Source organism: Phyllobates terribilis, unplaced genomic scaffold (genome assembly GCF_046119375.1).
Source record: "Phyllobates terribilis strain yellow unplaced genomic scaffold, ASM4611937v1 Scaffold_12__6_contigs__length_324123572, whole genome shotgun sequence".
Lineage (NCBI taxonomy): Eukaryota > Metazoa > Chordata > Amphibia > Anura > Dendrobatidae > Phyllobates > Phyllobates terribilis.
The window spans coordinates 233,631,645-233,703,733 of record NW_027362772.1 but is presented as its reverse complement, the minus strand read 5'-3'; positions in this window follow the sequence as shown (position 1 = coordinate 233,703,733).

Genomic DNA, 72,089 nt, shown 5'->3' with positions numbered 1-72,089 from the left:
TAAGCAGCCTACATTTTCTGCCAAAATGGGAAAGAAAAAGGATGTGTCGGCTGCTGAGAAGCAACAAATTGTGGAGTGTTTAGGTCAAGGCATGACTACAATCAACATTGTGCGATGATCAGGATGAAGTGTCTTGGCAATCAAGAAGTATGTAGCTGATTCACAGTACACACGTGTGCGTGCTGATAAGGGCAAATTGAGGACTCTTTCCTACAGGCAATTACGTCAGGTTGAAAGAGCAGCGGCAAAAAAGCCTTGTCATAGCAGCAGACAAGTTTTTGAAGCTGCTTGTGCCTCCAACGTCCCCCGAACAACAAGATGCAGGGTCCTTCAGAGGTTTGCAGCTGTGCATACGCCATCCTGTCGACCTCCTCTATCCACTTCACACAAGCAGAAACGGCTCCAGTGGGCCAAACATTACATGAAGACTGATTTCAAAACTGTTTTGTTCACGGATGAGTGCCGTGCAGCGCTCGATGGTCCAGATGAATGGAGTGGAGGATGGCTGGTTGATGGACACCCCACGCAAACACGGCTACAGCGCCAACAAGGAGGAGGTGGAGTAATGTTTTGGGCTGGAATCATGGGGAGAGAGATTGTCGGCCCCTTTAGGATCCCTGAAGGCGCTAAAGATGAACTCCATAATGTATGTGGATTTTCTCAAACAGCACTTCCTGCCATGGTTCAAGAAGAAGAACCGTGTATTTCACAGCAAGATCATTTTTCTGCATGATAATGCACCATCTCATGCTGCACATAAAACATCTGCATCTCTGGCTGATATGGGCATAAAAGGGGACAAACTTATGGTGTGACCCCCATGCTCCCCTGACCTCTACCCCATTCAGAACCTTTGGAGCATCATTAAAAGGAGTGTCTATGATGGCGGGAGGCAGTTCACATCTAAGCAACAGCTCTGGGAGGGTATTCTGTCCTCATGCAAAACAATTGAAGCAGAAACCATCCAAAACCTGACAAATTCAATGGACGAGAGAGTTCAGAAGCTCCTTTCGAACAAGGGGTCCTATGTGAAAATGTAACATCACCTAGAATAAAGTTTTGAGTTGAAAACTGTTTGATTTCAGTTTCTAACAACCTGCTAATGCTTATAATTTCAAAAATGACCATTTTTTTGGTCTTTATTAAAATGAAAAGGTTGATCGAAAAGTTTGGGGGATCTAAGAGTGTGGCAACCCAGTAGTCATGATTACTTCGAATTCTGACAATATGAGGGTCATGCTGCAGGTAGTGCAGCAAGAAGGCACTTATGTGTCTTGCGCATCTCGGAGCCCCAAAATTATTTTCTGGGCTAGATGCAGCTAAAAATTATTTTTAATTTTAAATCTGGTGAAGCTTATTATAGATGGCCTAATAGGATCAGTGCTGCACACTGCTACAAAGCCCAAATTATTTTCCAGTCAAGATACAGATAAACATGATTAGTAATTTGAAAGCTTAAAACGGTTGGTAGGGTGATTTTAACCAATCATCAAGCTTTTACTCTCCCCAGGATGACACAGGGGTAGAAAAGTCGTTTCGGATCCATGATTTGTTCATCTTTATGAACGTGAGTCTGTCTACATTATCAGTGGAGAGCCGCGTGCGCTTATCTGTCAGCACACCACCAGCAGCGCTGAACACACGTTCAGACAGAACGCTGGCTGCGGGGCATGACAAGATCTCCAAGGCGTAAGTGGCTAGCTCCGGCCATTTATCCAGATTGGAAGCCCAAAAAGAGCAAGGGTCCAGTGACACAGTCGTGGCTTCAATGTTTACTTGGAGATACTCCTGTACCATCGTCTCTAGGCGTTGACTATGTGTCAGACTTCTTGTCTCCTGTGGCCTTGCAAAGGATGGGCTAAAAAAGTGGTGAAATGATTCCGCAAAATTGATGTTACCAGCAGATACTGTGGTTCTGTTACGGTTTGAGTGCTGAACACTTGACGGTCCCACGGTTGGCAAGTTGGAACTGTGAGATTCACTACGTGCACCACTGGTATTTTGTGGAAAAGCACATGTAAGATTCTGCAACAGTCTCTGCTGATACTCCTGCATGCGTGCATCCCTTTCTATGGCAGGAATAATTTCTGCAAATTTACTTTTGTACCGGGGATCTAACAGTGTGGCAACCCAGTAGTCAGGATTATTTCTAATTCTCACAATTCGAGGGTCATGTTGCAGGTAGTGCAGCAAGAAGGCACTCATGTGTGTTGCGCATCCAGGAGCACCAAGTCCCTGTTGTGTTGGTGGCGAGGTAACAATCATGCTTCCTTCCTCTGTCCTCTCCCCCCAACCTCGCACAACAGAAATGTGATCAAGGTCTCCCTCATCTGATGAGTCTTCCATCAGTTCATCCTCCACTTCTTCCTGGGCTCCTGCACCTTCCTCACTAGTTTGGCTGCTACCATGCGCCCTGGTAAAATCATCTCCCCCACCCTCACATGCCTGCCGCCTTGGTGCTGCCGACCGTCTGGACCTTGCAGATGTTAGCCCTTCCGCATACAACTCCTCCTCCTCTACTTCCTCCACCTCCTCTTGTGCCACCACCTGACTCCGAATTCTGTTTAACATGTGCTCCAGCATGTAAATCACCGGAATAGTCATGCTGATAATGGCATCGTCAGCACTAAACATCTTCGTCGCCATTTCAAAACTGTGCAGAAGGGTGCATAGGTCCCTGATCTGAGACCACTCCTCCAGCGTGATTTGCCCCACCTCTGAATCTCGTTGGCCCAGGCTACACGTCAGAACGTATTGCACCAGGGCTTGTCGGTGCTGCCACAGTCGCTGCAACATGTGCAGAGTTGAATTCCACCGGGTAGGCACATCGCATTTTAGCCGGTGAAGTGGCAGGCCCAACGACTTCTGTAGAGATGTAAGTCGCTGAGCTGCGGGATGCGAACGGCGGAAGTGAGCACACAGCGACCGTGCCCTCTGCAGAAGGCCATCTAGTCTGGGATAGTGGGCTAAAAATTGCTGGACAACCAGGTTCAACACGTGAGCCATACAAGGCACGTGTGTGACATTGCCCCGGCGAAGGGCCGCACCCAGGTTTGCAGCATTGTCGCACACGGCCTTCCCTGGATTCAGGTCCAGTGGAGACAACCATTCATGAAACTGGTTCTCCAGAGCTGACCACAACTCCTCAGCTGTGTGACTCACATTTCCCAGACATTTCAATGTAAAAACCGCCTGATGACGTTGAGCCCTACTGCCAGCATAGTAAGGAGGTGTGCAGGATCCCTTCTGCGCAGTTAGAAAGCTTGTGGCATGACCAGACAGGCTTTGGGTGCAGGTGGAAGACCGAGAGGAGGTTGAGGAGGCAGAAGCAGTGGAGGAAAAATGACATAAAGAGGATTGACGCACAACTCGTGGGGACGGCAAGACTTGGACAGCAGCCCCTTGTCCTGCTGTCACCATAGTTACCCAGTGCCCAGTCAGCGACATGTAACGCCCCTGTCCATGCCTACTCGTCCAAGTGTCTGTGGTGAAATGCACCCTGTCACACACAGAGTTTCTCAAAGAAGCGGTGATGTTGTGTGCGACATGCTGGTGGAGCGCAGGCACACCTTTCTTTGAGAAGTAGTGCCGACTGGGCATCTGGTACTGGGGCACTGCGACGGACATAAGGTCTCGAAAATCCTCTGTGTCCACCAGGCGGAAAGGCAGCATTTCTGTAGCCAAGAGCTTGCAGATGGTGAAATTCAACCTCTTAGCTTTCTCATGGCTAGGAGGAAATGGTCTTTTACTTGTCCACATCTGAGGGACCGAGGGCTGGCTATTGTGCTTAGACGGGGTTGATAAGGGTGTCCCCGGCAAACTGCCGGTCTGTGAGGAAGATGCAGGCGGACATGTTAGGTTGCCTTGATCCAAAGGTGGTGCTATCGATGTCGGACAGCGCTCAAGACCAGCTGGTGTTACCACCTCCAAAGAAAATGATGACCTGCCAATCACGCTGGCTGTTGCGGGTAAAGAGGTGGCAGGTCTGCGCCCCAAAACAGGTGTGACTGCTGTCCCCCCAGTCACAGAGGATGAAGAGGCCGCGGATGCACAAGATATGGCAGACGGTGGTTGGCCCGGCCGGCTAGACCGCATTGTAGCACACTGAGCTTCCCACTGCAACTTATGCTTCATGTCCATGTGCCGGTTCATGCATGAAGTACTCAAACTATGTATTTTTTGGCCTCTACTTAGCTTTTGCTGACAAATGTTACAGATAACACGAGTTGGGTCATCTTTATCGATCTGAAAAAATGCCCAGGCTATGCAAGGCTTAGCACCCATGCGACCTGAAGAGCCACCACGACTTGTGGTGAGAGGCAGAGTTGTGTTTGAGGATGCAGTTGTTGACGTGCTTCCAGTACTACGTCTCTGTCCAGGAAGGCGCAACCTGACCTCGTCGTCACTAGCATCTTCCTCCACCTCCTCTGCTGACCTCATCTCTTGGCTGACTGTGGGTTGACAGTAAGTGGGATCTCCGACCTCATCATCATCACCCTGTGCGTTATCACACCCGTCGTCCTCAGAGCCAACCTGTTCCTGCCCTGACAAAAAACTAAAGTTGTCGCTCCAATCAGGTATTTGAGTCTTATCATCGTCTTCCTCATTGTCTCCACCAACAGGAGTTACAGTTTGGGAATGAGGGTCTACATTATGGTCAGAACCTTCTGCGTCTGGTCCTGGATCCGACTCATAAAGATTCTGGGCATCAGTGCAGATCATTTCCTCGTCTGGATTCACAGAAGCGCTGGAGTCGACCTCTGATTCCCAGGCTATAGTATGAGTAAACAGCTCTGCAGACTCAACCATCTGTTCTACCTCATACTCAGACGGGCAGCTGGAGATTTGGGAGCTGTGAGGAAGCAAGTGCGATTTGGGTGACACCTTTGAGGACTGGAGTATTTGTGATGTTGAAGTTGATGTGGAGGAGAGCCCACTTAAAGGAGCACTTGATATCCGTTGAAGCACCTGCTGTTTTTGTGCCTCATCTGGAATTTGTAGCGATTGGCGTGGCCGTAAGAAAGGGATCTTATCACATTGTCCGCTAAAAGAAGTAGACATTTTAGTTTGGCTGGAAGATGGTCTTTCTTCTGCACCTACCCCACGGACACAACCTTTTTTCCCCTTCCCAACACGCCTATTCCCCTTTCCACCAGCAGCAGGCCTTTTTCCACTCATTTTGGTGGTTAACTAATTCACAACTCTGGAGTTGTTTGCACAAAAAAACAATGGATGGTAACCGAGCAGAGCTGAGTGGCCAAACTGTGGTATTAGGCCAAAACTATTGGCTGGGTTAGATGCAGAAAAAAATTATTTTTAATTTGCAACCTGATGGAGGTCAGTATAGATGGACTAATAGACCAAGTCCCACACACCGCTAGAAGCCCAAATATTTTTTCAGAGCTAGATGCAGAAAATTTTTTTATTCAATTTGCAACCTGATGGAGGTCAGTATAGATGGACTAATAGACCAAGTCCCACACACTGCTAGAAGCCCAAATATTTTTTCAGAGCTAGATGCAGAAAAAAATTATTTTTAATTTGCAACCTGATGGAGGTCAGTATAGATGGACTAATAGACCAAGTCCCACACACCGCTAGAAGCCCAAATATTTTTTCAGAGCTAGATGCAGAAAAAAATTATATTCAATTTGCAACCTGCTGGAGGTCAGTATAGAAGGACTAATAGAACAAGTCCCACACACTGCTAGAAGCCCAAATATTTTTTCAGAGCTAAATGAAGAAAAAAATTATTTTTAATTTGCAACCTGATGGAGGTCAGTATAGATGGACTAATAGACCAAGTCCCACACACTGCTAGAAGCCCAAATATTTTTTCAGAGCTAGATGCAGAAAAAAATTATTTTTAATTTGCAACCTGATGGAGGTCAGTATAGATGGACTAATAGACCAAGTCCCACACACTGCTAGAAGCCCAAATATTTTTTCAGAGCTAGATGCAGAAAAAAATTATTTTTAATTTGCAACCTGATGGAGGTCAGTATAGATGGACTAATAGACCAAGTCCCACACACCGCTAGAAGCCCAAATATTTTTTCAGAGCTAGATGCAGAAAAAAATTATATTCAATTTGCAACCTGCTGGACGTCAGTATAGAAGGACTAATAGAACAAGTCCCACACACTGCTAGAAGCCCAAATATTTTTTCAGAGCTAAATGAAGAAAAAAATTATTTTTAATTTGCAACCTGATGGAGGTCAGTATAGATGGACTAATAGACCAAGTCCCACACACTGCTAGAAGCCCAAATATTTTTTCAGAGCTAGATGCAGAAAAAAATTATTTTTAATTTGCAACCTGATGGAGGTCAGTATAGATGGACTAATAGACCAAGTCCCACACACCGCTAGAAGCCCAAATATTTTTTCAGAGCTAGATGCAGAAAATTTTTTTATTCAATTTGCAACCTGATGGAGGTCAGTATAGATGGACTAATAGACCAAGTCCCACACACTGCTAGAAGCCCAAATATTTTTTCAGAGCTAGATGCAGAAAAAAAATATTTTTAATTTGCAACCTGATGGAGGTCAGTATAGATGGACTAATAGACCAAGTCCCACACACTGCTAGAAGCCCAAATATTTTTTCAGAGCTAGATGCAGAAAAAAATTATTTTTAATTTGCAACCTGATGGAGGTCAGTATAGATGGACTAATAGAACAAGTCCCACACGCTGCTAGAAGCCCAAATATTTTTTCAGAGATAAATGAAGAAAAAAATTATTTTTAATTTGCAACCTGATGGAGGTCAGTATAGATGGACTAATAGACCAAGTCCCACACACTGCTAGAAGCCCAAATATTTTTTCAGAGCTAGATGCAGAAAAAAATTATATTCAATTTGCAACCTGCTGGAGGTCAGTATAGAAGGACTAATAGAACAAGTCCCACACACTGCTAGAAGCCCAAATATTTTTTCAGAGCTAAATGAAGAAAAAAATTATTTTTAATTTGCAACCTGATGGAGGTCAGTATAGAAGGACTAATAGAACAAGTCCCACACACTGCTAGAAGCCCAAATATTTTTTCAGAGCTAAATGAAGAAAAAAATTATTTTTAATTTGCAACCTGATGGAGGTCAGTATAGATGGACTAATAGAACAAGTCCCACACGCTGCTAGAAGCCCAAATATTTTTTCAGAGATAAATGCAGAAAAAAATTATTTTTAATTTGCAACCTGATGGAGGTCAGTATAGATGGACTAATAGACCAAGTCCCACACACCGCTAGAAGCCCAAATATTTTTTCAGAGCTAGATGCAGAAAAAAATTATATTCAATTTGCAACCTGCTGGAGGTCAGTATAGAAGGACTAATAGAACAAGTCCCACACACTGCTAGAAGCCCAAATATTTTTTCAGAGCTAAATGAAGAAAAAAATTATTTTTAATTTGCAACCTGATGGAGGTCAGTATAGATGGACTAATAGACCAAGTCCCACACACTGCTAGAAGCCCAAATATTTTTTCAGAGCTAGATGCAGAAAAAAATTATATTCAGTTTGCAACCTGATGGAGGTCAGTATAGATGGACTAATAGAATGATGCTATGCCCAAAAGATTTTACTTCACTAGGTGCAGTAAAAAAATTGGTATTCTATACACAGGTGGTATATCTTGCAACACAGATAGGCTACTCCACTGACTAACACACTCTGCAATAGGCCAAAAAGGATTAGCTTTGCTAGATTCAGCCAAATGCTGTGAAAAAAACTTGCACAGCACTGGCACAGACCTGCCTGGCAAAAACTGATAGGAACTGATGTAACCTAGTCCTGAAAAGGACTCAAATTACAATTAGTCTTTACTCCCACAATCTATCTATTTAAGAGCACAGACCTGCCTGATAAAAGTCGTAGGAAATGCTGTAACCTAGTCCTTAAAAGGACTGCAATCACAACTATTCCCTACTCCCAAGCTATCTGTATATTTGTGCGAAAATTGGCTTGAAATTAACAAGGTATAGCGCACACAGCAACAGCGGTGCCGTCTAACACGCAGCTGCAGCAGTGAGAAAATGGTGGCGACGGGGAAAATGGCTTGGTCTTATAGGGCAAGGACATGTGACATACACTGCCAATCACACATGCCCTTGCTTGTGTGAAAAAAAGCACTTCGCTCCGTGTGTGCGCTGCTGATAGGCTGACAGATTGCACCTTCCCACTGCAAATGCGGGAAAGAGAAAAAAAAATGGAGATCTTCATTGTTCCTGCAGAGATCCATCCCCTGCCCCTCCCCCCGCCCCGCTGTACACTCAAACTGCGTATTAACATTAATTTTCATCATTACTGAGAAAAAATCCAGTTATGATTTTGGTGCACGAACAGTTATCGAACATAACCTCGAACAGCCGAATTTTTCTCAAATTGTTCGTGTTCGCCGACCGGCTCGAACACCGCCCAAAACAGCTCGAATTTGAGATTGGCGAACAGTTCGAGTAGAACAACGCTCATCTCTATTAAAGATCCTTTATGCAAAGAAGTCATAGATCAGCACAATCCAAAAATACTGCAGTCTTCTCTGGACCTACGCTCATTTATAGTGGACTGAGACTAAACAGGAAACTGTTGTGTGGTCAGATGAATTAATATTCGTAATTGTGTCCAGTGGATTCAAGAGGAGAGGGACCATCCAGCTTGTTATCAGCACACAGTTCCTGCATCTCTGATGGTATAGGGCTGCATTGGTGCCTATGGCATGGGTGGTTTACACATCTTGAAAGGCACCATCAATGCTGAGCATTATATTGAAGTTTTGGAACAACATATTCCCCATCCATACAAAGTCTATTTAAGGGAAGACCTCGCACACTTCAGTAAGACAATGTTAAACTATATACTGCATCCACAACAACAGCATGCCTTCGCAGAAGAAGAGGTCAGGTAATAAACCGGCTGCCTGCAGTCCAGATCTTTCACCATTAAAAAACATTTTGCATATTATGAAATGAAAAATCTGCCAAGGAAGACCCGAGCTGTTCTGCAACTAGATTTCTACAATAGATATGGATGGGGCAACATTCCTGTCCCAAAACTCCAGCGATTTTCTCCTGACTTCCCAGACATTCAGACTGTTGTAAAAAGAAGACTAGACGTTACACTCTACTGCCATCAAATTGTAAAAGAGAGACATTCTTCCATTTCAACTAAAAAAAATAAAACACCCACCTTCTGATTTGTGTTCTCCTGTATGTTCTGCTGTAAACAAAATATACTATAATAGATTTCCAAGTCATTGTATTATTGTTTTCTTTACATTTTAGACAGCGTCCCAACTTTTTTGAACTTGGGGATGTTTTTCACATTACCATATTTTGTAATGTAAATGCAATCTATAACATTCCAAACCGTCTGTGTGCCCATTTGCAAAGTTACTGGTAAAATGTCAGCATTTGAACATTTGTTGACAGCACTGTGCATCCGTTGTGAAATGTGACAGTAAGAGATGCTTAAAATGTGGAAAAAGCTGAACCAAGAATCATTTAATTGCCGTTAAAATAAGCAGGAGAAGGGAGCGTTACACAGAAAATAGAATGTAATGCAGACGTTATAATTAAACAGTAAAGGCACCCTCTGTGAGCAGTCACAGGTCACACACTGTAAGCCACATCTAGAAATATGGGGAATTATCAAATTATAAACTTCAGTCTTCGCTTTTATGATTGCACACTAGTTTACATGTAGTAAAGTGGATATAGTTTGTGTTTCTTCTTACTCAAGGCTAAATACTATATATTACCCAAATACACTATTAAATACATACTACAACAAATACCCTATATGCAACAATGACTGTAATGGTAAAAATGAGCTCCAGGAACCTAGATGGATAGTATCCACCTCTCTCCTCCCTACCCCTCTGCTTCTCCCTTCTGCAAATTCCTTCATTGTTTCCCAATTCCGCAACGTATTCATTTCAAGATATTAACACTGACCTACCAAGCCTTTCATAATCTGTCTCCCTCATATATCTCTGAACTTTTCTCCCCATATCTCCCACACGTCATCTCCGGTCCTCGCAAGACCTTCTTTTCCCCTCTACAATCGTACGTTCCTCATCCAATCGCCTAAAAGACTTCTAACGAGTATCTCCCATCCTCGTGAATTCTGTGCCTCAACACTTCCGATTATCTCCTACATTCGGAACTTTCAAGCAAAACTTGAAAACCCATCTCTTCAGAATAGCTTGCAGCCTGCACTAACCCCGCTGCCACCTCACCGCAACCGAAGCTGCTGAAACCCCCGACCTACTGTCTCCTTCCCCATTATACTGTAAAATGTAATGCCATAAGGGCAGGGACCTCTCCCCTCTGTACCTGTCTGTCACTATTAGTTTATTCATTGTAATTTCTATTTGTGTTTTTTTTATGTAAACCCTTCTCATGTACATCACCATTGAATCAATGGTGCTCTAAAAATAAATGATAATAATGATAATAATAATAATATATAATTTTTTTAACAGGATTAGAAAAACATGGCTGCTATGTTAGTGACAAAAATCACACCAATCCGCCCATGTGACACTGTTTTTGGAAAAATATAGCCTTGGACAATCCCTTTGAAGATTGGTACATATAATGATAGTCTAAAATGAAACAAAGGTTTACTCACCAATCATTGGCTGCTCCTTTGCAGCGCTGCACTGGCTCGTCCTATGACATACTGCTGTGAAGAGTCATCCTTCAAAAGTAATAAAAGTGCCTATATCTCCTCATTATCTAACCAAAAGGGGCTCCATAAGATATTATCATAAAGACTCCATTCATTAGGTGCCATTGAGACTGCAAAGTTTGCAAAATTGGCTAGATAAAATTAATATTGCACAAGAGGACCTACAGATATTTGCAGGTACTAAACAATATACATCTTTATGCCCAAAAAATGTTTTCTTCCTCTTTCACTCCATACTACATTTTTTCATTTATTTGATCATTTGTGTGTGGTCAACACTGTTGCTTTGTAGCACTGGGGTCCTGGGTTCAAATCTCACCAAAGAAAACAAGGAGTTTGTATGTTCTCTCCATGTTTGTGTTTGTTTCCTCTGGATTCTCCAATTTCCTTTCCCACTGCAAAGACATACTGATAGGGAAATTAGTGTGTGAGCCCCACTAGGGAGAGTAATAGCAATATCTGTAAAGTGCTATGAAATACAGTACAGACCAAAAGTTTGGACACACCTTCTCATTTAAAGATTTTTCTGTATTTTCATGACTATGAAAATTGTACATTCACACTGAAGGCATCAAAACTATGAATTAACACATGTGGAATTATATACTTAACAAAAAAGTGTTTAATAACTGAAAATATGTCTTATATTCTAGGTTCTTCAAAGTAGCCACCTTTTGCTTTGATGACTGATTTGCACACTCTTGGCATTCTCTTGTTGAGCTTCAAGAGGTAGTAACCGGAAATGGTTTTCACTTCACAGGTGTGCCCTGTCAGGTTTAATAAGTGGGATTTCTTGCCTTAAAAATGGGGTTGGGACCATCAGTTGTGTTGTGCAGAAGTCTGGTGGATACACAGCTGATAGTCCTACTGAATAGACTGTTAGAATTTGTATTATGGCAAGAAAAAAGCAGCTAAGTAAAGAAAAACGAGTGGCCATCATTACTTTAACCCTCCGTCACATACAATAGGCCTGACAGGCACATCTTTTACTTTCATTTCTCCTTCCTCACCAGATTGTGAGGAAATCCCCTCCCTCCAGGTAGTCTCCTGTCTCTAGCAGCTCTGTGAAACCTCATACCACAGAGGTTTGCAGAGCAGAGCTTCAGGAGGACAGATATAACTGCGCTAATCTCTCAGGCTCATTATATGTGAACACGTCACACTCAATAAGGTTGGTATTTTACGTTTTTATTCATCACAATTGTTTATTTAGCTTGTTTTATGAATGTATAGCACAAAGTGTGAGGATATTTCATAGAAATAAGGCAGATTAAAAAAGAAAGTGTGCTGCTCAGGCATATACAGTAGTTCCCTAACACATATTCCTTCTCTTGCTTCAGATTATCTGCTGAAATGGAGAGGAAAATGTACAATTTATCAAAAAACCTTGATGTTGAGGAAGTAACAAACATTCGGTTAGATGATGCAGAACCCACACTGAATGAGGATTTAGGAGAGGAAAGTGAGATTGATTCTCATGATGAGGTGGAAGTATGTGAAGTGGATTCTGAAACAGAGCAAGATGGTGACAGTGATGAGGATGAAGATGTAGAATCTTATTATATGGGAAAAGAAAAAAAAAAAACAATGGAACAAGAAGCCACTCCAGAAAAAACGTAGGGAACCTCAAAACATTATTACTCACCTTCCTGCAGTTATAGGAACTGCAAGTAATGCAAAAACTGCAGTTGAATGCTGGAATAGTTTATTCACAGATGACATTCTGGACTCTATTGTCACATATACCAACCAATGTATAGACATTATAAAGGACAAGTTCATCTGCAACAGAACCTTCAAGGCCACAGATGAAATAGGACTGCGTGCTTTTTTTGGATTATTATACCTTGCAGGAGCTTATAGGGCAAATAGACAAAGTTTGGAGGAACTTTGGAGTAAAGATGGGGATGGAGTTGAAAAATTTGGCCTTGTTATGTCCATAAACAGATTCAAGCTTCTAATTCGTTGCCTTCGGTTTGACGACAGAACTACCCGAAACGAACGTAAAACACATGACCGACTTGCTCCAATTCGTGATATATTCCAAAAATTTGTTGAAAACTGTAAAAAAAGCTATTGCCCTGGGGAGAATCTCACTATTGACAAAATGCTCCCTGGTTTTCGTGGTAAATGTGCCTTTCGTCAATATATTCCATCAATGCCTAACAAATATGGAATAAAAATGTATGCCCTTGTTGATGCCAGTAAGACCTACACTTACAACCTGGAAGTTTATGCAGGAAAACAACCAGAAGGTCCTTACTGTGTCAGCAACATACCCAGTGATGTTGTAAAAAGACTGGCTGAGCCCTTACTTGGATCGGGTCGCAATATAACAGCTGACAATTGGTTTTCAAATTGTGATCTGATTGATTATCTGAAAATGCAGAAGCTTTCAGATGTCGGAACTGTAAGAAAAAATAAAAAAGAATTGCCTACACAGTTTGTAAGTGTGAAAGGGAGACAACAGTACAGCAGTATGTTTGCATTCCATAATGGAAAGGTTTTGGTTTCCTATGTACCACAAGCAAAAAAAATTGTACTTCTTCTATCAACACTTCATGATGATGATGCCATCGATCCTGGGACTGAGGCACAAAAAAAAAAACGGAGATAATTACATTTTATAATGCAACCAAAGGGGGTGTTGATACAGCTGATCAGATGTGCTCAACTTTCAACGTCAGCAGAAACACCAAACGCTGGCCAATGGTCATATTTTTTGCTATGTTGAATTTGGGTGGTATAAATTCATAAGTCATTTACCTTGAAAACAAGCTTGAACCACTCCGTAGACGATTCTATCTGAAAAAATTGGCCCATGAACTAGTGCTTGGAGAGCTACCCAGGAGAAGTATGAAAACAATCGGTATCCCCTCTCGCCTTCAATTTCAGCTCAAAAGATTCCGCCCAGAAGATGATAGTGAAAATTCACCACCTGCACCACCTCCCTAAAGAAGGAGATGCACCACCTGCACCACGGAAAGCGGAATCAAAAGGCTTTCTAATTATGAATGACACAAATGTCATAATGCATTCTGCCTGACTCATGCAAAAATGATGTGTAATTCTTGCTCTTTGCTCTGTAAGTGTAATTTTTCTGGGGAAACTTCAGGATCTAATTCTGATTGAATATGTGTTTAATAGTACTTAAGGTACCTTAAAATTAAGTTTGTTTCCATAAATTTTCTTTGTAGAGTTTTTTGACAGAGTCGAACTGGGGACTATTTGGCGGGAGTTTTGAAATGTTTGTATTTCAGAGTTATTAGTTTTATGTTAACTAAATGTTTTTTTTTTGCACCTGATTATGTGTAGTCTCTTTCATTACATCCCTATGAAGGTCACTGATCACTTTTAGAGCACTGAAATTGCAAACATTAGATATTATAGGTATTTTTCTAGCCTGCGCCTGACAGTCACATTCATAGAATCATAGAATCATAGAATGGTAGAGTTGGAAGGGACCTCCTGGGTCATCTGGTCCAACTCCCTGCTCAAAGCAGGATTCACTAGATCATCTCAGACAGATGTCTGTCCAGTCTCTGTTTGAAGACGTCCATTGAAGGGGAACTCACCACCTCTCGTGGCAGCCTGTTCCACTCATTAATCACCCTAACTGTCAAAAAGTTTTTTCTAATATCTAATCTGTGTCTCCTCCCATTTAGTTTCATCCCATTGCTTCTAGTCTTTCCTTGTGCAAATGAGAATAAAGATGATCCTTCTACAATGTGACAGCCCTTGACATATTTGTAGACAGCTATTAAGTCTCCTCTCAGTCTTCTTTTTTGCAAGCTAAACATTCCTAAATCCTGCAAACGTTCCTCATAGGACATGGTTTGCAGACCAGTCACCATTCTGGTCGCTCTTCTCTGAACTTGCTCCAGTTTGTCTATGTCTTTTTTAAAATGTGGTGCCCAAAACTGTACACAGTATTCCAGATGAGGTCTGACCAAAGAGGAGTAAAGACCGATAATGACTTCATGTGATCTAGACTGTATGCTTCTGTTAATACATCCCAGAATTGTATTTGCCTTTTTTGCTGCTGCATCACACTGTTGACTCATGTTTAGTCTATGATCTATTAGTATACCTAAGTCTTTTTCACATGTACTGTTGCTTAGCTCTATTCCTCCCATTCTGTATATGCTTTTTTCATTTTTATTGCCCAGATGTAGTACTTTGCATTTTTCCCTGTTAAAAACCATTCTGTTGGTTGCTGCCCACTGCTCCAGTTTATTTAGGTCTTTTTGAATCCTCTCTCTCTCTTCTCTAGTATTAGCTATCCCTCCTAGCTTTGTGTCATCAGCAAATTTAATCAGTTTACCCTCAATTCCTTCATCTAAATCATTGATAAAGATGTTGAACAATACAGGTCCCAGGACGGAGCCCTGTGGTACCCCACTTGAGACATTCATCCAGCTGGATGTGAAGCCATTTACAACCACCCTTTGAGTCCGATCACTAAGCCAGTTATGAATCCACCTAACAGTTGCCTGGTCCATTGCATACTTGGTCATTTTTTCAATAAGGATGGTGTGAGATACTTTGTCAAATGCTTTGCTGAAGTCAAGATATACTATATCTACAGCATTTCCCTGATCCACCCAGTCAGTGATTCTGTCATAGAAGGAAATTAAGTTAGTCTGACATGACTTGTTAGTTACAAACCCATGCTGACTCTGATTAATCACTTCATTCTTATTCATGTACTTACATACATGTTGTTTAATAATTTGTTCAAAGATCTTTCCTGGTATAGAAGTCAGACTCACCGGCCTATAGTTCCCTGGGTCCACCTTCTTCCCCTTTTTGAAGATAGGAACAACATTTGCTCTTCTCCAGTCTTCTGGGACTTCTCCTGTTCTCCAAGAATTTTCAAAGATTATGGAGAGTGGTTCTAAAATTTCTTCTACGATCTCCTTCAGTACTCTGGGGTGTAATTCATCTGGACCTGGAGACTTGAACTCATTTATGTTAGCTAAATATTCCCTCACAATCTTTCTGTTTACAGATAACTTGGATTCCTCTATTCCTTTAAAAGGACAGTGAAGATCAGTTGATGTTACATTTTCTTTCTGAGAGAAAACAGATGCAAAATAGGAATTAAAAAGTTCGGCCTTCTCAACATCCTCTCTTACCATTTCTCCATTTTCATCCTGTAAAAATCCTATAGCATCTTTGACTTTTCTTTTACTTTTGACATACCCCCAAAATCCTTTTTTATTGCTTTTGACATCTCTTGCAAGCCTTAATTCATTGTCAGCTTTAGCTAACCTGATACATGCCCTACAGGATCTGCAGACTGCATTATAATCTTCTTTAGATATGCCTCCCTCTTTCCATTTAATAAACATTTCTTTCTTTCTTTTTAGCATGTGTTTAAGTTCTGTGTTCATCCATCCTGGTTTCCTTAAATGCTTCCCATTCTTCCTACTTTTGTAGGTTCACATTGTATGTGAACTCGTTAGAACCGATATTGTATGTGACGGATGGTTAAGAAATGAAGGTCAGTCAGTCCGAAAAATTGGGAAAACTTTGAAAGTGTCCCCAAGTGCAGTTGCAAAAACCATCAAGCGCTACAAAGAAACTGGCTCACATGAGGACCGCCCCAGGAAAGGAAGACCAAGAGTCACCTCTGTTTCTGAGGATAAGTTTATCCGAGTCACCAGCCTCAGAAATCACAGATTAACAGCAGCTCAGATTAGAGACCAGGTCAATGCCGCACAGAGTTCTAGCAGCAGACACATCCCTTCAACAACTGTTAAGAGGAGACTTTGTGCAGCAGGCCTTCATGGTAAAATAGCTGCTAGGAAACCACTGCTAAGGACAGGCAACAAGCAGAAGAGACTTGTTTGGGCTAAAGAACACAAGGAATGGACATTAGACCAGTGGAAATCTGTGCTTTGGTCTGATGAGTTCAAATTTGAGATCTTTGGTTCCAACCACCGTGTCTTTGTGCGACGCAGAAAAGGTGAACGGATTGACTCTACATGCCTGGTTCCCACCATGAAGCATGGAGGAGGAGGTGTGATGGTGTGGGGGTTCTTGGCTGGTGACACTTTTGGGGATTTATTCAAAATTGAAGGCATACTGAACCAGCATGGCTACCACAGCATCTTGCAGCGGCATGCTATTCCATCCGGTTTACGTTTAGCTGGATCATCATTTATTTTTCAACAGGACAATGACCCCAAACACACCTCCAGGCTGTGTTAGGGCTATTTGACCAAGAAGGAGAGTGATGGGGTGCTACGCTAGATGACCTGGCCTCCACAGTCACCAGACCTGAACCCAATCGAGATGGTTTGGGGTTAGCTGGACCGCAGAGTGAAGGCAAAAGGGCCAACAAAAATGCTAAGCATCTCTGGGAACTCCTTCAAGATTGTTGGAAGACCATTTCCGGTGACGACCTCTTGAAGCTCATCAAGAGAATGCCAAGAGTGTGCAAAGCAGTCATCAAAGCAAAAGGTGGCTGCTTTGAAGAACCTAGAATATAAGACGTATTTTCAGTTGTTTCACACTTTTTTGTTAAGTATATAATTCCACATGTGTTAATTCATAGTTTTGATGCCTTCAATATGAATGTACAATTTTCATAGTCATGAAAATACAGAAAAATCTTTAAATGAGAAGGTGTGTCCAAACTTTTGGTCTGTATTGTATGTTGGTGAAACATTAGCAAGCATAATAAGAAATTTAATAAGAACTGATCATATTTTTTTTCTATTAGCTTCTGTTCTCTTCCTTCTCTCCTTTTAGGTGGACCCAAGAAGTTTCTTAATTACAGTAGCCATCAGCATCTATGGAGATAGAATTTAATTATATTGTCACCTAAGAGTCAAAGAAATGCAGAGCCCTTACTTTCTCCCCTGCTTTTAGTAGGTCTTTCTTTTAGCTTTTACATAGAATGCACAGCTCATAAGACACAAGATAACAGCTCTTGGATGAGAATAGAAACAGAGCAGAGTATGGAAAAAAATATTATTTTGTGCAATCATTTTTTTTTAGCAATAGGTGGGAGTCTCCAAACCCCCAAGGATCTGCTTAAAATTAAAAGGGCATTCAGATATTGAAAAGAAAAATTAGAAAGGCTAAGTTACTCTTTAATGTAAATAATATCCTTGGTAGTCTGGGGAATAAAGCTTGAAAAATCAGGTGGAAACTTTGTTTCAGCAAGTATTTTTCTTGAGTAACCCCAAGTGTCTTTGTTTTTAGCTTGAATACTAATGTCTTCGTTAATGAAACTTGCTAAATTTCTGTCTTTAAGTCACATTCAGATAAATCAAAAGCACTAAATGCAAGTTATGGAACCATTCTCTCTATTCCATGTTCCATTTTGAATGTGTTTGGAACTGTAAAACTTCATGCAGTTTCCATAAATGGTCCCAAGAAGTTTCAATAATAAATAATTTCCGACATGTTTGTGGCTTAGACAACATGAAAATTTTGCAAATTACCTAATTATTTACAGTGAAGGGAATATGCAAGGTGCCTGTTTTTCTGCTCTGTTAGAATGACGTCCTCCCAACAAACAGATGGCAGACAGACAGGTGAACATGCTGAGCTTTAATGTCTATTTGATTACAAAATGAGTACTGAGAAAATTTACAAGTCTAAAATTAAATCAGCTGACAGTTGAAAAGCCAAAGCCTGGTACAGCTGTCTGGTTTAGGCTTAGCCATCTGTAAAGTATGTGCTGCCATCTTTCATGAGTCATTGAAGCAACTCAATTGAACACAACGGTGGAAAATTTTAAGACTCAACATTCCTCAAGTTGTTTCTCAAACAACAATGGCCAACTATGATTCACCTATAAGATGTTGGTGTCCTTGGTGTATCAGGTTTGACAGACAGTCATTCTGGATCCGGCTATAGAAGGTTGCTGTGCTTGGCCTTGCAGACATTTTCTTGATCCTTTCATCATCCCTTCCTCTCTAGGACCCAATGGTGATCTCCACCTTCTGCTGCTAATTTACACACCCTTGCTGGATCTTTAAATACCGTTAGTTTCTCCAGAGAATCGCTATTGGTAGAGTAAATTCCTCTGTTCAGGTCTGGAGTTTTAGCAGTCGACTAGATTTTTCTTGGAGTTCCTTTGTGGATTGTAGTCGTGATCTCTCTGGTGTCTTCTCAAAGGTAAGTGTATCCCCTTGTCTGTTTCCCTTGTTTGTCTTTAGTTGAAGTTGGGCTGACTAGTGCTCACCCCTCCCCGTCCCTTCCTAGGGCCTAGCTCTAGGGACAGCCAGGGCTAAGGTATCCTGATCGGTGATAAGTGCGAAACCTATTTAGGGACAATAGGGGAGTCAAGGTGTTGTTAGATCTGCATAGGGGTCTCCACTTTCCCTTTCCCTAGTTGCTGGGCTTCCCCCCTTTTCCCGTCATCATATGCTGGGTCCTTCCCATACCTAGCATGACAGTTGCCCATCAAACTGCCATAAGGGACTTCTTGGCCAATGACCATATTAAAATTATTGCCTACATTATGATATTTATATCCATAATGAAGATGGGAAACAGACATTTTGTAAACTGAACCAATATAATTGGGGCAGAGGTCCTTTTAAATTGGTTGGAAGCATAAAAATGTACATAAACATGTCAAGACCTGCAATGGGAGATACTCTTTTCTTTGTGGGCAATTGGTGGGATACCTAGTAAGTTGTTAGTTGGGTCCTCTAAATGTGACAACCCTTTTAAGCCCTATGAATGTCTGCCTCAATAATATTACTGTATACTTAAAGAAGAATAAGTGCCATTTTCTATAAATATTGCTTTTTCAGCTAAATATATACCTCTACTCTACATATGTGTATATTTCTCCCAAGCATCATTTGCTTCTAAACACCATGTTGTCACTTTTTCCTGTATTTTGTAAAATTTTTTGCATTATTTCATTTGATTTAATTTTTTCTAAGTTCGATTTTTTGTCGTTTTTGTTACTTCTACAGTGTATGTTTGAAAAAAGTAGATGTAAGACCGAAACGTCAGATATTGTATAAACAGTTTGGACCACATAATAAATATCTAGTCTGATTTCACCACAATTCCTATTCAATTGCCGGATGCTTTCTAATTTATGCATATCGGTTGGGATCCTATCCGAGCACCAACTTTATCCAGGAGTGCCGTATTCCTACTGAATCATTGATGTGCCATATATTCCATAATGCTCGCCACTTCCTCCCCAATAAGACAACTTGCCGTTGGTAAAAGAGGTCAATTGCAGCTTGCCTTTGATAGTACTACTGCTCATTCAGCTGGTGCTAGTGGTTGTGGTGTTTTTTTACTACCCCATCCATTACCATTGGGACTTTTTCTTTACCATACATTTTGTACAACAATATAATTTTTGACAATCTTTTCAACCGCAACTATTCAACCCTTGCAAAAAAGAACTAAACAAGAAATGCTCGGTAGGCAAGTACTTGTTCACAACATAAAATGTGTGCAGCAGGCCAGAGTATAAATGTGGCATGAATGGCTTTCAAACTGGACTAGTAAAACAGTTGTTCAAAACTGACTTGCACAGTTAAATGTCTACATTTTTAAAACATTTTTTTTAACAAAATTTAACCCCCTTCCCAAAAATAACATGATAAATAATGCTAGGCAGTTGTACGATAAAAAAGCCAGAACCTGCAACTGTACTGTTATTGGGTCTGCAAATGTAAAACTTGACTAGTGAAACAGATGTGCAAAAAATGTTCTTGTGACACACACACTGAATGAAATAGTGACAGTTTAACCCCTTAATAACATCTGACGTACTAATACGCGTCTGTGCCCTGGGACTTAAGAGCCAGACCCGTATTAGTACGTCATCGCGATCGCGCCCGCACACAGGCTGTGCGGGCGCGATCGCCGCCGGGTGTCAGCTGATTGTCACAGCTGACACCCGGTACTATGTGCAGGGAGCGGTCACGCACCGCTCCCAGCACATTAACCCCCGCGATGCTGCGATCGAAGTCGATCGAAGTCGATCGCGGCATTGCGGGGGCAAGGGGAGGTGATCGGCGATACTCACCTCCTCTTCCGGCTTCCAGCGCAGTCTGCAAAGGCTTCCCGGGTGTTGCCATGACGACCCGATGTCGTCATGACAACATCCGGGTCACCAGAGAGCAGGAAGATTGCTTGGACATGCGCAGTGCATCTCCAAGCAATCTTCACACTGTGCATTTCTGACAGCTTGCATGGCATAGGGATGGTGCTCCATTCCTGTGCCATGCAGGCGATCAGAAAAAAAAAGTGAAAGTCCCAGAGTGGGACAAAGTAATAAAGTGTATAAACTGTGTGAAAGTGGAAAAAAAAAAAAAAAAAAAATGTGCAAAAATATTATAAAAAAATAAAAAAAATAATACACCAAAAATAAAAATATAATGTACCCATCAATAAATATTATTATAAAAAAAATTTAAAAAAAACAATAAAAGTACACATATTTGGTATCGCCGCGTCCGGAACAACCTGACCTATAAAACTGTCCCACTAGTTAACCCCTTCAGTGAACACGGTAAAAAAAAAAAAAAAAAAAACAAGCAAAAAACAATGCTTTATCACCATACCGCCAAACAAAAAGTGGAATAACACGCGATCAAAAAGACACATATAAATAAAAATGATACCGCTGAAAACGTCATCTCGTCCCGCAAAAAACAAGCCGCCATATAGCTCCATCAGCTGAAAAATAAAAAAGTTATAGCTCTCAGAATAAAGCGATACTAAAAAATATTTTTTTCTATAAAATAGCTTTTATTGTGTATAAGCGCCAAAACATAGAAAAATGATACAAATGTGGTACCGCTGTAAACGTACTGACCCGAAGAGTAAAGCTGCCTCATCAATTTTACCACACGCGGAACAGAATAAAAAAAAAAAAAAAAAAAACAATTCCTGAATTGTTGGTTTTTGTTTATTCTGCCTCCCAAAAATCGGAATAGAAAGCGATCAAAAAATGTCACGTGCCTGAAAATGGCACCAATAACAACGTCAAGTCATCCCGCAAAAAACGAGCCGTCACATGACTGTCTGCCAAAATCTGGAAAAATTATAGCTCTCAAAATATGGCGATGCAAAAACTAGATTTTACAAAAAATGCGTCTTTTAGTGTGTGACAGCTGTCAGTCATAAAAACCCCATATGATTCTGGCATTGCTGTAATCACACCGACCCGAAGAATAAAGTCGTCTAATCACTTATACCGCACAAGGAACGGCGTCAAAAATAAACTCTTGAGTTAGGATTGGGCTAGGGTTAGGGCTGGGTTTGGGGCTAGGGCTGTGCTGGGGCTAGGGTTGTGCTGGGGCTAGGGTTGTGCTGGGGCTAGGGTTGTGCTAGGGTTAGGGCTGGGGTTGGGATTTTTTTCAAAAGTAAGAAAAAAAGATGACGATATGGCGACTAGTGTTGAGAGCAAGTGCTCGCTACTTGAGTTTGCATCGGGTGCTCTGGTATGCATTTAGTATCGTGGGTATTTGAGTGACATGCTCGAGTCTCTGCCCCATATGCTTCGCGGCCAAAAAACTTTATAGGGATTGCCTGCCATGCACGAGCGATCCCCGCATGTTTTTTTTTGGGTGTCTAATAACCGTGAAACATGCGGAGCAGGGACTCGAGCATGTCACTCGAGCACACGCTGTACATGGTGCATACCTGAGTACCCGATGCAAACTCAAGTAGCGAGCACTTGCGCTCAAGAATAATGAAAACTTATTCAATATGATGACCTAATGTAAACAAATAATGTGCCGTACCTCTGGGTTCAAAATGTTCACTATACACCTTAATAAAATCTTTGAGGGGTATAGTTTCCAAAATGGGGACACTTGTGGGGGAGCTCCACTGTTTAGGCACATCACGGGCTCTCCAAACGCGACATGGTGTCCGCTAACAAATTGAATGGAAAATCGGCTCAAATTGTTAGCGGACGCCATGTTGCGTTTGGAGAGCCCCTGTGTGTCCAAACATTGGAGCTCCCCCACAAGTGACCCCATTTTGGAAACTAGACCCCCCAAGGCACCTATCTAGATGCATAGTGAGCACTTAGAACCCCCAGGTGCTTCACAAATTGATTCGTAAAAATGAAAAAGTGAAAATAAAGCACTTTTTCATTTTTATGAATCAATTTGTGAAGCACCTGGGGTTCCAAGTGCTCACTATGAATCTAGATAGGTGCCTTGGGGGGTCTAGTTTCCAAAATGGGGTCACTTGTGGGGGAGCTCCAATGTTTGGGCACACAGGGACTCTCTAAATGCAACATGGTATCCGCTAACAAATTGAATGGAAAATCGGCTCAAATTGTTAGCGGACACCACATTGCGTTTGGAGAGCCCCTCTGTGCCCAAACTTTGGAGCTCCCCCACAAGTGACCCCATTTTGGAAACTAGACCCCCAAGGCACCTTTCTAGATGCATAGTGAGCACTTGGAACCCCCAGGTGCTTCACAAATTGATTCGTAAAAATGAAAAAGTGAAAAAAAAAACACTTTTTCATTTTTATGAATCAATTTGTGAAGAACCTGGGGTTCCAAGTGCTCACTATGAATCTAGATAGGTGCCTTGGGGGGTCTAGTTTCCAAAATGGGGTCACTTGTGGGGGAGCTCCAATGTTTGGGCACACAGGGACTCTCCAAATGCAACATGATATCCGCTAACAAATTGTCGGCTCAAATTGTTAGCGGATATCATGTTGCATTTGGAGAGTCCCTGTGTGCCCAAACATTGGAGCTCCTCCACAAGTGACCCCATTTTGGAAACTAGACCCCCCAAGGCACCTATCTAGATGCATAGTGAGCACTTGGAACCCCTAGGTGCTTCACAAATTAATTCGTAAAAATGAAAAAGTGAAAAAAAAAACACTTTTTCATTTGTATGAATCAATTTGTGAAGCACCTGAGGGTTCCAAGTGCTCACCATGCATCTAGAAAGGTGCCTTGGGGGGTCTAGTTTCCAAAATGGGGTCACTTGTGGGGGAGCTCCAAAGTTTGGGCACAGAGAAGCTCTCCAAACGCAATGTGGTGTCCGCTAACAATTTGAGCCGATTTTCCATTCAATTTGTTAGCGGATACCATGTTGCATTTAGAGAGTCCCTGTGTGCCCAAACATTGGAGCTCTCCCACAAGTGACCCCATTTTGGAAACTAGACCCCCCAAGGCACCTATCTAGATGCATAGTGAGCACTTGGAACCCCTAGGTGCTTCACAAATTAATTCGTAAAAATGAAAAAGTGTTTTTTTTTTTCACTTTTTCATTATTACGAATCAATTTGTGAAGCACCTGGGGGTTCCAAGTGCTCACTATGCATCTAGAAAGGTGCCTTGGGGGGTCTAGTTTCCAAAATGGGGTCACTTGTGGGGGAGCTCCAAAGTTTGGGCACAGAGAAGCTCTCCAAACGCAATGTGGTGTCCGCTAACAATTTGAGCCGATTTTCCATTCAATTTGTTAGCGGATACCATGTTGCATTTAGAGAGTCCCTGTGTGCCCAAACATTGGAGCTCTCCCACAAGTGACCCCATTTTGGAAACTAGACCCCCCAAGGCACCTATCTAGATGCATAGTGAGCAGTTGGAACCCCCAGGTGCTTCACAAATTGATTCATAAAAATGAAAAAGTGTTTTTTTTTTCACTTTTTCATTGTTACGAATCAATTTGTGAAGCACCTGGGGGTTCCAAGTGCTCACTATGCATCTAGATAGGTGCCTTGGGGGGTCTAGTTTCCAAAATGGGGTCACTTGTGGGGGAGCTCCAATGTTTGGGCACACAGCAGCTCTCCAAACGCAACATGGTGTCGCTAACAATTTGAGCCAATTTTGCGTTAAATTTGTTAGCGGACACCATGTTGCATTTAGAGAGCCGCTGTGTGCCCAAATATTGGAGCTCCCCCACAAGTGACCTCATTTTGGAAACTAGACCCCCCAAGGCACCTATCTAGATGCATAGTGAGCACTTGGAACCCTCAGGTGCTTCACAAATTGATTCATACAAATGAAAAAGTGTTTTTTTTTTCACTTTTTCATTGTTACGAATCAATTTGTGAAGCACCTGGGGGTTCCAAGTGCTCACTATGCATCTAGATAGGTGCCTTGGGGGGTCTAGTTTCCAAAATGGGGTCACTTGTGGGGGAGCTCCAATGTTTGGGCACACAGGGACTCTCTAAATGCAACATGGTGTCCTCTAACAAATTTAACGGAAAATCGGCTCAAATTGTTAGCGACACCATGTTGCGTTTGGAGAGCCGCTGTGTGCCCAAACATTGGAGCTCCCCCACAAGTGACCCCATTTTGGAAACTAGACCCCCCAAGGCACCTATCTAGATGCATTGTGAGCACTTGGAACACTCAGGTGCTTCACAAATTGATTCATAAAAATGAAAAAGTGTTTTTTTTTCACTTTTTCATTGTTACGAATCAATTTGTGAAGCACCTGGGGGTTCCAAGTGCTCACTATGCATCTAGAAAGGTGCCTTGGGGGGTCTAGTTTCCAAAATGGGGTCACTTGTGGGGGAGCTCCAAAGTTTGGGCACACATGGGCTCTCCAAACACAACATGGCGTCCGCTAATTATTCAAGCAAATTTTACAATCAAAAAGTCAAATAGCGCTCCTTCCCTTCCGAGCCCTGCCGTGCGCCCAAACAGTATTTTTTCCCCAAATATTGGGTATCTGCGTGCCCAGGGGAAATTGCACAACAAATTTTGGGGTCCATTTTTTCTTGTTACCCCTGTGAAAATAAAAAAAATTGGGTCTAAATTAACATTTTTGTGAAAAAAGTTAAATGTTCATTTTTTTCTTCCACATTCAAAAAATTCCTGTGAAGCACCTGAAGGGTTAATAAAGTTCTTGAATGTCGTTTTGAGCACCTTGAGGGGTGCAGTTTTTAGAATGGTGTCACTTTTGGGTATTTTCTGTCATAAAGACCTCTCAAAGTGACTTCAAATGTGATGTGGTCCCTAAAAAAATGGTTTTGTAAATTTTGTTGGAAAAATGAGAAATCGCTGGTCAACTTTTAACCCTTATAGCTCCCTAACAAAAAAAAATTTTGGTTCCAAAATTGTGCTGATGTAAAGTAGACATGTGGGAAATGTTATTTATTAACTCTTTTGTGTGACATATCGCTCTGATTTCAGGGCTTAAAAATTCAAATTTTGAAAATTGCAAAATTTTCAAAATTTTCGCCAAATTTCCGTTTTTTTCACAAATAAACGCAAGTGATATCGAAGAAATTTTTCCACAATCATGAAGTACAATATGTCACGAAAAAACAATCTCAGAATCAGGGGGATCCGTTGAAGCGTTCGAGAGTAATTACCTCATAAAGTGACAGTGGTCAGAATTGTAAAAATTGGCCCGGTCATTAACGTGCAAACCACCCGCGGGGCTTAAGGGGTTAATATCTGGATTTTGGGGAAATTTCTTTTGTATTTTCAAAAGAAAATTAAAGGATTGCAGGAAAAATGCAAAAGCTCCATCCCTGATCTGTCTGGTGTGTTCTCCTTGGTTTTCATGATGCTGTTTAATCCCCACTGTTCTCAAACAAACCTCTGAGGCCTTCACAGAACCGCTGTAGTTATACCAAGAATAAATTACACACAGGTGTAGTCAATGTACTAATTCTGTAACTTCTGGAGGCAATTGGTAACTCATGATTTTATTTAGGGGTATCAGACAACAGGGGGCTGAATACAAAGACACATCACAATTTTCAGATTTGCATTTTTAAAATAATTAGAAAATTATGTATTATTTGCTTTACACTTCACAAATACTTGTTACCTTGTGTTGGTATAGCACATAAAATCCCAATAAAATACATTTAAATTTGTGGGTGTAATGTAAAAAAATGTAGAAAAGTTCACGGGGTATAAATATTTTTTTAAGGCACTGTTTGTCTCTGTGAGAATAAACTACTATTTAGCCATTTCTCAGAAAATACTTTAATTCATATTAAGTGACAGCTTTGCTTTATCTTATAATTCGTTCTGCCTCTTTTTATCATCTTTTTCAGTTGAAGCTTTTGGGTCAATGACCATAAGTGATTGAATACACAATGGAGGAACAGAGCAATTTGTCAAAAACAAGCTTAGAATAAAGGTCCACCAGGAATTTTGGCAACTGTGAAAGAAAAATAAGCTTGTGGTTGGCTCAGATTTAAAATAAGGTTGCCAAAGTCTCAATAACATTACAGGACAGGTTGCTACGTTGGGCAAGTGTGACAAATTGCTCAGGTTTGGGATTCCTGACATAAACCATCTCTCCATCTGGCCATAAAAAAGCCAAATATATTTGTAAAAAAGAATTGAATAAATGTTTGCAATATGTCAGTATCCAGAATATACAAGATTATCAATGTTCTTTAAAATCTGAATAACCTTTAAAAATATTTTGCATTAATCAATTGGTAATTCACAGCATGCATTACAAGCTTTTTCCTGATATCTCTAAACCAACTTTCCAACAGTTTGATCTTGAGTTAAACACATATTCATTTTGACACCAGTAGGGGGAGCTCACAAAACCTTTCACCATTTTTTTCATTTTGGACACACGATGTAATAGTGTCTGCAAATCGGAACAAAACTTTTTTTTTAAACTCCGCCTCTCTGTCACGGAAATATTAGCAAACAAATATTTGTCACCCAGAGAGTTAACTTTAATTAAGTCCAAGTCAGTGTTATTAGATTTTTTTTAATTTGGGGGAGAGTACTTCTACGTGATGTATGACCCTGAACAATCATAAGCAAGCAGCAACATAGAAGTGCAGAAGGAACTGGGATGATGCCATCAGGATTAGTGTTGAGCCACCCCCGTAGTGTTCGGGTTCGGTTCGGTTCGTCGAACACCGGGATGTTCGAGGAACTGTTCGTCGAACTGTTCGTCGAACACCTTAGAACACCGTCGAACACCGTTAAAACCAATGGCAGGCAAACAAAAACACATAGAAACACATAGAAAACACCTGCAAAGGTGTCCAAAAGCTGACAAACTGCTCAGAAGACACTCTGTTTAAAAAAGCCGGCCGGCAAATTCAGCAGCGGCATACACCGGTACCCGACAATTTAGACAAGAAGGAATAGAGCATCACACATAGATTAGATAGATAGAAACATGTCAGTCACACATATAAGAAGCACAATGACAGTGTTGGTTACTGCACTTGTCATTTAGTGTAAAGGATTTATTAAAAAAAATATTAGTGTTTTCATGCACCGTCTCTTTAAAAAAGCCGGCCGGCAATTCAGCATCTGTACCCGACAATTTAGAACAGAAAGAATAGAGCTTCACACATAGATTAGATAGATAGAAACATGTCAGTCACATATATAATAAGTACAGTGATAGTGTTGCTTACTGTACTTGTCATTTAGTGTAAAGGATTTATTTAAAAAAATAATAGTGTTTTCATGCACCGTCTCTTTAAAAAAGCCGGCCGGCAATTCAGCATCTGTACCCGACAATTTATAACAGAAAGAATAGAGCATCACACATAGATTAGATAGAAACATGCCAGTCGCATATATATGAAGTACAGTGATAGTGTTGGTTACTGTACTTGTCATTTAGTATTAAAATAAAGGATTTATTATTATAAAAATTGGCGTGGGGTTCCCCTTAATTTTAGGCTCTAGCGGAGGTTAAGCAGACGGCTGGGGCAGATGTTTGAAGCCTGGGAAGGGGGTAATACCCACGGAGCTTCCCAGGCTACTAATATCAGCCCCCAGCTGAATACATAGCCTTTACTAGCTATTAAAATGGGGGACCCCCCCAAAAAAATGACGTGGGGTCCCCCCTAATTTAATAGCTAGCAAAGGCTAGGCAGACAGCTGGGGGCTGATATTAATAGCCCAGGAAGGGAGCCATGAATATTGGCCCCCTCCCAGGCTAGAAACACCAGCCGTCAGCCGCCCCAGAAATGGCGCATTCATAGGATGCGCCAATTCTGGCACTTAGCCTCGCTCTTCCACGCTGCCCTGGTGCGGTGGCAGGGGGTAATAGGGTTGGGGTTGATGTCAGCTTATAATGCCAGCTGACATCAAGCCCAGGTTAGTAATGGAGAGGCGTCTATAAGACACCCCCATTACTAACCCCATAGTCAAAGTTAAAAAAAACACAAACACCCAGAATAAAGTCCTTTAATTGAAATAAAGACACAATCCTTTATTGTTCTAAATTAAACCATACTTACCATCACGCCCATTCCAGCTGAAGCCAACGATCTCCTGCAATAAAAGAAAAATAATAAAGCAACCTCATCCTTACCTTTCCATGGTTCCCACGACAGCTTCAGCTCTGCTACATCGAGATGACAGGCTGGACCGCAGCAGAACGCCGCCATCCAGCCTGTCATCCCGCAGACACTGAGAAGCGCAGGCTTGCTTGCGCTGCTCAGCGTCTCTCTGTGACGACATCCAGATGAGCCGAGTTCATGTCCAATGAACTCGGCTCACCTCATGCACGTCACTGACAGCGTGGGAAAATTCTCACGCTGAAGCGCTGATTGCAGGAGAATTTTCCCACGCTGTCAGTGACGTGCAGGAGGTGAGCTGAGTTCATTGGACATGAGCTCACCTCATGCACATCACTGACAGCGTGGGAGAATTCTCCTGCACTCAGCACATCAGCGTGAGAATTTTCCCACGCTGTCAGTGACGTGCATGAGGTGAGCCGAGTTCATTGGACATGACCTCGGCTCATCTGGATGCCGTCACAGCGAGACAGTGAGGAGCGCAAGCATGCCTGCGCTTCTCAGTGTCTGCGGGATGACAGACTGGATGGCAGCGTTCTGCTGCGGTCCAGCCTGTCATCTCGATGTAGCAGAGCTGAAGCTGTCGTGGGAACCATGGAAAGGTAAGGATGAGGTTGGTTTATTATTTTTCCTTTATTGCAGGAGATCGTTGGCTTCAGCTGGAATGGGTGTGATGGTAAGTATGGTTTAATTTAGAACAATAAAGAATTGTGTCTTTATTTCAATTAAAGGACTTTATTCTGGGTGTTGTGTTTTTTTTAAATACTTTACTAGAAATTCATGGCGGTCATGTCTAATACTGGCGTGACCCCATGAATTTTGGGCTTGGGGCCAGCTGATAATACCAAGCTGGCCCTAACCCCTTTATTACCCAGTGAGCCACCGCACCAGGGCCCTGGATGAGTTGGGTACAGCGCCAGAAGATGGCGCTTCTATGAACGCGCCATTTTCCGGGGTGGCTGCGGACTGCAATTTGTAGCGGGGGGGGGCCCAGAAAGCTTGGGCCTCCCTGCGCTGCAGATCCCAGCCCCCAGCTGCCTAGTTGTACCTGGCTGGACACAAAAATAGGGCGAAGCCCCACGTACTTTTTTTTTAATTATTTCATGAAATTCATGAAATAATTAAGAAAAAAAGGCCTTCCCTATATTGTTGTGTCCGGCCAGGTACAAATAGGCAGCTGGTGGTTGGGGGCAGCCCGTTCCTGCCTGCTGTACCTGGCTGGACACAAATATAGTGCGAAGCCCCACTTCAATTTTTTTAAATTATTTCAGGAAATTCATGAAATAATTTAAAAAAAATTGACGTGGGGCTTCGCACTATATTTGTGTCCAGCCAGGTACAGCAGGCAGGAACGGGCTGCCCCCAACCACCAGCTGCCTATTTGTACCTGGCCGGACACAACAATATTGGGAAGCCCTTTTTTTCTTAATTATTTCATGAAATAATTTAAAGAAAATTGACGTGGGGCTTCGCCCTGTTTTTGTGTCCAGCCAGGTACAACTAGGCAGCTGGGGGCTGGAATCCGCAGCGCAGGGAGGCCCAAGCTTTCTGGGCCACCCCCGCTGCAAATTGCAGTCCGCAGCCACCCCGGAAAATGGCGCGTTCATAGAAGCGCCATCTTCTGGCGCTGTACCCAACTCATCCAGGGCCCTGATGCGGTGGCTCACTGGGTAATAAAGGGGTTAGGGCCAGCTTGGCATTATCAGCTGGCCCTAAGCCCGAAATTCATGGGGTCACGCCAATATTAGACATGACCATCATGAATTTCTAGTAAAGTATTTAAAAAAAACACAACACCCAGAAAAAAGTCCTTTAATTGAAATAAACACACAATTCTTTATTGTTCTAAATTAAACCATACTTACCATCACGCCCATTCCAGCTGAAGCCAACGATCTCCTGAAATAAAAGAAAAATAATAAAGCAACATCATCCTTACCTTTCCATGGTTCCCATGACAGCTTCAGCTCTGCTACATCGAGATGACAGGCTGGACCGCAGCAGAACGCTGCCATCCAGCCTGTCATCCCGCAGACACTGAGAAGCGCAGGCTTGCTTGCGCTCCACAGTGTCTCTCTGTGAGGGCATCCAGATGAGCCGAGTTAATGTCCAATGAACTCGGCTCACCTCATGCACGTCACTGACAGCGTGGGAAAATTCTCCTGCACTCAGCGCTTCAGCGTGGGAGAATTCTCACACTGAAGCGCTGAGTGCAGGAGAATTCTCCCACGCTGTCAGTGACGTGCAGGAGGTGAGCTGAGTTCATTGGACATGAGCTCACCTTATGCACGTCACTGACAGCGTGGGAGAATTCTCCTGCACTCACCGCTTCAGCGTGAGAATTTTCCCACGCTGTCAGTGACGTGCATGAGGTGAGCCGAGTTCATTGGACATGAACTCGGCTCATCTGGATGTCGTCACAGAGAGACGCTGAGCAGCGCAAGCAAGCCTGCGCTTCTCAGTGTCTGCGGGATGAGAGGCTGGATGGCAGCGTTCTGCTGCGGTCCAGCCTGTCATCTCGATGTAGCAGAGCTGAAGCTGTCGTGGGAACCATGGAAAGGTAAGGATGAGGTTGCTTTATTATTTTTCTTTTATTGCAGGAGATCGTTGGCTTCAGCTGGAATGGGCGTGACGGTAAGTATGGTTTAATTTAGAACAATAAAGGATTGTGTCTTTATTTCAATTAAAGGACTTTATTCTGGGTGTTTGTGTTTTTTTTAACTTTGACTATGGGGTTAGTAATGGGGGTGTCTTATAGACGCCTCTCCATTACTAACCTGGTCTTGATGTCAGCTGGCATTATAAGCTGACATCAACCCCAACCCTATTACCCCCTGCCACCGCACCAGGGCAGCGTGGAAGAGCGAGGCTAAGTGCCAGAATTGGCGCATCCTATGAATGCGCCATTTCTGGGGCGGCTGACGGCTGGTGTTTCTAGCCTGGGAGGGGGCCAATATTCATGGCTCCCTTCCTGGGCTATTAATATCAGCCCCCAGCTGTCTGCCTAGCCTTTGCTAGCTATTAAATTAGGGGGGACCCCACGTCATTTTTTTGGGGGGGTCCCCCATTTTAATAGCTAGTAAAGGCTATGTATTCAGCTGGGGGCTGATATTAGTAGCCTGGGAAGCTCCGTGGGTATTACCCCCTTCCCAGGCTTCAAACATCTGCCCCAGCCGTCTGCTTAACCTCCGCTAGAGCCTAAAATTAAGGGGAACCCCACGCCAATTTTTTTAATAATAAATCCTTTATTTTAATACTAAATGACAAGTACAGTAACCAACACTATCACTGTACTTCATATATATGTGACTGACATGTTTCTATCTATCTAATCTATGTGTGAAGCTCTATTCTGTCTGTTATAAATTGTCGGGTACCGCTGCTGAATTGCCGGCCGGCTTTTTTAAAGAGACGGTGCATGAAAACACTATTATTTTTTTTGATAAATCCTTTACGCTAAATGACAAGTACAGTAAGCAGCACTGTCACTGTACTTCATATATATGTGACTGACATGTTTCTATCTATCTAATCTATGTGTGATTCTCTATTCTTTCTATTCTAAATTGTCGGGTACCGCTGCTGAATTGCCGGCCGCTTTTTTAAAGAGACAGTGCATGAAAACACTATTATTTTTTTTGATAAATCCTTTACGCTAAATGACAAGTACAGTAAGCAGCACTTTCACTGTACTTCGTATATATGTGGCTGACATGTTTATATCTATCTAATCTATGTGTGAAGCTCTATTCTTTCGGTTCTAAATTGTCGGGTACAGGTGTATGCCGCTGCTGAATTGCCGGCTTTTCATGTTTCACTGTTGGCACTGTTCCCATCGATTTGGGCAATCACTGTAATGCCACAACCACCATGGCTGTGGCATTACAGTGAGTGGCAGACAATCCCTGTATGATTGGTGCTCTAAATAGCGCCAGACATGCAGGACACGCTTTTGGTGCACGAACAGTTATCGAACATAACCTCGAACAGCCGAATTTTTTGCAAATCGTTCGGGTTCGTCGAACAACTCGAACACTGCCCAAAACAGCTCGAATTTGAGATTGGCGAACAGTTCTAGTCAAACACCGCTCATCTCTAATCAGGATCACATGAACTGAGTCCACAGGTCCTGTCAGCCAGTGTGTGCAGCCTAAATAAGCACTGAAGATATATTACTCAGCACAGCAGTGTGGAAATATTAACTGGAGGACCTGTGGACTCAAATCATGTGACCCTGATGCCATCAGCAAAATTCTTCTGCACTTCTATGTTGCTGCTTTCCTATGGTTGGTCAGCATAATACAGGAGGCAGAAGTACACACCTCCAGTGAAAACTATCTTATAACACCCACTTGGAAATAACTAACATTAACTCATTAGTAGTGATGAGCGAATATTTTCTAAATCCGATCTCCAAACTTAAATTCGGATTCTTGAATGGAAAGGCATGCATTTTTACTTAAAATCGCCGAAAATCTGCACCGTTCGGCAAATAAGTGCGGGAACGTGATTGCGGGGCAACTACAGCATTTTTTAACAGTTTTGCTAGCATAGTGATTGTGTATGATGAGCGGGGGGATGTGGTCAGATCCGCGGTACGCTTTTTTTTTTCTCTGTAACTTTAAGTGAGGAAAGCGCTGCTAGCCAATCACAGCGCAGGAAGCATTCACATTGTCCAAACACAAGGGCTTCAGCCATTGTCTGCTGAAATGACCTGTCCTCTCTATATAAAAAGCGGCCATTTTCCCTCAGCGCCATTTTATCCATGTCACTGCTGGAGACAGACGCTGCTCAGTGTGCTCCTGTGTAATGAGAAATATTAGCTAGATAGATGGGCGCTTGTTTGGAAGTCAGATAGTGTGGATAAGTCCTCTGCTGTGTATCTTTTCAATTGATCTTGCAGCACATTACTGACATTCAGACAGAAAGAGCAGAGCCAATGCCATAGAACATTGTTGTGCACGGTTGTATGGTGCTGCATGCACGAGTATTCCTTCAATCTATTTTTGCACTTGCTAATGTAATAAAGCAAGCAAGCCCTTGTAGGCCACTTTTTGATTTTGTGGGGTTGAAATTCAGCTGTCTGCAGACTCTGCAGAGCTTCTCAATGCAGAGCACATAAACCTTTTTTTTTCATTTGATAATGTGCAAGGTGTGCTAGCCCAGTTTGTCATTTTTTTGGTGGGTGAAATTCATCTGTATGCATAGTAAAACAAATACATTTTTCTGTTGGCAGGCAGAGTCCACAAAAGATTTTTTTGTGTCGCAAACGTGATACACTCTGCTAAAAGCCACCTACTACATTAATGGCATTGAAGTTAAGCTGTTTTCAGAATAAAAAAATAGATTTTTTGTCTTGCTAGGCAGAGTCCACAAAAGATTTTTTTTGTGTCGCAAATGTGATACACTCTGCTAAAAGCCACCTACTATTTTAGTGGTGGTGAACTTCAGCTGTTTTCAGAGTAAAAAAATAGATTTTTTGTCTTGCTAGGCAGAGTCCACAAAAGATTTTTTTGTGTCGCAAACGTTATACAGTTTGCTAAAAGCCACCTATTACATTAGTGGCGTTGAAGTTCAACTGTTTTCAGAGTAAAAAAATCCATTTTTTTTGTTGCTAGCCAGAGTCCAAAAAAAGTATATTTTTGTTTTGCTAATAGCGTTCTCCTACCACAGTATCTGAGCAACATGAGTGGGGAAAAAGAGAGGTCATGGTGGAAGGGGGAATAAGCTTGGTGTTCAAGGTATACGTGGGGTAGGTGGTAATGTTAGTGAAAGCACTAGTGAACCAACACCGTCATGACTCATGTCCTATCCGAAGACAACTGACAACTTCTGCTACTGGATGGGCTACTCCACTCCCTTTCTTTGGTTGGCGCGCAGCGATACGCCTAGTTGATAAGGGTCAGAAAGAGCAGATGCTCCAGTGGATGGAAAACGCTGCTTCAAGTGGCCTCTCCGCTTCTTCTTCCACCTCAACATCACACTTAGTACAGTTCACAGAGGTGGCACCCCAATTACCCTTGCTTCCCCCAGCATCACAACTGTTCAAGTGCCCAACTTACTGTAGCGAACCACAGATGGGCGAGTCTGTAGAACCGTTCAGCCATTCAATACTATGGGCATCAGAAGTGTACTCCAAACATTCAGAGAGTCAAGAAGAGGAGGAAAGCATATGCACCGATGCCCAAAATTTTTTTAGGTTGGATTCGGGGCAGGATGGAGTAGGGTCCGAGCAGGTTCCTGGCCCTCGTTACCAGACATTAACCACCGGGGAGGGAGGTGATCCATTCCTGATGAGACTCAGATGCCTGAGACTCATGTGGATTGTATTGTGCTTTCAGGGCAACGAAGGGTAAGCACGAAACGCGCGTCGGGGCATCCCTGGTCCACTGGTGCCACCCCCTTACGGACTTTTGGTTCCTTCATTGCCACTTTACTGTTCTCAATCGGAGTTCTCTCCCTTTGGTATGTATGTAGTGGTGACCTGGCCAGCCACCCACAGCCATATAGGCGGTGTATGATGATGGGGAATGTGTGTATATATATATTTGTGGTAAAAAAGTATATTGATAGTGCATTATACATTGATTATAGGGAGCTAATATATATACACACTTTTTGGGCAATGTTAGGATGAGGCTGCATAATATTAGATTTCATGATAGCAGCTCTAAATAATAACAATATGTTGTGTTATATCTAGTCTAGCTTTGGGGGTGGCTATGTAGAGAGGGTCTTTGTGGAGGTTATTTTAATCTTTACCCCTTTTACCGCATTTATTCCTGTATTGTCTGATCTCTGATATATATGTTTTCAATAAATTTTGATGTGAAGTACTTTTCTAACTACTTTGTGGGCTCCTTTATCGTTGTTTTTCCCGTTTTGTATGTGTATTTATGGTTGACGATGGAGTCCTATGATGTCCGTAATGGTAGTATGGAATTTATATGGTGAACAACTATAAACACAATGTGTTATATATACTACGTGTCTAAGATTAGCGTTTTTTTTAGGGCAACAAGAGGAGAAGGGTCACTCTGAGGGCGAGGAAAGGGATAACACATTGGATGATGACGAGGTTGGCGATCCTACTTGGTGTGAACCCAGAGTCACACAGCCGAGTAGCTCATCTGAGGAGGTAGAGGAGGAAGATGAGGAGGTTACCTTTCGCCCTACGGTGCAGACACGGAGTGATTCAAATGTGACGAGCACTGCATCCTTAGCCACAACTGTGGCTGTGGCCAGCAGCGGTCGCGGGTCTGCAGTTTGCAGGGATGGCAAGGGTTGCCTAGCCTGGGCCTTTTTTGAGACTGCAAAGGATGAGATAACTCACGTTATCTGCAAACTTTGTGATAAAAAAACTCAGTAGAGGGAAAAAGGGCAATGATTTGACTACTACATGCACGAACGTTCACTTGCGCAATCAACATGCGTTACTCTGGCAATCTCACTGCGATAAAATGCGGACCTCAACAACCATCAGCTGCCCCATCAACCGCATCTGCTGCTTCTTCCTCCTACTCTGTTACCGTGCCAAGTATTGTCATGCAGGACTCCCACCTCAGAACCTCGGGTTCTTTACCCACTCCAGTCAGGCTGAGTGAGAGCCCGTCAGCTGTATCGGAAGCAGACATGCCTGCTGTTTTTGACCGATCTCAGAAAACGTACACACCACAACTTTATCAATCCATCGTAACATCTCCGCCTGCATCTCACTCACGGTCCAGCAGTTTATCCGGATCACCATACTCTGCCCTCTCTCAGCACAGCAGCCAGCCCTCAGTCCCTTAGTTGTGGTCATGTAAAAGATTGTTTTCTGACACCACCATTTCCGTGGCCAACAGATTGGACACGGTGGAGCTCAACCTCTTAGCTTTGCCATGTGTAGGAGGAAGCAATCTTCCTACACATGACAAAGCTAAGAGGTTGAGCTCCACCATCTCCAATCTGTTGGCCATGGAAATGGGGGTGTCAGGCCCTAATTTTTTGAACTGTGAACACTCCTGTAAGGGCGTTTTTTTTTGCTGAGGAGGAAACCGGAGAACCTGGTGGAAACCCCCGCAAACATGGGGAAAACATACAAACTACTTTCAGATGTTGTCCTTGGTGGGATTTGAACCCAGTGCTAACCACTGAGCCACCGTGCCACCGTGCTGCCCTGTCTGTACTCCTGGCTCTGATGTCTAACTTGAACCTACTGCCACTCAGTGTCTTCAGCTCCTTTGTGAGAAAGTAATGTTTGGGCAGCCACTCAGTCTACCAAATAAACTTCAGCTGTTTTCAGAGTAAAAAAATAGATTTTTTGTCTTGCTAGGCAGAGTCCACAAAAGATTTTTTTGTGTCGCAAACGTTATACAGTTTGCTAAAAGCCACCTATTACATTAGTGGTGTTGAAGTTCAACTGTTTTCAGAGTAAAAAAATCCATTTTTTTTGTTGCTAGCCAGAGTCCAAAAAAAGTATATTTTTGTTTTGCTAATAGCGTTCTCCTACCACAGTATCTGAGCAACATGAGTGGGGAAAAAGAGAGGTCATGGTGGAAGGGGGAATAAGCTTGGTGTTCAAGGTATACGTGGGGTAGGTGGTAATGTTAGTGAAAGCACTAGTGAACCAACACCGTCATGACTCATGTCCTATCCGAAGACAACTGACAACTTCTGCTACTGGATGGGCTACTCCACTCCCTTTCTTTGGTTGGCGCGCAGCGATACGCCTAGTTGATAAGGGTCAGAAAGAGCAGATGCTCCAGTGGATGGAAAACGCTGCTTCAAGTGGCCTCTCCGCTTCTTCTTCCACCTCAACATCACACTTAGTACAGTTCACAGAGGTGGCACCCCAATTACCCTTGCTTCCCCCAGCATCACAACTGTTCAAGTGCCCAACTTACTGTAGCGAACCACAGATGGGCGAGTCTGTAGAACCGTTCAGCCATTCAATACTATGGGCATCAGAAGTGTACTCCAAACATTCAGAGAGTCAAGAAGAGGAGGAAAGCATATGCACCGATGCCCAAAATTTTTTTAGGTTGGATTCGGGGCAGGATGGAGTAGGGTCCGAGCAGGTTCCTGGCCCTCGTTACCAGACATTAACCACCGGGGAGGGAGGTGATCCATTCCTGATGAGACTCAGATGCCTGAGACTCATGTGGATTGTATTGTGCTTTCAGGGCAACGAAGGGTAAGCACGAAACGCGCGTCGGGGCATCCCTGGTCCACTGGTGCCACCCCCTTACGGACTTTTGGTTCCTTCATTGCCACTTTACTGTTCTTAATCGGAGTTCTCTCCCTTTGGTATGTATGTAGTGGTGACCTGGCCAGCCACCCACAGCCATATAGGCGGTGTATGATGATGGGGAATGTGTGTATATATATATTTGTGGTAAAAAAGTATATTGATAGTGCATTATACATTGATTATAGGGAGCTAATATATATACACACTTTTTGGGCAATGTTAGGATGAGGCTGCATAATATTAGATTTCATGATAGCAGCTCTAAATAATAACAATATGTTGTGTTATATCTAGTCTAGCTTTGGAGGTGGCTATGTAGAGAGGGTCTTTGTGGAGGTTATTTTAATCTTTACCCCTTTTACCGCACTTATTCCTGTATTGTCTGATCTCTGATATATATGTTTTCAATAAATTTTGATGTGAAGTACTTTTCTAACTACTTTGTGGGCTCCTTTATCGTTGTTTTTCCCGTTTTGTATGTGTATTTATGGTTGACGATGGAGTCCTATGATGTCCGTAATGGTAGTATGGAATTTATATGGTGAACAACTATAAACACAATGTGTTATATATACTACGTGTCTAAGATTAGCGTTTTTTTTAGGGCAACAAGAGGAGAAGGGTCACTCTGAGGGCGAGGAAAGGGATAACACATTGGATGATGACGAGGTTGGCGATCCTACTTGGTGTGAACCCAGAGTCACACAGCCGAGTAGCTCATCTGAGGAGGTAGAGGAGGAAGATGAGGAGGTTACCTTTCGCCCTACGGTGCAGACACGGAGTGATTCAAATGTGACGAGCACTGCATCCTTAGCCACAACTGTGGCTGTGGCCAGCAGCGGTCGCGGGTCTGCAGTTTGCAGGGATGGCAAGGGTTGCCTAGCCTGGGCCTTTTTTGAGACTGCAAAGGATGAGATAACTCACGTTATCTGCAAACTTTGTGATAAAAAAACTCAGTAGAGGGAAAAAGGGCAATGATTTGACTACTACATGCACGAACGTTCACTTGCGCAATCAACATGCATTACTCTGGCAATCTCACTGCGATAAAATGCGGACCTCAACAACCATCAGCTGCCCCATCAACCGCATCTGCTGCTTCTTCCTCCTACTCTGTTACCGTGCCAAGTATTGTCATGCAGGACTCCCACCTCAGAACCTCGGGTTCTTTACCCACTCCAGTCAGGCTGAGTGAGAGCCCGTCAGCTGTATCGGAAGCAGACATGCCTGCTGTTTTTGACCGATCTCAGAAAACGTACACACCACAACTTTATCAATCCATCGTAACATCTCCGCCTGCATCTCACTCACGGTCCAGCAGTTTATCCGGATCACCATACTCTGCCCTCTCTCAGCACAGCAGCCAGCCCTCAGTCCCTTAGTTGTGGTCATGTAAAAGATTGTTTTCTGACACCACCATTTCCGTGGCCAACAGATTGGACACGGTGGAGCTCAACCTCTTAGCTTTGCCATGTGTAGGAGGAAGCAATCTTCCTACACATGACAAAGCTAAGAGGTTGAGCTCCACCATCTCCAATCTGTTGGCCATGGAAATGGGGGTGTCAGGCCCTAATTTTTTGAACTGTGAACACTCCTGTAAGGGCGTTTTTTTTTGCTGAGGAGGAAACCGGAGAACCTGGTGGAAACCCCCGCAAACATGGGGAAAACATACAAACTACTTTCAGATGTTGTCCTTGGTGGGATTTGAACCCAGTGCTAACCACTGAGCCACCGTGCCACCGTGCTGCCCTGTCTGTACTCCTGGCTCTGATGTCTAACTTGAACCTACTGCCACTCAGTGTCTTCAGCTCCTTTGTGAGAAAGTAATGTTTGGGCAGCCACTCAGTCTACCAAATAAAATTCCTGAGAAGGAAATTGTGGATGGCTTCGCTTCTGGTACTATTGGATGCACTGCTAATACCATGGCGTGCCATAATTCACTGGAAATATTCCAGGCTGCTTGGAGACAAGCTCATTCCCACAGAAAAGTACCAGCAGCAAGCTAAGGAGATGGTGGCCTCTATCATCATAAAGTAGTTAGCTCGTTGTCTAGGAGACCGACCACCGCTGTGGTCTACCTTGTGAACATTGTGTTGAAGCTTGCAAGGTGTCTTCGGTTTACCGTGACAGAGAGGAGCCAGAAGACTGCAGCGTCTGATTCCTCCTACTCCTGCAATAATTAGAAGACTTTTGCCTTCATATTAATCGGTGCAGGGTTAATTTGTTCAATTGTGAGCTCCTGGAAGCTTACTGTGATTTAGGCTCTCAGCAGATTTGTCCCATGCATCTCTCCTACTGTGTAACTCTGTACTCCAACACATCAGACTGTCGCCTACCGTGGAAACCTTGAAAAGGAAGCTGAAGACCCACTTCTTGTGACAAGCATAGAATCTGTGGCAACACTCTCTCCAGCATACTGCTGCACGACTAGCTGTACCCTCACCTACTGCATCCTCACCCATCCCTTGTAGATCGTTTGTGCGCCCTCGCAGGCAGGGTCCTCTCTCCTCTTGTAGCAGTCTGTGACCCCTTTTCATATGTAAAGCGCCACGGAATAAATGTCACTGTAATAATAATAATAATTATAGCACTTGTACTCTAGGTCAATTGATGGCACTTTCCAGGTGTTTACCCCTAATTTGATGTGTTTTGGCAGCTTTTGAGCCCATTTGAAGGTGTTGCATATGCATTTTTTTTGCCCCCTATTGAATCCTATGGCGTTCCGTAACATGCGGTGAATATTCGACAGATAAATTGGCGAATACCGCAGATTCGCCGATCGAAACCCCAATATCAAAACTTTCGCTCATCTCTACTCATTAGGTGTCAAATAATTGATTGTTAATGCTCTGCAACGGAAAAGCGAATGAGCATATAGTCACGTTAGAACCCCATATATAATAATATCAGTCTCTTTATCGCTGCAACTGTAATTATTAATTACAAATACTCTAGACTGCCAGGTCCTGTAATTGCACCTGTAATAAATCTGTCATAGTGACAGTGTCTCTTTAAATTTCATAAAATGACTGGAGTTTATTCTTTCAGGCCATGAATAAACTATGCATGAAAGAGATGATGATTAATCATCTCAAGAATAATGTGAGATTACTGACTCTGCTTATTAGAGTTACTTTCAAAAATCATTACCTATGAGGAACCGTTGCTTGAACTACTACAGATACAAAAGATCACAAAACTCGGCACAGTACAGCAATTTTCCAAGATTACTGAAGAATTTATTTTTCTCACAAAAGTTTGCTATGCCTTTTATTCAAATTGAGATCCCTTGTATTATATTGTCTCTGTTGTGAAACCACAGCTTCCGTCATGCCCTGACAGCCACAGCAACTCCTCTCTTGCTTTTCTTGTCATTCTGTCTAATGGGCTACCAGATACACTGTATTAACCAACTCAGTGACATATACAGTGTCCCAGTTCTTGGCAGCAGTTCTGGCATTCTGTTTATAAGGCAGAAAACCCAGACAGTTTCTGTAATCCCTTCTTTTTTTAAAACTGCAGCCACTCCTCTACCCTTTTTAGGCTTGATGAGGGTATTTAACAGCCTAACTCTATCAATCGATATTTTATAACAGGTCATATCAACATATAATAACACACTCATTTAAAAATGCCATTTTAAAATAATGATATCGCAAGAAAATATTAATATTATTCAAAATACATTTTCTATCTTTTTTTATTATTATTTTTAGTTGTGTCATTTTTTTTTATTTATCAACATACATTTTGAAATATTCCAGTAGGCTATTAAAGTGGTCACAAGAAGCTCATACTTTCTGCTTTATTTAGTATTATGTAGAAGAAAACTTGGCACTCAAAGATATTGCAATTTCTTGATCAATTTAATGATGATAAGTACAGGTGCTTCTCACAAAATGAGAATATCATCAAAAAGTTAATTTATTTCAGTTCTTCAATACAAAAAGGGAAACTCCTACATTATATAGAGTCATTACAAACAGAGTGATCTATTTCAAGTGTTATTTCTGTTAATATTGATGATTATAGCTTATAGCCAATGAAAACACAAAAGCCATTATCTCAGTAAATTAGAACAATTAACAAAAAACACCTGCAAATGCTTCCTACACATTTAGAAAGGTCCCTTAGTCTGTTTCAGTAGGCTCCACAATCATGGGGAAGACTGCTGACTTGACAGATGTCCAGAAGGCCATTGCTAAAGAAGCTGGCTGTTCACAGAGTGCTGTATCCAAGCCTTGAAAGGATTGTTAAAAAAAGGCCATTCAAAAAATTGGGGGAAATTCACAAGGAGTGGACTGCTGCTGGAGTCATTGCTACAGGAACCACCACACACAGAGGTATCCAGGACATAGGCTACAAGTGTCACATTCCTTGTGTCAAGCCACTCATGACCAATAGACAACGCCAGAAGCGTCTTACCTGGGCCAAGGAGTAAAAAACCTGGACTGTTGCCCGGTGGTCCAAGGTGTTGTTTTCAGATGAAAATAAATTGTGCATTTCATTTGGAAATCAAGGTCCCAGAGTCTGGAGGAAGAGTGAAGAGGCCACAATCCAAGCTGCTTGAGGTCCAGTGTGAAGTTTCCACAATCAGTAATGGTTTGGGGAGCCATGTCATCTGCTGGTGTAGGTCCACTGTGTTTTATCAAGACCAAAGTCAGCGCAGCCGTCTACCAGGAAATTGTAGAGCACTTCATGCTTCCCTCTGCCGACAAGCTTTTTGGAGATGGAAATGTCACTCTCCAGCAGGACTTGGCACCTGTCCACACTGCCAAAAGTACCAATACCTGGTTTACAAACAGCAGTATCACTGTGCTTGATTGGCCAGCAAACTCGCCTGACCTTAACCCCATAGAGAATCTATAGGGTATTGTCAAGAGGAAGATGAGAGACACCAGACCCAACAATGTAGACGAGCTGAAGTCTGCTATCAAAGCAACATGGGCTTCCATAACACCTCAGCAGTGCCACATGCTGATCGCCTCCATGCCACGCCACATTGATGCAGTAATTGATGCAAAAGGAGGCCGACCAAGTATTGAGAGCATTTACTGAGCATACATTTCAGTAGGCCAACATTTTGGATTTTAAAAACATTTTTCAAGCTGTTGTTATAAAGTATTCTAGTTTACTGAGATAATGACTTTTGTGTTTTCACTGGCTGTAAGCCATAATCATCAATAACAGAAATAAACACTCGAAATAGATCACTGTTTGTAATGACTCTATATAATATATGAGTTTCACTTTTTGTATTGAAGAACTGAAATAAATTAACTTTTTGATGATATTCTAATTTTGTGAGAAGCACCTGTTTGTACATAGAAACAAATGTTTCGTTCCAAAAAGGACCTTTATCAGTATACCTGCAGATATAGGTTGTATGGAGATAAATATCTCAGTTAACTAGTCAAACAGTCCGTCAGGATGCAGTTTAGAAATAAGGAGATGTCAGCAAAAAGAATGCGGCATCTACCGCTGGTTTAGAGGCGTGCTAAACTAAAATGCCTCTTGACGGACTGTTTGACTACTTCACTGAGATATTTATATTCACACAACCTATATTTGCAGGTACAAACTAATAAAGGTCTTTTTGAACCGAAACGTTTGTTTTTCTGTACATAATTATCATTAAATTGATAAAGAAATTGCAATATCTTTGAGTGCCATGTTTTCTTCTACATATTATATGGTTTTGGACCCTACTTGTGCACCAACCACGCAGGAAGTGGAGTAATTTTATACTTTATTTAGCATTATATCAGCTTAGCTGTATAGACTGGGACACATTGAGCAGAGTCATCTCATTCTCATTATCGGTAGACATCTCTATTACATTGCTAGAATCATACATGTAGCACCCCGAGGACTCGGCTGCTACAGGGGTATTGCACCTCAAACTAGAGGTGTGGTATTCCACTCCCGGGTAAGGATGGAGTGTGGGACTGAGCTCAGTAAGCTGCATGCACTACACTCATCCCATTTCCGGGGGACAGAACAACGGTACTCCCACAAGGTAGATGTGCAGGTACGACAGCGTCTGTCCCTGGCTGGAGTGGGAGGGGGGGAGGAACATCCCAGTAGTGTAGGGGCAGATAGGGGAGGGACTCTGGGCATAGAAGTAGGAGCCCATTGGGTGCTAGTCACCTGGGCTCACACATAGAGGGAGTATATAAGGTGGGCACCATCTTAGGACAGGGAGAGAGTCCAGGTCTGTTCAGAGAGAGAGCTGACAGGGAGCTGTGGCTCCGGCTGGGCCCAGCTCCAGGGCCAGGCCTGTAGTGGAGAGGAGGAGGAAGAAAGGCCCAGAGACGCAGGACAAGAGGGAACCCTGAGATCCCACAAGTGGACGGGTGAAGGGTTGGCAGAAAAGGGTACCGGATCCCAAGCTGGCAGAGGCAAGATATCCTTAACCAGGAACCGGAGGTCGTGGTCAAGCTTTGGCACGACCCTCACCACACTCACCAGGAAGGCATACCACGAATAGTGTCAGGAAAGCCAGAGAAGGTTTTACCACCAAGAGGCCAGAGGGAGCCGGACAAAGGTGGGTCCCTGGTGGGGACGGCCAGTAGGAAGGAAGAGAGGGGAGCTCAGGACCACGCCCTGGAACTGCCTGGGGGTTGGCCGAGTCCCACACCTGGTGGACGCAGCACGACTCGGGTGGTCACTCAAGGCCGGAGTGACCGGAGCAACACCTGTGAGTAAAAACCCTGAAACTGCATCACAAGTCTCTGAGCTTTCTTGCTGCACCATCGCTATCACCATCATCTACATCTGCTGCCCTGAGGCCATACCCCTCCCGTTGGGGGTTCTACCAGCTACGCTGCACAACCTTACCACCGACCTCAGCGGTCTGCCCTGCAGCGGCGGCTTCATAGCCGCATTCAACGGGTGGCGTAGTCGAACATTCTAACATCTACTGCTAAAGACTGCCGCTCAGTTTGACTCCCTGGGCACGGACCGGGTCACCGCCACGAGACTACTACCCCCATCTGACCCGGCTCCGGGTAAGCTCCCCCGTGCGCGCGATGCCGCGCGACGCAGCAGGCCCAGGGGCGCGTCAATACACAAGGAAGAATAGTAGCTGTACTATCTGTGCATCTCCCCTGTCACTCCCTGGTTTCTGTGAAAGAACTGGGTCAACCATAAGGCCTAAAGAAAGCCAAGCAAAGCCAACAGGAGATAAAGTGCAGCAGGGGATACAGTGGTTGTCCAAGCACCAATCAAACACTGATGTTATATCAAGTCTATACTGAGATAACTGCTTTACGGAATTTCTCTTGTTACTATGACTGAATAATTTTCTTTGTTCCATTGTATAAATGACGCCAATATAAATGTTCCTGCTCCTAAACAAATGCAAAAGAAATAGATTTATCATCATTCTGATTAAATTCCTGATGTATAATCTTCTATTTAGATTAGTGGCAGAAGGTCGACACAACTGCTGCCATAAATCACAGTCATTTATTTCATTAGCTACTTTTACATTTTAGTGAAATTGAACTTTATGTATGTTCAACACATTCAGCGCCCGGGAAGAAGACAAATTAATGAAATGTTATTAGAGACAACTTTGTCTTTCACTCTTTTCTTATTACGATGTGGAAATGTTCTATTTTCTTGGTGTCGCCTTGAAATATTTTTAACTTAAGACCATTAAGTTTAGTTACATTTTACCTTTACAGTTATGAACTGCTACGTGCATTTCAATTGAATCATTTTTTTTTTATTTAGTTTTTGGCATAATTGGTATTTTTTGTATTATTACAAGTGATTTTCCAAAGATTGTGCAATCAGAAGTCAGTATGGCACAAGGTTTGCAAGGTACGGATTACAGCGTGGTAGCCAGGAGTCCAAGGAGGTCTATGGAGAGATGCAAGGATATCACTTCAATCAGTAATATGTGCAAAGATTTATTGAAGCGACACATTTAAAAAATAAATTTCTTCACCACGCCATATACAATATAAAATTACTGAAATCTTCAAACATTTCCAGACATAAAATATGTTCCGATTTTTCTGCTGAATTCATTATATAATATCCAGCTTTACCGAATAAAAGAATTAACGATAGGAATAGATATAGAAAACGGAGTAATTTACCAAATATTTATATTGCGTTTTCCATTGCTTTGATGTAAATTTCTTGCGTTTGCTCATGTGTTAGGTTTAGGAATACAGAGATGTGAATCTATCTATAAACATATAAATAAAAAACCTAATTAATACTAAGTAAATGCAATCCTAAAAAAATAATTAATTAATTAATATCTTCTCTCTCCATTAAAAGGACATTTACATGGAATAAATATTAAAATGGGAATATGCATGACCCAAGAAATATTTATGATATGATAATTGTTTTAGGGTCAGAGGCAACTTTGATAGATTTAATTATCCTATATGCTTTTCGTGACAAAGAAAATATGATATCTCGGGGAGCTATTTTGCATTATAATAATAATAATCATTTTTATTTATATAGCACCAACATATTCCGCAGCACTTTACAATGAAGTAGAGACATATACAGACTTTATAAATAATACAATGTATCACATTTCAACAGTTACAGGAGGAGTGATGGCCCTGCTCACAAGCTTACAATCTATATGGAAATGGGGGGACACAATAGATAGAACATGGTCATCAGCCAGTATCTGTCTAAGTGCAGTTACCGTGTGGTATTTGGTGCATGGACGATGTGGAGACAGATGAATAGGCGGGGCAGATTAAGATTAACATTTAGGAGGGACAGGGGAGAGTTAGGTTGGTGAGTTGAGGTGATAGGCTTGTCTAAACAGATGTGTTTTTAAAGCACGTTTGAAGACATGATGGCTAGATATCAGTCGGATTGTTTGGGGCAGTGCATTCCAGAAAACTGGCACGGCATGAGAGAAGTCTTGGAGACGGAGGTGTTAGGTTCGGATTAAGGAGGATGTTAGTCTTAGATCAGTTGCAGAATGGAGGGCACAGGAGGGGTTAGAGACAGAAATGAGGGAAGAGATACAGAACTGTGGAAAAATTTGTGGGTGAGAAAGATGAGTTTGTATTGTATTCTATGGTGAATGGGTAACCAGTGCAATGACTGGCACAGGATAGAGGTGTCGGTGAAGCGGCCTGATAGAAATACGACCCTGGCTGCCACATTCAGAATGGATTGGAGAGGAGAAAAGGTCAGATTCTGGAGATGTTTTTAAGGTGTAGGTGACATGAGCGAGTGAGTCATTGTATATGGGGAATAAAAGAAAGTCGTGTTTCAAGTATTACTCCAAAACATCAAGTTTGTTGCTTGGGAGTTATGGTGACGTCACCCAAGGAAATTGAAAAGTCAGGTATAGGTAGGTTAGTAGAGGGAGGAAAAACAAGGAGTTCAGTTTTGGAGAGATTCAGTTTCAAATAGAGGGAGGACATGATGTTAGAGACAGCGGACAGACAATCACTGGTATTTTGTATTAGAGTGGGGGTGATGTCAGGTGAAGAGGTATATAGTTGGGTGTCATCAACATAAAGATAATACTGGAAGCCAAATCTGCTGATGGTTTGTCCAATAGGGGCAGTATACGAGGAGAAGAGGAGGGGACTGATCCTTGTGGAACCCCGATAGTAAGGGGAAGATTAGAGGAAGAAGAGCCGGCAGAAGATACCGTGAAGGAGCAGTCAGAGAGATAGGAGGAGAACCTGGAGAGAGGGGTGTCTTTGAGGTCTATAAAGTGGGGCATAGTGAGGAGCTGTTGATCCACAGTTTCAAAAGTGGCAGAGAGATCCAGGATAAACAGCAGCGAGTAGTGCCCATTAGATTTAGCTGTTAGTAGAGTGTGAGTTGCAGAAACCATATTGTAAAGGGTCAAGAAGAGAGTTATCTGAGAGACAGTGGATAAGATGGGAGTGGACCAGGCATTCCAGGAGTTTAGAGATGAAGGGAAGATTAGAGACTGGTCAAGTGCAGTTCTGGTCCAGGGATGGCTTTTTCAGTAAAGGGGTTATGATGGCATGTTTGAATAAAGAGAGAAGAGAAAGGTACCCAAAGAAAGAGAGAGGTTAAATATTTTAGCTAGGTGGGTAGTGACAGCTGGGGAAAGGAACTGAAGAAGGTGTGAGGGAATAGGGTCACTTTTGCAGGTTGTAGGGTGGGAAGAAGCGAGGAGTATGGTCACTTCTTCTGTGAGTGGCTCGAAGATGGAAATTAAACTTGAGGTGCAGGAGGGAAGGGGATTGTGTAAAAATTTCTTGATGGATATCATTGATTTTTTGTAGGAAATAAATGGCCAGATCGTCAGCGCTTAGGTTGGTGACGGTGGTCTGTACTTTAGGGCTCAGGAGGGAGTGGAAGTTTTCAAAGAGTCGTTTAGGATTGTTGCCTAGGATTGAGATGTGATGAGAATGGTAAAGTAGACTTGTTTAGCCAGATGGAGAGCAGAGTTATACGTTTTAAGCATGAATTTATATATGACGCGCCCCCTGGGCCGTGTGTGTGTGGGGATACCCGGAACCGGACCTCTTGTGGATGCTGGGGGTTGGAGTCTCCGCGGCAGCGATCCGGTCCGTGCCCAGGGCGGTCAAACCAAATGGCAGTCTATATGCTAAATGTCCGACTACGCTACCCGTGGATTGCGGTCAGAGTGAACCGCCGCTGCAGGGCAGACCGCTGAGGCTGGTGTCGTGGGTGCAGCAGAGGATAGTATAACTACCCACGGGAGGAGTATAGCCTCAGGGCAGTAAATAGGGATGTTGGTGGTGATGGTGCGCAAGAGCAGCAGTAACCACACGGAGTCTGTCATGCAATTCAGGGTCTTTACTCTTGGTGGTATTAAGGGACCTGTCCGAAAAATACAGGTTAACAATGGAGGCCTGGTCAGTCTGAGAGCAACTGGAAAATCCCGCTGGTCGGGGGGGAGTTTGTAGGCCTACCGTGCTGACTTCACTCTTTCTTGGCTATCCCGCTGTAGTGTAGTGATAGCCCAAGTCTCTGAGTGTACCGTGTTGTTCTCACCCATATGACTGGCAACTCGGGCCTTCCATACTTCTCACCCCTCCGGGACAGTAGTGGTCCCTCTCGTGTGGCTGAGCCTCCGGGCTTCCTTGGGCCAGATGACTTGAAGTCCCCTGCGTGGTGGTTTTCTGCTGCTGGGCTTATAACCCTCACAGCCTCGGACTCCAGTGTCCGGCTTTGTAAGTCTCTAGCCAGGATGAGCTCTTCTAGCTCCCCTCCTGGCCTTGTGCCCCTCCTCTGCCTACAGGGACTCCTCAGCCTGCTGCTGACCTGTCCCTATCTGCAACTTCACTGGAACTTGTCTCTAACTTCTCTCTCTAACCCCGCCCCAGACCCAGTTTATAAAGGGCAGGTTTCTCCCCTCCCTGGACTGAGGCAGGAGGTGCTGAATGCTAATTGTCCCCAACCAGGGAACCTTCCACCTGCTCTCAGACATGACATTGCTGCCACTGTGGCGACCAGACCTGGGGTGCCACATTCCCCCCTAGTGAAATTTAGTACTCCGGGTCTAAACACATTTTGCAAAAACACAACAGGTAATAACAATACAGTAACATATATAGAAGAAGTTTAGTCTTTTTAGGTCACGATGCTCCCGTAACCAGGTGTCCTTGTCACCCATGATGCACTTTGAGGGACCCATCCCAAACCCTCCACGTAGGCCCTGGGGTGGCTACAGGGCTTTGATGGTCCAGAGTTGGACCACGTCTTCAGCCACCTCCATGGGATTTGTGTTCTGTGGTCGTCTTCAAAAGAGGGCACCTTACCAGGTGCAACTATGTACAAGGTACAGTTCCGGCTATTCATTGTCCATAACCTGTTAGTCCATGAACCCTGTCGGGTAACTAGAAAAACATAATTAATATACAGGCAACAAACAGTTTAACATTTGCAATGTGCAGGCATTTATATCACATTTTTAAATTCTCCAGCGAGCGGGTACCTGACCTTTAGTGCTCCTGTTGGACCTACGTAACCCACTGTCTGGTGGTACTCTATTCGGGTCCCCTGTTTCCACCCCCTGTGTACTGGGTGTGCTCTTGTCTGCACTAGAGGTGTTTGCAGATGTTACGGGTAGGTTGGGCAGCTTTCTGCGTACTCTTTGGCTCACCACGGGCATGGCAGGTGTAGCATCGGCGTCCCTGCCTCCTGCTAGGCAGGGACGCTGTTCTCCTCACCTCTCCACTCCGTGCCCGGCGTCCTCCTCCCGCTCTGCTGGCAGCGCGCGCTGCTTCCCGGCCACTGTGTTTAGGGTGCGCGCGCTCCCCCTCTCTTAAAGGGGCCGCGCGCGCCGTCCTAAGGAGTCCCCAGCCAATGGCCGGAGGACCTCACCATATATAAGGCACCTCCTCCAAAATGGAGGTGCCCGAGCATTGTTGTTGCAAAGCCTTCACTCTGCTTCAGCCCTCAGGTCCCGTTACCAGTTACCTGCCAGTCACCTGTCAGATTCCTGCTTGATACCTGCCTGATATCCGTTTATCTGCTTGCAAGCCTGCGGTCCGATGGTCTGCCTTCCGACACCTGTCAGTCTGTCTATGGACCAGCCTGCCCGCTCACCTGGGAGCGCTCATCTTCTACCTGCCTGCTAGCCTACCTGGAGGCTCCGCCGTCACTTGCCGTGACCACCTGCCTGTCCAGAGACTCTTGCCTGCTCACCTGGGAGCGCTCACCTGCTACCTGCCTGCTAGCCTACCTGGAGGCTCCGCCGTCACTTGCCGTGACCACCTGCCTGTCCAGAGACTCTTGCCTGCTCACCTGGGAGCGCACACCTGCTACCTGCCTGCTAGCCTACCTGGAGGCTCCACCGTCACTTGCCGTGACCACCTGCCTGTCCAGAGACTCTTGCCTGCTCTCCTGGGAGCGCTCACCTGCTACCTGCCTGCTAGCCTACCTGGATGCTCCGCCGTCACTTGCCGTGAACACCTGCCTGTCCAGAGACTCTTGCCTGCTCACCTGGGAGCGCTCACCTGCTACCTGCCTGCTAGCCTACCTGGAGGCTCTGCCGTCACTTGCCGTGACCACCTGCCTGTCCAAAGACTCTCGTCCCCTCACCTGGGAACGCTCTCCAGCCACCTGCCTGCTGTCCTTCTACCCAGAGACTGTCCCTGTCACTTGCCGTGAGTACCCGTCCTTCTACCCAGAGACTGTCCCTGTCACTTGCCGTGACTACCTGCCCTTCTACCCAGAGACTGTCCCTGTCACTTGCCGTGACTACCTGCCCTTCTACCCAGAGACTGTCCCTGTCACTTGCAGTGACTACCTGCCCGTCTTCCCTGGGAGCCACCCGCTTCCTTACAAGGACCGGCCCCTTGTATAGTTGCTCAGAGGTTCCGCCTCCCAGACACGTTACAGCAGGTTCACTACTAGCAAAGGGTTGATTCTCCTGAGCTGCTGGTATGTACTCTTCTGCCTCCGGGGCCACTTGCTCTTCCAACACTACTTGCTCTTCTGCAGGCGCTTGAGGGGCTGGCTGGAGAAAGGTATGGATGGGTACCACTATAGCGTTGTTGATTTGTGTCAAGGACCGGGGAAATTCTCCGAGCACTGTACTGACCATTTCTTACCTTTCCTCTGCGGGTTGACGGCTATCTTGGTCTTCATCAGCGCTTTGCAGCTGCTCTGGACACTTCTTCAGGTGGTCTCTAGAGACAGTGGCTGTGGTCTCTCCTCCATCCTTACTGATAACACATACCTTTGGGTTTTCATGGCTTGACGGCAGTACAGTGAACGGGTCTTTCTCCCACTGGTCATCCAACTTGTGGAGCCATCTCTTCCTCTTCAAGACCTGCTCTCCATGTGCCAGGGGAGCAGCAGGAGCATGCTGGTTGTAGTTCTTCTCTTGCCTCTCTCTTGCTTGAGACAGACTTCTCTCCACACTCTCCTGTACTTTCCGGTACTGCTGCTGTTGTTCTGTGTCCCAGTCTGCTTCTGGTGAGGTGTCCTCGGGTGTCAGGACTCCCATCTCCAGGTCAATTGGCAGCTTACCAGGTCTTGCTCTCAATAGGTAAGCTGGGGTGCAGTTGGTAGAATTTACTGGGATATGGTTATACAAGTCCACCAGATCCCGCAGTTTCTCAGGCCACAGGCTGCGTTCCTCCAGGGGCAACGTCTTGAGCAGGTCTATTACTACCTGGTTCATTTTCTCACACATCCCGTTGGTTTGGGGGTGGTAAGGCGTTGTCCTTATCTTCTTGCAGCATATAGGTTGCAGAATTCCTGGAAGACTTCAGCCTCGAACGCTGGACCTTGATCAGTCAACACTTGCTCTGGATACCCGTGTGGGTGGCAGAAATGCTGCTGAAAGGCTCTGGCGGCAGTCTGAGCTGTTAAGTCTTTGACAGGGACCACCACTAGGAACCGGGAGTAGTGATCTACGATTGTGAGGGGGTAGACGTATCCCGATCTGCTCGGAGCCAGCTTTACGTGGTCCAGGGCCACCAGCTCAAGGGGCTGCTTTGTGATGATGGGCTGCAGGGGAGTCTTCTGGCTGGCGCGGTCCTTCCTCCTTAGGTTGCACGAGCCACAGTCTCTGCACCAACTCTCTATAGCCCCTTTCATGCCTACCCAGAAGAACCGCTCACGCAACAGGAACTCCAGCTTCTTCCATCCAAAGTGCCCTGCGCCGTCATGGTATGCTTCTAGGACCATAGCCGCATCCCGCCTTGGGATCACCACCTGCCAGGTCAACTCATGTGTTCGAAAGTTGACGGTTCTGCGGCACAGCCTCCCCTCGTAGAGAAACAGCTTGTTCATCTCCTTCCACAGCTGTTTGGCCTCTTCTGGAGCATCCTGATCAAGGTGGGCATCAGCCTGGGTCAGCATCTCTTTTACCAGGCGGACTGTGGGGTCACTATCTTGTGTCTCTGCCCAGCCGTGGTGGGGTAAGGGATTGAACGTAGCGGTGGCAGAGCATCTCTCCTTTACGCAGTGGGAACACTGGGTGATCCCATGACGGTGGAATGCAGGGAGTTCAGTTTCTTCCAGTTCTTCTGGATCCTCTCCCCCATCCTGGCAGTGAGGCATTCTGGACAATGCATCTGCGTTGGCATTTGCGCGCCTTGTCCGGTATTTGATAGTAAATTCATAATTGGACAGCTGGGCCATCCATCTCTGCTCTAGGGCACCAAGTCTTGCAGTGTCCAGGTGTGTCAACAGGTTGTTGTCCGTGTACACAGTGAACTTAGAAGAAGCCAGGTAATGCTTGAAGCGTTCGGTGACTGCCCACACCACTGCCAGGAACTCTAGCTTGAAGGAGCTATAATTCTCAGGGTTTCTCTCTGTGGGTCTCAGCTTTCTGCTAGCATAAGCAATTACCCGTTCTCTGCCGTGCTGGATCTGGGACAGTACGGCTCCTAGCCCCACGTTACTGGCGTCGGTGTGGAGGATAAAAGGCAGGCCGTAATCAGGGTAGGCCAGGATCTCATCCCCCATGAGGGCCATCTTCAGCTGGCAGAAAGACTCCTCCTCCAGCTTGTCCCTCTTAAAGGGCGGCTTCTGACTTTTAGTTTTTGACTGACCTAACAGGAGGTCCTGCATAGGGGCTGCCATCTTGGTGAACCCGGAGATGAATCTTCGGTAGTAGCCTATCAACCCGAGGAACAACCGCACTTCTTTTATTCTGAAGGGTCTTGGCCAGTCCTTAATCACCGTGATCTTGTCAGGGTCTGGGGCTACTACGTGTCCCAGGTACTGCACTTTTGGCTTCAGTAGATGACACTTGGAGGGTTTCACCTTTAGGCCGAAGCCTGCCAGGGCATCGAACACCTCTGCCAGGTGCTTTAGATGGTCCTCATAGGTCTTGGAATACACGATGACATCGTCTAGGTAGAGTAGGACCGTCTCGAAATTTCTGTGCTCCAGACAGCACTCCATCAGCCTCTGGAAGGTCCCTGGTGCGTTGCAGAGTCAAAAATGCATACAGTTGAATTCACTGAGACCCATCGGGGTGGTGAAGGCGGTCTTCTCCTTGTCTGACTCTGCTACAGGAACCTGCCAGTACCCGCTAGTGAGATCCAAAGTAGAGAAGAAGTTAGCAGATTTTAATGCAGCCAAAGACTCCTCTATCCTAGGTAACGGGTACGCATCTTTGTGTGGTATTCTGTTGACCTTTCTATAATCTACACACATCCTCATCATGCCATCTTTTTTTTTTACAAGAACTAGAGGAGCTGCCCAGGGGCTACAGCTATCCCTGATCACCCCAGCCTCCTTCATCTCTCGTAACATACCCTTGGCATTCTGATAGTGTGCAGGGGGTACAGGCCGGTATCTCTCTTTTATGGGTGGATGGTCTCCTGTGGGGATTTGGTGTTCTACCCCCTTTACTTGCCCAAAGTCTAGCGGGTGTTTGCTAAAGACTCTTTCGTACTCCTGAACCACCCGGTAGACTCCCTGTTTCTGGTGTGAGGGAGTGGAGTCAGTGCCCACGTGCAGCTTCTTGCACCAGTCCTCCATTTTCTTTTTTTAGAGCCGTTACCTTCCTCTGGGGGAGATGGAGGCAAGGGTTCCACGGCTTTTACCGAGTTTTGGTTAATGGTGAACAATTTGGCTAGAGTGGCATACCGGGGCAAGTGTACTTCTCTTTCCCCAATATTTAGGATGCGGACCGTCACTCTCCCATGGGGGACATCAACCACCCCCGTGCTGTCAAAATGGTGGGCCTACTGTCTGAGTAAACGGGTTCTACCATAGCTTGGTAGACTCTACCTCTTAACCCGATTGCAGTCCGGCACCAGATCATCATTTCACTTTTTGGGGGCATGGCGATAGGGAACGGGTCACTCATCCTAACGCTACCAATCTCACCACCAGACAGTTCTACCTGTTGCCGCTTCATCAGGGCTCTGATCTCCTTTTGTAAGACGCGCTGCTGGCTGGAGCTGGCATTCATTGCAACCTGCTGTAATATAACAATTATCTCTGAAAGACAATTTTCAATAACGTTAGTACCCAAGGTTATTTTAGGGTGACTTTCACGACGGTCGATGTCGACAATAATCAGTCCTTGCGCCGGCAGTTCGACTTTACCAATTTTGATGGTCACCTCCTTGAACCCCACCTGTGGCACGGGCTGACCATTGCTGGCGATGATGCTCAAGTCATTATCTGGGTAGCGCGTAATATCCGTGTCATTCCAGTACCGCTTGAAAAGTACATAGGGGATGGTGGTTATCTGTGACCCGGTGTCCAACAGTGCACTCATGGGAATGCCATCCAGTACCACAGGCAAGACCGGTCGTCCCCCCACATACTTGTCACGCCAGTTTGATGGGCCTGATGATCTTACGCCTGGGGGTGGGCCCTCTGCCCCAGGTTGGGCTCGTTTAAATTACAGTACCTCGCAATATGTCCTGGCTGGCTGCAGCGGCGACAGATGGGCTGTCCATCCTGGTCATAGCGGTCCGTTGGCTTCCCTCTGGATGGTGGGATCCTCTTCTGTCAGCGCCACGGGACGTCCTCTGGACTGGTAGCCAGTTGGATCTTTCCTGGAACGGATACCTGTAACGACTGCAGAGTCCTGGGTAGTGCGGCAACGCTTTTGGTCAGTTCTTGGACCTGATGGTGCAGGTCTGTAGACAGGGTACTACTCGTAGCCTGTGCATTGGCTATAGACTGGGGCGCCGCCTCCTGGTAATAAGTGATAGCAGGGCGCCTGGAGGCCGCAACGCCACCGGGTGCGGGTTCTCGGAGTACCCGGATGGCTCTGTCCTTAAACTGCGCAAAGTCTAACTCAGGGTTCTGCAGGGCCATTAGGCGTAATTGGGTTCGGTGGGCGCTGGACAGCAGACCCTCAATGAATTGTTCAGTCAGCAGTTTATCTGCATTCCGCACACTGTCAGGGTCTGCCTGCTTAATGGCTCTCAGGGCCTCTTGCAAATTCAAAGCATAGTGTCTTATACTGTCTTGGGCCCGCTGCTTGCACCCATAAAATCTCATTTTCATCTCTGCTGAGGCACGGGTATCAAAAGTGTCCTTTAGACTGGCTAAAATATCCTTCACGGTCCCCTTGTCCCTGACTGACCAGGACTTTACTTCTCGTTGGGCCGCGCCGGTAAACTGGCCTATCAGGATGCTCACTTTTTGTTCCTCCGTCAGGGGGTATACTTTGAATAGGCTATACAGTCTCTCTTTAAAGTCGATCAGGGTATGCGACTCCGCTGAGTACTGGGGCAACCAGGCCGCTCCGGGGATGTAAGGCATCGTGAACGGCATTACTGCGGTGGCAGTTCCCTCCGCTTCCAACATCTTCTTCCCCCCTAGTCAACCGTGGCCTACCTTCCATTGCTTTTCTTCTGTAGGCTGCGGCTCCGCAGGTGACCGTCGGGGTTGAGGACCTTGCGTCGTGTCCTGGTGATGTCAGCGTCCACTCGGCTCCTTTCAGGACCTTGCGCAGCATCCGTGCGTAAGGCGGGGCTCCAGATCTCGCGCGCTTTCGTTGTCCACGTCCCTCTTCTTCCCGTGTGACGTCCCAAAGATGGTGCCCGATGGCGGGAAAATGGCTGCGGATGGCGAGAAACGGCTGCGGATGGCGGGAAACTTCACCAAGGTAAGTATTACAGTCTTTCTTCAGGCACGCAGTACCCGTTGGTTGCGGGCACGAAATCCTGCCGACTACGCCAAAAGTTGACGCGTCCCCTGTGCAGTGTGTGTGTGGGGATACCCGGAACCGGACCTCTTGTGGATGCTGGGGGTTGTAGTCTAAGCGCCGGCCATTCGGTCCGTGCCCAGGGCGGTCAAACCAAATGGCAGTCTATATGCTGAATGTCCAACTATGCCACCCGTGGATTGCGGTCAGAGTGAACCGCCGCTGCAGGGTAGACCTCTGAGGCTGGTGTCGTGGGTGCAGCAGAGGATAGTATAACTCCCCACAGGAGGAGTATAGCCTCAGGGCAGTAAATAGGGATGTTGGTGGTGATGGTGCACGGAAGCAGCAGTAACCCCACGGAGTCTGTCATGCAATTCAGGGTCTTTACTGTTGGTGGTATTAAGGGACCCGTCCGGAATACAGGTTAACAATGGAGGCCTGGTCAGTCTGAGAGCAACTGGGAAATCCCGCTGGTCTTTGGGGAGTTTGTAGGCCTACCGTGCTGAATTCACTCTTTCTTGACTATCCCGCTGTAATGTAGAGGTATCCCACGTCTCTGAGTGTACCGTGTTGTTCTCACCCATATGACTGGCGACTCGGGCCTTCCGTACTTCTCACCCCTCCGGGACAGTAGTGGTCCCTCTCGTGTGGCTGAGCCTCCGGGCTTCCTTGGGCCAGATGACTTGAAGTCCCCTGCGTGGTGGTTTTCTGCTGCTGGGCTTATAACCCTCACAGCCTCGGACTCCAGTGTCCGGCTTTGTAAGTCTCTAGCCAGGATGAGCACTTCTAGCTCCCCTCCTGGCCTTGTGTCCCTCCTCTGCCTACAGGGACTCCTCAGCCTGCTGCTGACCTGTCCCTATCTGCAACTTCACTGGAACTTGTCTCTAACTTCTCTCTCTAACCCCGCCCCAGACCCAGTTTATAAAGGGCAGGTTTCTCCCCTCCCTGGACTGAGGCAGGAGGTGTTGAATGCTAATTGTCCCCAACCAGGGAACCTTCCACCTGCTCTCAGACATGACATTGCTGCCACTGTGGCGACCAGACCTGGGGTGCCACATTCCCCCCTAGTGAAATTTAGTACTCCGGGACTAAACACATTTTGCAAAAACACAACAGGTAATAACATTACAGTAACATATATAGAAGAAGTTTAGTCTTTTTAGGTCACGATGCTCCCGTAACCATGTGTCCTTGTCACCCATGATGCACTTTGAGGGACCCATCCCAAACCCTCCACGTAGGCCCTGGGGTGGCTACAGGGCTTTGATGGTCCAGAGTTGGACCACGTCTTCAGCCACCTCCACGGGTTTTGTGTAGTGTTGAGCCACCCCCGTAGTGTTCGAGTTCGGTTCGGTTCGTCGAACACCCGTGTGTTCGCCGAACTGTTCGTCGAACTGTTCGTCGAACACCTTCGAACACCGTTAAAACCAATGGCAGGCAAACAAAAACACATAGAAACACATAGAAAACACCTTCAAAGGTGTCCAAAAGCTGACAAACTGCTCAGAAGACATAACTAACACATGGAAAAGTGACAAGTACATATAGTCATGCGAAAATAAAAGAGGTGGAGGAGTAAAAGGAGGGGGAGACACAGATATAGGCATGTCATGCCCTTCTAAAATCCAAAAAGTGAGAAGCCGACACGGCCAGTCCGCTCCTGCCCGTGCCACCTCCGTGTCGCCGGGTTTGTGCCAGAGCCGCGGTGAACCCTGATGGCCAGCCCCCCTCTCCCAATACTGGTGCCTGTCCGCTGGTGGGTCGAGCGAGCCCCCCTGTGGTGGAGGCAGCTCTAAGCTTTTTAATTTAAATTGTCTCTCTAATTTGAATGAAAACACTTTAAATCCATTTACAAGGATCTATTGGAGGGCAAGTCTCATGCCAGCAGCCGCGGTAATTCCAACTCCAGTAGCGTCCACTAAAGCTGCTGCAGTTAAAAAGCTTTTATAAGGATCGAGCTCGGCTGTCCACCGCAAGGCATCCTACTGCCAGTCCCAGCCCCTATGCCTTGGGGTGCCTCCTGATGCTCTTCACTAAGTATCCCATGGTCCCGAAGCATTTCCTTTGAAAAAATTAAGTGTCTAAACTACAGGTGGTGCAGCTTGCTTACCAGCCGGGATAATCCGCTCACTAGCAGACACTGCTACTAGGCACAAAGTATTTCCTGGGCTAGATGCAGTTAAAAATTTGTAATTAGATACTCTCGTTGGATGCTGAGAAAGCATTCCATAGAGTCTCCTGGCACGCCATATATGATTCTCTTAAAAAGCTTGGGGTAGGGGTCTAGGGGACCCTTTTATAGCCAAAATCACGGCCCTGTATCGCAATACGTCACCTAGGCTGAAGATAAATGGAACTGTAGCACCCTGAGGGCTCGGTTGCTACAGACGTATTGCACCTCACCCAGAGGTGTGATATCTCACTCTCAGGTAAGGATGGAGTGTGGATCAGGACCTGACACCTGCATGCATTACACCACATTGCCGTGGGGCAGGGCGACCAATATGCCCCTGAGATGGGCACGACAGTCCCTGTCCCTGGCTGGAGTGGGGGGAGGGAACACTGAGGAAGGGGAACCCTGTAGTGCAGGAGCAGGGAGGAAGCAGTTCCTGGGTGCATTGAGAAGGGAGTATAAAAGGTGGGCACCATCTTAGTTCAGTGCAGAGAAGTCTGAGCAGAAGTGGCAGGGAGCAGGGGCTCTGCATGAGCTCTGCTCCGGAGGCGGGCCTAGTAACAGAGGCCCAGGCCTGGAAGAGGGAGAAGGAAGGAAGAGGAGCGGAGAAGGCTCCAGGAACGAGGAATGAAGGGATCCCAGGGGTGCGGACGGGCGAGTCGCCACCGCACGCCCGAATCCACCTGCGTGGAGGGGTCAGGCCAAAGGGGGAGACCGGTCCCCGAACTAGTGGAGGCAGGAAACGACCCTCAGCTAGAAACCGGAGGCTCTGACATTTTATGTGGCACAGCCCCTCGCTACACCCGCTAGGAAGGAACCACATAGGGTCAGGGAAACTGGCGCCAAGTTTACCAAGAGGAGGCCCGAGGCAGCCGGACAGAAGTGTTGGTAAGAAAGGCCAGACAAAGGACACACAAAGGGGGTCCTGTGAAGTGCTCCAAAGTTATCTGGGAGTTGTCTGAGCCCCTCACCTGGTGAGCACAGTACGACGTGGGCAGCCGTTACCTGCAGACGTGGTCTGGATAATAAGAACTGTGAGTAAAGGCCCTGAACTGCATCACTGACTCCGTGTCGTTACTGCTGCTGCCCTGCACCATCACCCCCATCCTCCGCATACACTGCCCTGAGGCTATACTCCTCCCGTGGGGAGTTATGCTACGCTCTGCTGCACCCACAACACCAGCCTCAGTGGTCTGCCCTGTAGCGGCGGTTCACTCTGACCGCAATCCACGGGTGGCGTAGTCGGACATTTAAACATGAAAACCACATAAATAGTTCCGCCACTGGTTTGACCGCCCTGAGCCACGGAACTGGGTCGCCGCCACGAAGACTACAACCACCAGCATCCACCAAAAAGGGCCGGCTCCGGGTGTCCCAAGGCCCAGGGGGTGCGTCAGAACATTTTCATCACCTTTCACAATCACCAATGGGACAAGGCAGTGATGTCCTCTGTCCCCTCTCTTATACATCCTAGTGACGGAGCACCTGCTCTCATCAATTCGCCATAACCCCAATATTAGGTGGATTGAGGTGGGAGGCACCGAGTACAAGTGCTCTCTATTTGCTGATGATGTCCTAGTATATATCACTCAATCACATATATCCATCCATGCTGTTATGGCTGAAATAGATCACTTTGTTACATGGTAAAATTTTAAAATCAATGCAGCGAAGTCTGAGGCCCTCGATGTCTCCCTCCCCAAATCCATATAGGATTCCATCCAGTCCAACTTTCCCTTTGCCTGGCCCTCACAGGGTATCAAATACTTAGGAATTCCTATTCATAGAGACCTCTCCCATCTATGTTATCTTAATTTTGGGCCCTTTATTGAACAACTCCATACAGACCACGGTTGGCAAGTTAGAACTGTAAGATTCACTACGTGAACCACTGGTGTTTTGTGGAAAAGCACATGTACACTGCGTTCCAAATTATTATACAAAAAGTGTTTAGGAGTGATAAGGGAAGAATTTGTTTGTTTGTCAGTTAAACTCATTGATGGTGATGTGTGTCAGGGCTCTTTATATCACTGTAAGCAATTGCAGACACCTGTGCTAATTAGTTTGGCAGGTGTGTCCAATGAAAGGCAAGACTACTTAAGAAGGCTCTCTCACATTATTAAGCAGCCTACATTTTCTGCCAAAATGGGAAAGAAAAAGGATGTGTCGGCTGCTGAGAAGCAACAAATTGTGGAGTGTTTAGGTCAAGGCATGACTTCAATCAACATTGTGCGATGATCAGGATGAAGTGTCTTGGCAATCAAGAAGTATGTAGCTGATTCACAGTACACACGTGTGCGTGCTGATAAGGGCAAATTGAGGACTCTTTCCTACAGGCAATTACGTCAGGTTGAAAGAGCAGCGGCAAAAAAGCCTTGTCATAGCAGCAGACAAGTTTTTGAAGCTGCTTGTGCCTCCAACGTCCCCCAAACAACAAGATGCAGGGTCCTTCAGAGGTTTGCAGCTGTGCATGCGCCATCCTGTCGACCTCCTCTATCCACTTCACACAAGCAGAAACGGCTCCAGTGGGCCAAACATTACATGAAGACTGATTTCAAAACTGTTTTGTTCACGGATGAGTGCCGTGCAGCGCTCGATGGTCCAGATGGATGGAGTGGAGGATGGCTGGTTGATGGACACCCCACGCAAACACGGCTACAGCGCCAACAAGGAGGAGGTGGAGTAATGTTTTGGGCTGGAATCATGGGGAGAGAGATTGTCGGCCCCTTTAGGATCCCTGAAGGCGCTAAAGATGAACTCCATAATGTATGTGGATTTTCTCAAACAGCACTTCCTGCCATGGTTCAAGAAGAAGAACCGTGTATTTCACAGCAAGATCATTTTTCTGCATGATAATGCACCATCTCATGCTGCACATAAAACATCTGCATCTCTGGCTGATATGGGCATAAAAGGGGACAAACTTATGGTGTGACCCCCATGCTCCCCTGACCTCTACCCCATTCAGAACCTTTGGAGCATCATTAAAAGGAGTGTCTATGATGGCGGGAGGCAGTTCACATCTAAGCAACAGCTCTGGGAGGGTATTCTGTCCTCATGCAAAACAATTGAAGCAGAAACCATCCAAAACCTGACAAATTCAATGGACGAGAGAGTTCAGAAGCTCCTTTCAAACAAGGGGTCCTATGTGAAAATGTAACATCACCTAGAATAAAGTTTTGAGTTGAAAACTGTTTGATTTCAGTTTCTAACAACCTGCTAATGCTTATAATTTCAAAAATGACCATTTTTTTGGTCTTTATTAAAATGAAAAGGTTGATCGAAAAGTTTGGGGGATCTAAGAATGTGGCAACCCAGTAGTCATGATTACTTCGAATTCTGACAATATGAGGGTCATGCTGCAGGTAGTGCAGCAAGAAGGCACTTATGTGCCTTGCGCACCTCGGAACCCCAAAATTATTTTCCGGGCTAGATGCAGCTAAAAATTATTTTTAATTTTAAATCTGGTGAAGCTTTAGTATAGATGGCCTAATAGGATCAGTGCTGCACACTGCTACAAAGCCCAAATTATTTTCCAGTCAAGATACAGATAAACATGATTAGTAATTTGAAAGCTTAAAACCGTTGGTAGGGTGATTTTAACCAATCATCAAGCTTTTACTCTCCCCAGGATGACACAGGGGTAGAAAAGTCGTTTCGGATCCATGATTTGTTCATCTTTATGAACGTGAGTCTGTCTACATTATCAGTGGAGAGCCGCGTGCGCTTATCTGTCAGCACACCACCAGCAGCGCTGAACACACGTTCAGACAGAACGCTGGCTGCGGGGCATGACAAGATCTCCAAGGCGTAAGTGGCTAGCTCCGGCCATTTATCCAGATTGGAAGCCCAAAAAGAGCAAGGGTCCAGTGACACAGTCGTGGCTTCAATGTTTACTTGGAGATACTCCTGTACCATCGTCTCTAGGCGTTGACTATGTGTCAGACTTCTTGTCTCCTGTGGCCTTGCAAAGGATGGGCTAAAAAAGTGGTGAAATGATTCCGCAAAATTGATGTTACCAGCAGATACTGTGGTTCTGTTACGGTTTGAGTGCTGAACACTTGACGGTCCCACGGTTGGCAAGTTGGAACTGTGAGATTCACTACGTGCACCACTGGTATTTTGTGGAAAAGCACATGTAAGATTCTGCAACAGTCTCTGCTGATACTCCTGCATGCGTGCATCCCTTTCTATGGCAGGAATAATTTCTGCAAATTTACTTTTGTACCGGGGATCTAACAGTGTGGCAACCCAGTAGTCAGGATTATTTCTAATTCTCACAATTCGAGGGTCATGTTGCAGGTAGTGCAGCAAGAAGGCACTCATGTGTGTTGCGCATCCAGGAGCACCAAGTCCCTGTTGTGTTGGTGGCGAGGTAACAATCATGCTTCCTTCCTCTGTCCTCTCCCCCCAACCTCGCACAACAGAAATGTGATCAAGGTCTCCCTCATCTGATGAGTCTTCCATCAGTTCGTCCTCCACTTCTTCCTGGGCTCCTGCACCTTCCTCACTAGTTTGGCTGCTACCATGCGCCCTGGTAAAACCATCTCCCCCACCCTCACATGCCTGCCGCCTTGGTGCTGCCGACCGTCTGGACCTTGCAGATGTTAGCCCTTCCGCATACAACTCCTCCTCCTCTACTTCCTCCACCTCCTCTTGTGCCACCACCTGACTCAGAATTCTGTTTAACATGTGCTCCAGCATGTAAATCACCGGAATAGTCATGCTGATAATGGCATCGTCAGCACTAAACATCTTCGTCGCCATTTCAAAACTGTGCAGAAGGGTGCATAGGTCCCTGATCTGAGACCACTCCTCCAGCGTGATTTGCCCCACCTCTGAATCTCGTTGGCCCAGGCTATACGTCAGAACGTATTGCACCAGGGCTTGTCGGTGCTGCCACAGTCGCTGCAACATGTGCAGAGTTGAATTCCACCGGGTAGGCACATCGCATTTTAGCCGGTGAAGTGGCAGGCCCAACGACTTCTGTAGAGATGTAAGTCGCTGAGCTGCGGGATGCGAACGGCGGAAGTGAGCACACAGCGACCGTGCCTTCTGCAGAAGGCCATCTAGTCTGGGATAGTGGGCTAAAAATTGCTGGACAACCAGGTTCAACACGTGAGCCATACAAGGCACGTGTGTGACATTGCCCCGGCGAAGGGCCGCACCCAGGTTTGCAGCATTGTCGCACACGGCCTTCCCTGGTTTCAGGTCCAGTGGAGACAACCATTCATGAAATTGGTTCTCCAGAGCTGACCACAACTCCTCAGCTGTGTGACTCACATTTCCCAGACATTTCAATGTAAAAACCGCCTGATGACGTTGAGCCCTACTGCCAGCATAGTAAGGAGGTGTGCAGGATCCCTTCTGCGCAGTTAGAAAGCTTGTGGCATGACCAGACAGGCTTTGGGTGCAGGTGGAAGACCGAGAGGAGGTTGAGGAGGCAGAAGCAGTGGAGGAACTTTGACATAAAGAGGATTGACGCACAACTCGTGGGGACGGCAAGACTTGGACAGCAGCCCCTTGTCCTGCTGTCACCATAGTTACCCAGTGCCCAGTCAGCGACATGTAACGCCCCTGTCCATGCCTACTCGTCCAAGTGTCTGTGGTGAAATGCACCCTGTCACACACAGAGTTTCTCAAAGAAGCGGTGATGTTGTGTGCGACATGCTGGTGGAGCGCAGGCACACCTTTCTTTGAGAAGTAGTGCCGACTGGGCATCTGGTACTGGGGCACTGCGACGGACATAAGGTCTCGAAAATCCTCTGTGTCCACCAGGCGGAAAGGCAAGATATGGCAGACGGTGATTGGCCCGGCCGGCTAGGCCGCATTGTAGCACACTGAGCTTCCCACTGCAACTTATGCTTCATGTCCATGTGCCGGTTCATGCATGAAGTACTCAAACTATGTATTTTTTGGCCTCTACTTAGCTTTTGCTGACAAATGTTACAGATAACACGAGTTGGGTCATCTTTATCGATCTGAAAAAATGCCCAGGCTATGCAAGGCTTAGCACCCATGCGACCTGAAGAGCCACCACGACTTGTGGTGAGAGGCAGAGTTGTGTTTGAGGATGCAGTTGTTGACGTGCTTCCAGTACTACGTCTCTGTCCAGGAAGGCGCAACCTGACCTCGTCGTCACTAGCATCTTCCTCCACCTCCTCTGCTGACCTCATCTCTTGGCTGACTGTGGGTTGACAGTAAGTGGGATCTCCGACCTCATCATCATCACCCTGTGCGTTATCACACCCGTCGTCCTCAGAGCCAACCTGTTCCTGCCCTGACAAAAAACTAAAGTTGTCGCTCCAATCAGGTATTTGAGTCTTATCATCGTCTTCCTCATTGTCTCCACCAACAGGAGTTACAGTTTGGGAATGAGGGTCTACATTATGGTCAGAACCTTCTGCGTCTGGTCCTGGATCCGACTCATAAAGATTCTGGGCATCAGTGCAGATCATTTCCTCGTCTGGATTCACAGAAGCGCTGGAGTCGACCTCTGATTCCCAGGCTATAGTATGAGTAAACAGCTCTGCAGACTCAACCATCTGTTCTACCTCATACTCAGACGGGCAGCTGGAGATTTGGGAGCTGTGAGGAAGCAAGTGCGATTTGGGTGACACCTTTGAGGACTGGAGTATTTGTGATGTTGAAGTTGATGTGGAGGAGAGCCCACTTAAAGGAGCACTTGATATCCGTTGAAGCACCTGCTGTTTTTGTGCCTCATCTGGAATTTGTAGCGATTGGCGTGGCCGTAAGAAAGGGATCTTATCACATTGTCCGCTAAAAGAAGTAGACATTTTAGTTTGGCTGGAAGATGGTCTTTCTTCTGCAGATGTTACTGTTGCTTTAACACCTACCCCACGGACAAAACCTTTTTTCCCCTTCCCAACACGCCTATTCCCCTTTCCACCAGCAGCAGGCCTTTTTCCACTCATTTTGGTGGTTAACTAATTCACAACTCTGGAGTTGTTTGCACAAAAAAACAATGGATGGTAACCGAGCAGAGCTGAGTGGCCAAACTGTGGTATTAGGCCAAAACTATTGGCTGGGTTAGATGCAGAAAAAAATTATTTTGAATTTGCAACCTGATGGAGGTCAGTATAGATGGACTAATACAAATAGTCCCACACACTGCTAGAAGCCCAAATATTTTTTCAGAGGTACAGTAGATGCAGATAAAAATTATTTTTAATTTGCAACCTGATGGAGGTCAGTATAGATGGACTAATAGACCAAGTCCCACACACTGCTAGAAGCCCAAATATTTTTTCAGAGCTAGATGCAGAAAAAAATTATTTTTAATTTGCAACCTGATGGAGGTCAGTATAGATGGACTAATAGACCAAGTCCCACACACCGCTAGAAGCCCAACTATTTTTTCAGAGCTAGATGCAGAAAAAAATTATATTCAATTTGCAACCTGCTGGAGGTCAGTATAGAAGGACTAACAGAACAAGTCCCACACACTGCTAGAAGCCCAAATATTTTTTCAGAGCTAAATGAAGAAAAAAATTATTTTTAATTTGCAACCTGATGGAGGTCAGTATAGATGGACTAATAGACCAAGTCCCACACACTGCTAGAAGCCCAAATATTTTTTCAGAGCTAGATGCAGAAAAAAATTATTTTTAATTTGCAACCTGATGGAGGTCAGTATAGATGGACTAATAGACCAAGTCCCACACACCGCTAGAAGCCCAAATATTTTTTCAGAGCTAGATGCAGAAAAAAATTATTTTTAATTTGCAACCTGATGGAGGTCAGTATAGATGGACTAATAGACCAAGTCCCACACACTGCTAGAAGCCCAAATATTTTTTCAGAGCTAGATGCAGAAAAAAATTATTTTTAATTTGCAACCTGATGGAGGTCAGTATAGATGGACTAATAGACCAAGTCCCACACACCGCTAGAAGCCCAAATATTTTTTCAGAGCTAGATGTAGAAAAAAATTATTTTTAATTTGCAACCTGATGGAGGTCAGTATAGATGGACTAATAGACCAAGTCCCACACACTGCTAGAAGGCCAAATATTTTTTCAGAGCTAGATGCAGAAAAAAATTATTTTTAATTTGCAACCTGATGGAGGTCAGTATAGATGGACTAATAGACCAAGTCCCACACACTGCTAGAAGCCCAACTATTTTTTCAGAGCTAGATGCAGAAAAAAATTATATTCAATTTGCAACCTGTTGGAGGTCAGTATAGAAGGACTAATAGAACAAGTCCCACACACTGCTAGAAGCCCAAATATTTTTTCAGAGCTAAATGAAGAAAAAAATTATTTTTAATTTGCAACCTGATGGAGGTCAGTATAGATGGACTAATAGACCAAGTCCCACACACTGCTAGAAGCCCAAATATTTTTTCAGAGCTAGATGCAGAAAAAAATTATTTTTAATTTGCAACCTGATGGAGGTCAGTATAGATGGACTAATAGACCAAGTCCCACACACTGCTAGAAGCCCAAATATTTTTTCAGAGCTAGATGCAGAAAAAAATTATTTTTAATTTGCAACCTGATGGAGGTCAGTATAGATGGACTAATAGACCAAGTCCCACACACCGCTAGAAGCCCAACTATTTTTTCAGAGCTAGATGCAATAAAAAAATATATTCAATTTGCAACCTGCTGGAGGTCAGTATAGAAGGACTAATAGAACAAGTCCCACACACTGCTAGAAGCCCAAATATTTTTTCAGAGCTAAATGAAGAAAAAAATTATTTTTAATTTGCAACCTGATGGAGGTCAGTATAGATGGACTAATAGACCAAGTACCACACACTGCTAGAAGCCCAAATATTTTTTCAGAGCTAGATGCAGAAAAAAATTATTTTTAATTTGCAACCTGATGGAGGTCAGTATAGATGGACTAATAGACCAAGTCCCACACACTGCTAGAAGCCCAAATATTTTTTCAGAGCTAGATGCAGAAAAAAATTATTTTTAATTTGCAACCTGATGGAGGTCAGTATAGATGGACTAATAGACCAAGTCCCACACACTGCTAGAAGCCCAAATATTTTTTCAGAGCTAGATGCAGAAAAAAATTATTTTTAATTTGCAACCTGATGGAGGTCAGTATAGATGGACTAATAGACCAAGTCCCACACACCGCTAGAAGCCCAAATATTTTTTCAGAGCTAGATGTAGAAAAAAATTATTTTTAATTTGCAACCTGATGGAGGTCAGTATAGATGGACTAATAGACCAAGTCCCACACACTGCTAGAAGCCCAAATATTTTTTCAGAGCTAGATGCAGAAAAAAATTATTTTTAATTTGCAACCTGATGGAGGTCAGTATAGATGGACTAATAGACCAAGTCCCACACACTGCTAGAAGCCCAACTATTTTTTCAGAGCTAGATGCAGAAAAAAATTATATTCAATTTGCAACCTGTTGGAGGTCAGTATAGAAGGACTAATAGAACAAGTCCCACACACTGCTAGAAGCCCAAATATTTTTTCAGAGCTAAATGAAGAAAAAAATTATTTTTAATTTGCAACCTGATGGAGGTCAGTATAGATGGACTAATAGACCAAGTCCCACACACTGCTAGAAGCCCAAATATTTTTTCAGAGCTAGATGCAGAAAAAAATTATTTTTAATTTGCAACCTGATGGAGGTCAGTATAGATGGACTAATAGACCAAGTCCCACACACTGCTAGAAGCCCAAATATTTTTTCAGAGCTAGATGCAGAAAAAAATTATTTTTAATTTGCAACCTGATGGAGGTCAGTATAGATGGACTAATAGACCAAGTCCCACACACCGCTAGAAGCCCAACTATTTTTTCAGAGCTAGATGCAATAAAAAAATATATTCAATTTGCAACCTGCTGGAGGTCAGTATAGAAGGACTAATAGAACAAGTCCCACACACTGCTAGAAGCCCAAATATTTTTTCAGAGCTAAATGAAGAAAAAAATTATTTTTAATTTGCAACCTGATGGAGGTCAGTATAGATGGACTAATAGACCAAGTACCACACACTGCTAGAAGCCCAAATATTTTTTCAGAGCTAGATGCAGAAAAAAATTATTTTTAATTTGCAACCTGATGGAGGTCAGTATAGATGGACTAATAGACCAAGTCCCACACACTGCTAGAAGCCCAAATATTTTTTCAGAGCTAGATGCAGAAAAAAATTATTTTTAATTTGCAACCTGATGGAGGTCAGTATAGATGGACTAATAGACCAAGTCCCACACACTGCTAGAAGCCCAAATATTTTTTCAGAGCTAGATGCAGAAAAAAATTATTTTTAATTTGCAACCTGATGGAGGTCAGTATAGATGGACTAATAGACCAAGTCCCACACAACGCTAGAAGCCCAACTATTTTTTCAGAGCTAGATGCAGAAAAAAATTATATTCAATTTGCAACCTGCTGGAGGTCAGTATAGAAGGACTAATAGAACAAGTCCCACACACTGCTAGAAGCCCAAATATTTTTTCAGAGCTAAATGAAGAAAAAAATTATTTTTAATTTGCAACCTGATGGAGGTCAGTATAGATGGACTAATAGACCAAGTCCCACACACTGCTAGAAGCCCAAATATTTTTTCAGAGCTAGATGCAGAAAAAAATTATATTCAGTTTGCAACCTGATGGAGGTCAGTATAGATGGACTAATAGAATGATGCTATGCCCAAAAGATTTTACTTCACTAGGTGCAGTAAAAAAATTGGTATTCTATACACAGGTGTTATATCTTGCAACACAGATAGGCTACTCCACTGACTAACACACTCTGCAATAGGCCAAAAAGGATTAGCTTTGCTAGATTCAGCCAAATGCTGTGAAAAAAACTTGCACAGCACTGGCACAGACCTGCCTGGCAAAAACTGATAGGAACTCATGTAACCTAGTCCTGAAAAGGACTCCAATTACAATTAGTCTTTACTCCCACAACCTATCTATTTAAGAGCACAGACCTCCCTGATAAAAGTCGTAGGAAATGCTGTAACCTAGTCCTTAAAAGGACTGCAATCACAACTATTCCCTACTCCCAAGCTATCTGTATATTTGTGCGAAAATTGGCTTGAAATTAACAAGGTATAGCGCACACAGCAACAGGGGTGCCGTCTAACACGCAGCTGCAGCAGTGAGAAAATGGTGGCGACGGGGAAAATGGCTTGGTCTTATAGGGCAAGGACATGTGACATACACTGCCAATGACACATGCCCTTGCTTGTGTGAAAAAAAGCACTTCGCTCCGTGTGTGCGCTGCTGATAGGCTGACAGATTGCACCTCCCCACTGCAAATGCGGGAAAGAGAAAAAAAAATGGAGATCTTCATTGTTCCTGCAGAGATCCATCCCCTGCCCCTCCCCCCACCCCGCTGTACACTCAAACTGCGTATTAACATTAATTTTCATCATTACTGAGAAAAAATCCAGTTATGATTTTGGTGCACGAACAGTTATCGAACATAACCTCGAACAGCCGAATTTTTCTCAAATTGTTCGTGTTCGCCGAACGGCTCGAACACCGCCCAAAACAGCTCGAATTTGAGATTGGCGAACAGTTCGAGTAGAACAACGCTCATCTCTAGTTTTGTGTTCTGTGGTCGTCTTCAAAAGAGGGCACCTTACTAGGTGCAACTATGTACAAGGTACAGTTCCGGCTATTCATTGTCCATACCCTGTTAGTCCATGAACCCTGTCGGGTAACTAGAAAAACATAATTAATATACAGGCAGCAAACAGGTTAACATTTGCAATGTACAGGCATTTATATCACATTTTTAAATTCTCCAGCGAGTGGGTACCTGACCTTTAGTGCTCCTGTTGGAACTACGCAACCCACTGTCTGGTGGTACTCAATTCGGGTCCCCTGTTTCCACCCCCTGTGTACTGGGTGTGCTCGTGTCTGCACTAGAGGTGTTTGCAGATGTTACGGGTAGGTTGGGCAGCTTTCTGCGTACTCTTTGGCTCACCACGGGCAAGGCAGGTTTACTACGAGCAGAGGGTTGATTCTCCTGAGCTGCAGGTATGTACTCTTCTGCCTCCGGGGCCACTTGCTCTTCCAACACTACTTGCTCTTCTGCAGACGCTTGAGGGGCTGGCTGGGGAAAGGTAAGGACGGGTACCACTATAGCGTTGTTGATTTGTGTCCTGGACCGGGGAAATTCTCCGAGCACTGTACTGACCATTTCTTCCCTTTCCTCTGCGGGTTGACAGCTATCTTGGTCTTCATCAGCGCTTTGCAGCTGCTCTGGACACTTCTTCAGGCGGTCTCTAGAGACAGTGGCTGTGGGCTCTCCTCCATCCTTACTGATAACACATACCTTTGGGTTTTCATGGCTTGACGGCAGTACGGTGTACGGGTCTTTCTCCCACTGGGCATCCAACTTGTGGAGCCGTCTCTTCCTCTTCAAGACCTGCTCTCCAGGTGCCAGGGGAGCAGCAGGAGCATGCTGGTTGTAGTTCTTCTCTTGCCTCTCTCTTGCTTGAGACAGACTTCTCTCCACACTTTCCTGTACTTTCCGGTACTGCTGCTGTCGTTCTGTGTCCCAGTCTGCTTCTGGTGAGGTGTCCTCGGGGGTCAGGACTCCCATCTCCAGGTCAATTGGCAGCTTACCAGGTTTTGCTCTCATTAGGTAAGCTGGGGTGCAGTTGGTAGAATTTACTGGGATATGGTTATACAAGTCCACCAGATCCGGCAGTTTCTCAGGCCACAGGCTGCGTTCCTCCAGGGGCAACGTCTTGAGCAGGTCTATTACTGCCTGGTTCATTTTCTCACACATCCCGTTGGTTTGGGGGTGGTAAGGCGTTGTCCTTATCTTCTTGCAGCCATACAGGTTGCAGAATTCCTGGAAGACTTCAGCCTCGAACGCTGGACCTTGATCAGTCAACACTTGCTCTGGATACCCGTGTGGGCGGCAGAAATGCTGCTGAAAGGCTCTGGCGGCAGTCTGAGCTGTTAAGTCTTTGACAGGGACCACCACTAGGAACCGGGAGTAGTGATCTACGATTGTGAGGGGGTAGACGTATCCCGATCTGCTCGGAGCCAGCTTTACGTGGTCCAGGGCCACCAGCTCAAGGGGCTGCTTTGTGATGATGGGCTGCAGGGGAGTCTTCTGGCTGGCGCGGTCCTTCCTCCTTAGTTTGCACGAGCCAGAGTCTCTGCACCATCTCTCTATAGCCCCTCTCATGCCTACCCAGAAG